Genomic DNA, 72,089 nt, shown 5'->3' with positions numbered 1-72,089 from the left:
ACGTTCAGCTTTGCAAGCATATTCAAATAATGTTGTCATATCTGTGTAGTCCTTATAATCAAGTATATCCTGAATTTCGCGGTTCAAACCACCACGGAAACGTGCCATAGCAGCATCGTTTTCCTCCAATAACCCACAACGAATCATGCCTATTTGTAATTCCTGGAAATATTCCTCAACAGATTTGGAACCTTGCTGAAAACGTTGCATTTTATTAAGCAAATCGCGAGCATAATAAGAAGGCACAAATCTGTGGCGCATAGCAGTTTTTAATTGCTCCCAAGTGGTTGGAATGGTATTGGGATGTTTGTGTTTATATTCACGCCACCAAATTAAAGCAAAATCAGTAAATTCACTAATAGCAGCTTTAACTTGAGAATTAGCAAGAATATCATGGCATGAAAATTTCTGTTCAACTTCTAGTTCCCAATCAAGATATGCAGCAGGATCATATTTGCCATTAAAAGGTGGGATTTTAAATTTAATCTTGGAAAAGGAATCATTACCACCGGAACGGCGTGGCACGCGGCGGGCACGGCCTCGGCGGTCGCCATCGTCCTGGTCCGAGTCACCACCATAACCCTGCTGCAACTCTGCGACTGTAGTGTGCAATGCATCGAGTCTTGCCACAACTGAGTCGAGTGTGGCCTTAGCGGCCGTCTGTGCAAGGTCGAGCTGATCACACCGCGCGGTCGTCGAGGAGATCGTCGAGTCCAGCCGTTCATGAATCGTCTGAATGTCGGTGACAAGCCCTTCAACTTGCGCCCGTATGCCCTGCAGCTGGTTAGCCCCCGCGTCGACGTCATCTGCCATGGTTAGCGCAAAGACAAGAACACAAGCGACGACAAAATAGGGGTGTAACAGCTCACAAGGCGCTCACACTAGTGCTGTTATCAAATTCTTATCCGTTCTTACCACGCACACAGGGGCGAACTGCAACCAACCGGTGGAACTCACGAAAGATTGGAGGAGCGATTGCCTGGAGAAACAAAATATGCTCGTCGTAGAACTATGTGGAGTTCTGGGAAGGCTGCACTCAAATGAAGGATTAGCACAATCAAACAATAATGCAAAGTTGAAAGATAGTGCCAAACACGTAACAAGAGTTGCTGGTAACAAGGAAAAATCGAAAGAACAGAGGCAAGGTGGAGAGGGCGCACCTCTTTTTTTTTTTTTTTTTTATTTCTGTTTTTTTTTTTTTTGTTTTTCACAGAGGGTGCCCCAAAACTGATAATATGAACACAGAGGATCTCAAATATCAAATTGTGGCACACACTCTCTCTCTCTCTCTCTCTCTAGAGTAAGGCGGACCTCAGAATAATAAAGGACCAAGAAAGAGAGATACGGATGTGAAAGGCTGGCACGGAATGCGTGGGGGAGGGGGGAATTAACACCAGAGAGTTCGTGACCCAGGAAGAGTCACGGCGCGCGCAAAGGGGGGTTCCACCGAAACAAATCCGAATCACCTTCCTTCTCCCTGTTGGATTCTTCTTCGTCTTTTTTTTTTTTTGCTTCTTTCCTTTTTTTTTTTTTGCACTTTCCTTTTTTTTTTGATTGCGTTCGATCTTTTTTTTTTGACAGGGGAGGGGCGATCGGAGTAGTGGGATAGCGCGGCGCGGTTGTCGCGGGGGGAGGTGCGGTGGGCGCGGCTGGTAGGGTTGGCGAGCAGCGGAACGGCGGCGGCGGCAAAAACTAGGGTTAGATGAAAAACGAGAAACAAAAGATTAAACACAAGTAACCAGCAACAATTGAACGAGTAGGCACACAAATTCAACAAAGACACTTATTGAAAGAATGTGCGAGGCTAAACGGTTGCTGGGACAAAGGATCTAACCTGAAAAAAATTTGTTTTGGTTTTTGTGGACTGTAGGAAGGGAAAAACACTCGGTAAAACTCACCGATCAACCTGGAAAGCTGATACCACTTGATAGAGTCGGAGTGCCCGATCTTTCGGTGAGTGGAGATAAATTCGACTTGGTGGAAGTAGACCCTCACGATCCGACTACGACGAGCGAACCCGAAGCGCCAATGCAATCGCTGAACCAACTCCCGATGGTTACCAACCTCGCTGGTGCGAGATCAGCCTGATCACGAAGATCGATTCCTGTCCGCAATCGAAGAACGAACAAGAAAGAGAGGCGAGCAATCTAAATATCACTCGAAGGTGGAGTTCTGAATCACAAGGACAGCGCGTATTTGCGCGTGTTCAAGAGTAGCTAAAGCTAGATGTAAAACAAAACTCAAGTCGTAAACAAAAAGGACTCGGACTAAATAAAGGGGGCGCAGCCCCTGGAGTCCGAAGGGGTCACGGCGCCCAACCCTAGGCGCCCCACCTGGGCTGCCCTGTTGGGCCATCTTCTTATTCCGATGGGCCTTCGTTCCTTAACAGCATGATGAAGTTTAATTCTCTCGCACGGGCTCGAGTGATTGGCCCAACTGGATGAGCAACTGTAGGCGCCTGAGGTGGAGGAGCAACTGGAGGCGCCTGAGGTGCTGCTGGTGTAGATGTACTCGTGGTGTCCTCATCAGATATGATCCTCAAGCGAATCCAAGACATGACAGGGTTGCATAAACTCAATTGACCATGGAAGGGTCCTTACATTGTATCCAAGGTAACAGGACCCGGATCTTACAGATTACAAGAGCTCTCAGGAGAACAAGTACCAAACTCTTGGAACATAAAACACCTTTGTCGCTACTACGCGTAGTTGACAACAAGAACTCGAGTAAATGCTTCAGGAAAAAACTCATGTCCACTACTCGAGCCAACAGCTCGGCTATCGACTACAAGTTATACCACTCTTGATTCAAGACTTATCAACTCAACAGGCATTCCAGCTATGGTCCAAAGCCTCAGCGGTAGAGTAATCCTTTACTCAAGCTTGAAGATACATCAAGTTACATACGAGTAAACGTACTCGGAATAAAAAAACACTACAAGCAACTGCCTACTGGCAGGCTGCATTTAAGCCTCAGGCTTTTTCAAAATAACAAGGCCACTCGGGTCTACCGACTACAATGGGAGAGACCTACACGCAAGGAAGCTGCGCAAAACGCAGCCGTATCTAGGTCCTCTACCCAAGGCAACACCAGGAACTCCTGCACCGCCGCTGCCTTAGATAGCGGCAACGATGAATCCCGCGTGCCACGCAAAGAAGGAAACAAGGCTGCTCTCTTGCTAGCCTTGTCAAGCCAACGGCCACACCTACACCTCTAAGTGAGCGGGATAAAGACCCCGGCACTCATCACCCATCACTCGCGAGTTCCAGCGCGTACTCCACTGGATCACGAGCTGCAAGATGAGGCGTGTGATGAAACCTCCTACGAGGATTCTTCTAGCATCGCGGCTATCCCCACATGAAATCACCTCAAGGAAAAGAAGGTGTGATATTGAACATGATACACCTATATGATATGCCATATATATGATACACATTTGACCATAATAGATTCCAACTTGCCTATTCATATGCCCCTGGTACCTTGGAAAAATTTGAAAAAGTCCGTTCATTGTAGAGAAAGTAAATATTCAAACAAATGACAAAATGTTAATACAAGGGGTCGGGTAACACAAGGTAAATAAAACCACATGAAAAGAAAAAGTCTTTCGAGAAATTGGAAAAAAGAATCACCTGATTTGGACAACAAATGCGAAAATTTCATGGTGTAGTTTCATATGCACAACATGCAAGACACAAACTGTGTTGGTAACTGTGTGTTGGCGCTAGAAATCGGTCAACCGAATCCCAACGTCCGACACACGACCTGGGAGAATCTGCTTAGCTCCTGTTCGGGTGAATGCCCTGGTGCAGTTCGCGCGGCGTGCCAGCCAATCTGACCTGTTGATTGGCAAGGAAGAATACGTGTCAGGTTCAGAAATCACGATCGGCTAAGTTTCCGATCTCGAAAGAGCTTATCAGCGAATCGGCCGATTTGCTATAGTAAAGGAATCGGCTATAGGGCAGCCGATCACTGTAGCCTTGTGGACAAAGAATTACTAGAGTAATCGATACAAAGCTTATGATAACAACACTAGGAATAGATCTAATCGGCAGTAGATGAATTTAACAATGGAAAGTAAAGAAAGCCGACACTACCGATTCCTAGCTGGATAACTGGTGATAAAGACTAGAAAAACAGGTAAAACCTATGAATCTAGCAAATATCGATAACTAGTGAATAAATCTAAACAAAACAACAGCGATACGCCCGAAGTTAAAGCTTAGATATTACTCGATAAACGGAACTTACAGAATCGACCGAAGATCAAGATGATGCAGTCCTGCCAACCCGCACGAACTCGTGAGAAGAGAAAAGTAATGGCGAAGTCGCCTGCTTGAAAGTAAGTACGAAGAAAAAGTAGCTTGTTGTATTGATTGGTTGATGATTACAGATTTACAAAGGTAGCTATTTATAGCCCCGTACAGATATCTTCTTAACCGACTAGAATTCTATCCCTAATTCAAATAGAAAACGAATTTCTACAAGCACGATTCGTGCAAAGTTAGTTACTCCATGCTTCGTGGGCTGATTTCCAGCTCATCCTTCTATTCCAAGCCCATACAGGCCCAATTAACCCATCCTCCTAATCGGCCGATTCCTCATCGGCAAAAGGCTACCGATTGGGACTCTGGTATATTCGACCCGAAACAAGACAGAAGTCACCAGCCGATCTCACACTATAGCACCACATGGCCGATTCCCAACTGTGCTCCTCCGTTTTCCCCTCTTCTTGGCGCCGATTCTACTAGTGACGAAATCTGGTGTCAACACATGCCCCCCAGTTTCGGAGTAAAACATAGTCTTTTACTTCGAAATTCTTTATAACCCCCCTTCCGAAACGGCCGCAGTGAAGATATCCTTCCGTTTCGCGGTCTTCCAGCTGATCATTGCAATTTTTTCGAAACGGGCGCCCACGACAGCCACTACTCCCGAAAAACTCGAAGTGCCGGCGCGGTGAAAATTCCATTTTTACCCCCCTTCAGGCATCCTTTAAAAAGCGCTTCACCCGCACCTCATCTTCAAGCTCACGTCTCTTTTCCCAGCACGCGCGCCTTCTTCCTCCTTCAGCATCTTTCCCTTGCCGCCGAAGCTTCCTAGCTCCACTTCCTGCTACTTTTTCCTCTTCCCCTCCAATGGCGGCTCCATCCGGCAGCTCTCCCGCGCGCGATGTCCCGGAAGTAGCACATCCGGTGGTTGTAGCGACAGCGGTTGCTCCTTCCTCAGAAGAAGGAGCTTCATCGAAGATCCCAATGGCGATCCCCATCGCGGCCCCATCGTCCGCATCTGCACTGGTGATGACGCCGATCACCCAGAACTTCATCCCAGAGATAAATACCGAATCCTCCTTCTATCGGCAACATATTTACCTTAGATCTACTTCTTACTTTTCTACACTCCCCTTTCCTTTTTTAGGCAGTTAGGCATCGAATTACCATTCACCTTACCGGAAATCCTGGCCTTGTTTGTCTCGGACCCATGGGAAACCCAGACCCAATAGATCTCATAAATTTGGAAACCGACCGGATACCCTTCAAACTGTCTCATATGAATTTAGATCACTGGCTGGGCACTTTTAGATCCTGGCCGAATGAAACCCCAGGTTGGAGGGAGTGGTACCGACGGGTGGCCGCATCAAAGAGCGTCTCATGGGAAGAGCTCAAAATCGGCCAGTGCATCAACCTTTCCTTATCCCAGATGGAGAAAAATGAGCTGTTAGTAATAGCAGCTTCTTATTTTTGGTCTGATGCACTTAATGCCTTCTTATTTTGGCACGGTCCTATGACCCCAACACAGGCCGATGTGGTCCTGTTGACCGGCCTCCACATATCCTCCCCGGACACACCCTATCACCTTTTAACCACAACGTCACATCGGCTGGACACAAGGGGAATCGGCGGGTGGAAGGGTTTCATCAGAAGTAATAAGAGGACCGGGACTGTTGAGAATAGGGAGCACACAGCTTTCCTGATGATGTGGCTAGAAAAGCACTTCTTTTGCGGAAGAGCCACCGGCCCGACAACCAATACCCAGGCCTTAGCTGAAGCACTGTCCAGTGGAAACCATGTCCCTCTTGGGAAACATCTGCTAGAGGCCGCGTACCACATGCTACATCAAATCGGCATAAGACTATCCAAGGGAGAGCCGATCGGCAATCAAGGTGGGCCCTGGTGGTTCATCAACTTGTGGCTGAACCTTTATATGAGCAGAATTACTCAGCAGCCGGTGGATCGCATGACGTTCCCCAACATCGAATCGGCAGAAGACCCTACCGAACGTCGCCGATGTATGTCCTTTGGTGAAGCGGCATCGGCTTTTCCAGGTTGCATGTATTCTGCTACAAAGGTAGCCGAGTACTTTCGATGCTTCTATAATGGCTTCAGTGAAGATGCAACCATTTGGTTTCCGTATCAGCGAGATGACCCGGTCTTTGAGCTTCTGACTTGCTTCGACTCGTCTACCGGCCGATTTGATGAAGAACTTTATGATGAGTTAATCAAGACAGGACTCTTGCCAGCCAACTTCTTCTCGGGGAAGGATGCCCCTACGTACGAATTCTACAACCCCTCCGCTGCAGCACGTCAATTCGGCATGGGTCAGCTGCCGATTCAAGTGTACTTTGCTGGCCGAATCAAGTTTAGAGATGAGCTCACATCTGGTCTGGATTACAGTCGGTTACGAGACCGAATTCCGGACTCCAGTACAATTAACTTGAACGACTGGCTAGTAGCTCCCTTTGCTGTCCAGCCGTTCAAACTCTGGTGGGCCGATTGGAAGAAATTTCTTTTCTGCAACTCGGCATCGGCATACTGCAACCTTCTGGACCCAGCCAACATCGACCCAAACGCCGAGGTACTTCACTTAGCCGATTCTTATTCCTCTTAACATGACTGTTACTAATGATTTTATTATTTCTTCAGGCCGAGAATCGGACCCCTCCAACACACAGCCGCAGCGGACGGCTAATAGAGAGTCACCCATATACCACTTATCCCCTTATCGGCTATGATGCTCCGTCCGTAGACGTGATTGCTGGCCGATCGAAACAAGTCCAGAAGAGGACCACCAAGAAGACCAGTCGCCGAGTCCGAGCTCGTATAGAATCGGCGGATCCTCCTGTGCTCGTATCGGTAGAGACTTCGGCCGCACCACCTTCTCAGGTCATTCAAGGTGCCGATACTCAAGCCATCACGCAAGCTGGGGCGGCCGCCGCGTCGTTGTTGTTGGAAGCCATACAGGTAAACCTGAGTTTTACTGCCTCCGATTGTTATTCTGATATTAACCCTTCTTAACCTTAGACTGCACAGAGCACCCCTATGGAAATACAACAGTCGGCAGCAACTCAACCAGCCATCGGCGCACCTCCACTCCCATCCATTGAGGTATAGTGCTATTTTATCGATTTCCTTTGGTATTTGTATAATGCTCTTATTCGATCCTCTAACACAGGCCATCAGCACACCAAGCGCTCCTCAACCACCAGTCTTTTCTCAGGGAGCTGGTCCAAGCACCGCGCCGATCATCGTGGAATCTTCTTCATCTGATGAACCTATGGCGCAGGCCCCTGAGCAAGGCGTAACGACTTCGCAAGTACAACATGAAGAAATCCGCTTCAAAGCAGTAAGTTTTGTTTCGGCTTCTATTCAGCCGATTTGCTTTTACTCCCCGCCGATTTATTCTTTCTCTTTATTTTCTCCAGGAACAAGACACCCCCGACAACAGCCTCTTTTCTTTTGCGGTTGCCCTCTCTGACGACGAAGAGGTTGCTTCTCGCCAAGTCGCCTTGAGCTCCATTCCTGATGACGTCCGAGCCAAACTTTCTAGCATCCGATCCCTCCTTCAAGGGGACATCGGCGGACTAGTAGAAGACGCTTCACCGATTTGGCAGCTCTTCAATGACGTCAGCGGACGAGTACCAGAAGAGGCGGAGGAGGCCTTGGCGCCGGCGGCCTTCATCGAGTCCATGAGGATCCCAGTCTTCAGAGCCCTTCGTCATATGGCCGATCGCGCCAAGCTGGCCAAGACTCGCGAAGAGGAAAATGCTTTCAAGCGTCAGGCTCAAGAGGCGCATCGGCGTATCCATGTTCTAGAAGATTCCCGCCCGGCGATCATCGGTGAGATAGACCGCCTCAAGCGTCGGAGGGCGGAGCTTGCCAAGGAGATGGAGCAAGTGACTAAAGCAATCAGTGCCGAAGAGAAAAAGCTCCAAGAGCTACCTTCTGTCATTGCCGATTTGACACGGGAGAGGCAGCGCTTTGCTCACGAGGCCCTAAAGCTCCATCGCAGTACATCAGAAGTCCCTGGATCGGCAGATGAAGACCAACGGGTTCTTGACTCTGCCGATCAGATCCGGCGTCGGGCTATCACGGCTATCGATACCCTTCTGGGTAATCTGTAAAACACTGACCGTTTTGTACGAACATTTACTATCTTCTTTGACCGTCTCTCGCGACGCCCTTTCTATTTATTGCCTTTCTTATTACCGATGGGACGTGGCCTTACCAAATTTCCACGCATCTTTTTCCATAAATACCGACCTCGGCGCTTACTCCCGATAGTACCAATTTGGCTTTCGGTTTACTCTCTTCTTCCTCTCGTCGGTGCGACTCTCTGTCATGGCTTCGTCGGCTTCTTCTTCCTCTGTTAACCAGGTGAAGTCTTGACCTCTACCTTCCCTTCTTTTTTAGATCCTAGGAAGAGAATGTCCCTTCTTATTCCTTCTTTGTTTCAGCCTCAACGTCTTGGCCCCGAGCTCGTGCGCGCCATTGAGCGCATTCACTCCGAGGACCCGTTGACGTCGGAGGACAAGGCGCTGATCATGGCTCACCGAGAGGAACTCCGGGACCACATTACTGCGGAGGCTCGTGTGGTCTTGGATTTCGTGGTGAGTGAAAGTAGTCGTCGATCCCAACCATCAGGAGCCATCATTGTGACGACCTTGAAGATGACGTCGCCACGGCAGCCCGTATGATCTTGGACTTCGTTGAGAGGAACGGCAGCCGGCGACCTCCCACCGACAGGAGCCATCCGCTTCCTCAGCAAGTCGTTCTCGAAGACGCAGCGGCAGGAACTTCGCGCCCTCCCATGGATCGGAGTCATTTTCTCCCTCGTCAAGTTGAAGCGGAGGCTTCAATGAAGGCAATAGAAGAAGAATACCTTCGCGTCATGAGCGAGTTGGAGCGGAACGGGAAGGCGCCCAAGAAGAAGAACAATTAGTTTTTTGTATTTTTTGTTCTAAGGGCGACTAATGTTTTGTCGGCCATGTAACCCGTCGTCCGTACTGAATGAATGCAATCGGCCGATCCGGTTGACTATGTGTTTGAACCGATTTGTATTGGCTATGCGTTTGAACCAATTTGTATCAGCTAAGTGTTTGAACCGATTTGTACTGGTTATGTGTGGTCGTGTTATGGTCAATTTCCTACGCTCCGACCCATATACTGGGGTAGTATCTTTTTAAGTACCTTCCGTTCAGAGCTCTAGTAAATTCCTCTCCTTCTATTGTTTCCAAAATGTAAGCATTTCCTGGGGCGCATCTGCCGATTTTGTACGGCCCTTCCCATGTAGGGGACCATTTTCCGAATTTAGGATCCTTCGACCCAATCGGCAATACTAACTTCCATACTAAGTCCCCAGGGGAGAATTGTTTGGTTTTGACCTTTTTATCGTACCACCTGGCTACCCTCTTTTTATTTTCTTCAATGCTTATCAGAGCCCTCAATCGTTGGCCAGCCAAATCGTCAAGTTCCCTTTTCATAAGTGACGAGTAATCATCGGCCGTTAACTGGTCCTGGAGCGAAATACGCCTCGATCCCGCCCTTGACTCCCATGGCAGTACCGCATCGTGACCGTACACCAATTGGTAGGGAGATAACTTGGTAGCCCCATGACAAGCCATCCGGTACGCCCATAAGGCCTCTGTCAAACATAGATGCCACTTCTTCGGTTATTCCTCGACTTTTCTTTTGATCAATTTGATTATCCCTTTATTGGAGGATTTCGCCTGACCATTGGCTTGGGCGTAGTATGGAGAAGAATTTAACAATTTGATTCCCATATCGGTCGTAAATTCCTCAAATTCCCCCGATGTGAACATTGTTCCTTGATCAGTTGTTATAGTCTGAGGGATACCGAATCGGTAAACGATGTGGTCCCTTACGAAGTCAGCCATGATAGCCGATGTCACGGTTCTCAACGGGATAGCCTCTACCCATTTGGTAAAGTAATCAGTAGCCACCAAAATAAATTTGTGCCCTTTGCTTGATGGTGGGTAAATTTGGCCAATAAGGTCTATTCCCCATCCCCTGAACGGCCATGGCTTAATGATGGGATTCATGGCCGATGCGGGTGCACGCTGGACATTTCCAAACTTTTGGCACTCCTGACAGCCCTTATAATATTTGAAACAGTCTTCGAGGATCGTTGGCCAGTAGTACCCATTATTCCTGATCATCCACTTCATCTTATGCGTCGATTGGTGTGCTCCACATACCCCCTCATGGATTTCTCCCATCAGCGTCTTGGCCTCCTCTGTCCCAAGGCATTTGAGAAGAACTCCGTCGATCGTTTGGTAGAACAGGTCATCTTCGAGCAGCACGTATTTGGTAGCATGAAAACGTACTCGACGCTCCACCTTTTTAGACGGATCCTTCAGGTAGTCGGCAATTTCTTTACACCAGTCATCGGCCGTGAGCTCTAGAGCCATAGTGCCTAGAATTGGCCGATACCCAGACGCATGCTGGGCGAGTTTGTTGGCGTCTTCGTTGCGGTCTCTTGGGATGTGCTCGATTACTGCCGATCGGAATTCTTTTAAAAGCTGTAAGCAATCTTCGTAATAAATTCTTAATACGTCATCTTTGCATTCGGACCTTCCGGTCAGTTGATCCACAATAAGCATAGAATCTCCGAAGACTTCAACGGAATCGGCCTTGACTTCTCTCAATAGTTGTAAGCCTTTTAATACAGCTTGGTACTCCGCTTGATTGTTAGTAGCGGCGGTTTCTATCGGCAGAGAAAAATCATAGCTTGCCCCCCGAGGCGATATGAGAACGATGCCGATTCCTGATCCGACCCCACATGATGACCCGTCGAAATATAATGTCCAAGGCGCCAGCTCTACGAGGGCAATCTCCGGTCCGCAGTGCTGGGCGACGAAATCGGCCATGACTTGACCCTTGACGGCTTTTGCCGATTCATACCGCAGGTCAAACTCTGATAAAGCTAAGATCCATTTGCCGATTCGACCTTTCAATATCGGATTCACGTCGGCCGATTCATTGGAAGTGATAGATTTAGGCGATGGTACCAAACCAAGGCCGACTTATATTAGTGCAGATTTAGATCCAGAGTACAAGTGTAAATTGACAAATTTATTAAAGGAATTTAAGGATTGTTTTGCTTGGGAGTATCACGAGATGCCCGGTTTGGACCGATCCATTGTTGAACATCGGTTACCCATAAAACCAGGGTATCGGCCGTACCAACAACCCGCACGGCGCTGCAATCCTAAAATTCTACCAGACATAAAAGCTGAAATAACTTGGCTAATCGAAGCAAAATTTATTCGGCAATGTCGTTATGCCGAGTGGATTTCTAACATCGTACCAGTATACAAGAAAAATGGGAAGCTACGCGTTTGCGTTGATTTCAGGAATCTTAATCAGGCCACACCGATGGATGGTTACCCCATGCCAACGGCCGATGTACTGATCGACGCTGCCGCGGGGCATAAAATCATTAGCTTCATGGACGGAAACGCCGGATACAATCAAATACTTATGGCCGAAGAGGATATACCCAAAACGGCCTTCAGATATCCAGGCCACCTTGGTTTGTTCGAGTGGGTGGTGATGACTTTCGGCTTGAAGAACGCTGGCGCTACATATCAGAGAGCTATGAATTACATATTTCACAAACTCATTGGCCTTCTGGTAGAAATCTACATCGATGATGTCGTGGTCAAGTCTAAAGGTCACGAAGAACATCTGGCCGATTTGCGAAAAGTGCTAGAGTGTACCAAAAAACACGGTCTTAAGATGAATCCCAACAAATGTGCTTTCGGCGTATCCGCCGGACAGTTCTTAGGATTCATGGTACACGAACGAGGCATAGAGATCAATCGGAAGACCATAGCGGCCATCAACATAGTCGTGGCCCCACAGAACAAAACCGAACTGCAGTCTCTAATCGGCAAGGTGAATTTCATCAGAAGATTTATATCTAATCTATGTGGATGGATTCAGGCGTTCACGCCACTTCTGAAGCTAAAGCCGGACCAGGAATTTATATGGGGAGAAGAGCAGCGCAAAGCATTGGAAGATATCAAGCAATACTTGGTCTCACCACCAGTGTTGGTTCCCCCTCAAACTGGTAAGCCGTTTAAACTATACTTATCAGCCGATGAAAAAGCTATTGGATCGGCTCTAGTCCAGGAGTTTGAAGGCAAGGAGCGGGTAATTTATTATGTCAGTAGAAGACTTGTGGATGCTGAAACAAGATATCCTCCGGTGGAGCATTTGTGCCTATGTCTTTACTTCTCATGCACCAAACTCAGGCACTATCTACTGTCGGCAGAATGTGTAGTCATATGCAAAGACGACGTAGTAAAATACATGCTATCACTGCCGATATTGAAAGGTCGAATCGGCAAATGGATCTTAGCTTTATCAGAGTTTGACCTGCGGTATGAATCGGCAAAAGCCGTCAAGGGTCAAGTCATGGCCGATTTTCGTCGCCCAGCACTGCGGACCGGAGATTGCCCTCGTAGAGCTGGCACCTTGGACATTATATTTCGACGGGTCATCATGTGGGGTCGGATCAGGAATCGGCATCGTTCTCATATCGCCTCGGGGGGCAAGCTATGATTTTTCTCTGCCGATAGAAACCGCCGCTACTAACAATCAAGCGGAGTACCGAGCTGTATTAAAAGGCTTACAACTATTGAGAGAAGTCAAGGCCGATTCCATTTATTCTGAGTCTTCAGAGTCGACTGCTCGGATCGGCTGTAGGCCAAAATCGGTGACCTTCAGGAAATCGGTCTCCCATACTCTGCCAGATATGCACCTGATGGTTTCGCAGCTCCACTGCTGCGCGTCGGCTGCCGCAATGCTGTATGCGGAGTCGGCTTTGACCACCTCGATGTTATCGCCGACCCATTGTACGAGGCACTGATGCATTGTTGACGGGATGCAGCAGTTTGCGTGTATCCAGTCTCGGCCGAGTAGCATATTGTAGGATCCCTTGCCATTAATAATAAAGAAGGTGGTAGGAAGGGTCTTACTGCCGATGGTGAGGTCGATGCAGAGAGCACCGCGAGCGTTTGATACCTTGCCCTCGAAGTCCTTGAGCATCATGTCTGTCTTGGTCAAGTCGTCGTCGCTTTTCCCAAGTTTCCGGAGTACGGCGTACGGCATGATGTTGACTGCAGCTCCTCCGTCTACCATCAATCTAGTGAGGGGGCGGCCGTCAATGTGCCCTTTAAGGAACAGCGCCTTCATGTGTTGTCGTTCGTCATCTTCGGGCTTTTCGAACGTGGCCATCATTGGCTCCAAGGCCAACTGTGCTGTCTGTTCTTCTATCGTCGATACATCCTGTTGATCGGCGGGAGTCATGAATTCCATCGGCAAAATGAAAACCATGCCGATCTCGGCCGCCGCTTCGTCACCCGCCGACACGTCGTCCCCTTTATCGTTTCTTTTGGGGCGCCACACCCGAGGCCTTCCTTCCTTGTTGTCCGTCGCGCTTGCTTCTTCTTGCTGTTCCCATTGGCGGAGACGTTGGATTCTTCGTTTTTGAGATTTGGTCAATCCGTCGGGACACCACCTGGGGTTTATTGGTCTTCCCTCTGATCTGGCGCGTTCCCACTCCGGTTCGCGTCCTAATGGGTTTTCATCCGTCACCCGAGCATCGACCATCTCTTCGAGCTGGCTGTGAACGCTGGGTTTGTTTTCTGACCGGTCATGCCGATCAGTCCTGCCCCCGTGCCTATCATGGCGTCTATCTTCCGACCGATCATATCGGTCACTTCTGCCCCCCAGCCGATCACGCATGGGAGGGCGCTGGTCATCTTGATTGCGCCAATTCCTGCTGATCGGTTCTGACCTTCCATCTCGGGAGCGAGACCTATTGAACGGCCGATTGCCACGATACGGACCGTTGCACTCTGGGCAGGTATCGGCTGAAGGTAGCCTGAGGTTGTTTTCCCAACAGTGAATAAAGAACGGGCACCTCCAGTGCTCTTCGTGTCGTCGCATTGCTTCTTCCCGGGACCTTGAGCGTTCATGCTGACGTTGATATTTCTGGAGCAGGAACTGGGAAGTAATACGTGGTCCTTCTGACTCACCATCGTCGTCCTCTATCCGCCGCTTCCCCTTGACATCTTTAGGCGTAGCTTGATTTCTGGGATCGACGGCGCCACTCTTTTTGGCCGATTCGGACGTCAACACTTTTGTTTGGAGTGAATTCTTCCCCGTATCAACCATGTTGGTAGGAAAAAGGGTGTTGGTCAATCTTCATTGGCTTGGCCGATTTTGCCAGCACTTCAAATTTAAGTCTGAATTGCTCAATGGCCGACTGTATCTGTTGCCTGAAGATCTTGCACTCGTTGGTATCATGGGATGTGGCATTGTGCCACTTGCAATACTTCATCTTTTTTAATTGTTCGGCAGAAGGTATTGTATGGTACGGCGAGAGTTTAATCTGCCCTTCCTGGAGGAGAAGGTCGAAGATTTTATCGGCCTTAGTTGTGTCAAAACCGAACACTTCCGGATCCTTTTTGCCGAAAGGGCATGATATCGGCTTCTTCCCCTTGATCCACTCCACAAGTCCGACTTCAACATCTTCTTCATCTTCTAACTCTTCCAGGAACGCCACTTTTTTCTGGAAATTCCTCCGCGGATCGAAGGGACGCACTTCCTGTCCAGACAATCGGTGAACAATCTGGCTCAGACTCTCGAACTCCTGCGAAGCATACCTTTCTTTGATGTGGGGCAGAAGGCCTTGGAAAGCTATATCGGCCAACTGCGCATCGGTTAGAGTCAGAGAGTAGCACTTGTTTCTGATTTCCTGAAATCTCTGTATATACGATGATATCGGCTCGTCACTTCTTTGCCTGAGGCTAGTCAAATCGGACAGCTTCATCTCATGCACCCCGGCGTAGAAGTATTTGTGGAACTACCTTTCTAAATCGGCCCATATGATAATCGAATTTGGCGGCAATGTTGTGAACCACTGAAAGGCCGAACCAGACAGAGATGAAGAGAACAACCGTACCCGTAGAGCATCCTGCGTAGCTGCCTCCCCGCATTGGATGATGAATCTATTCACGTGTTCCACGGTTGAGGTGTCATCCATCCCCGAAAACTTAGTGAAATCAGGAACTTTATACCGATGGGGGAACGGCAATAGGTCATATGTAGACGGGTATGGTGTTCTGTAGGTATAAGTTTGCACTTTCGGCTTCAAGCCAAATTGTTCTTGCATCACCTCCGCAATACGTGCTGACCAATCTGGCTGTTGCTGGTGAACTGTTGGTTGAGGTACCGGCACGTGCTGGTAAATCGGAGGCTGAATAAACGGAGGCTTATTGAAGGGTGGTATCTGAGTGTAAGCCGGCTGTGTAGCAAAGGCTGGCTGTTTGAATGAGCCACTCGTTTCATCATACAGCATGATCTCTGCTGTCTTGTTGACCTCCGGAGCGACAGGCTGGTATGGTGGCACGGTTGGCCGGATAGCAGCCTGGAAGGATGTCTGGAATGGAGGGTTCAATTGACTGGCCGATTGATTCTGACCGGCCGTGACTGAAGGTGCCCCCCAGGGTGATGAGTTAATTGGGCTGACTGGAGGGAATGGCGCAGAGGACAATTGGATGGAGCCATATCCCATAGGAGCTGATGATGAGGAAGCACCTGATCCCCTAACAGAAAATTGGATCGGCTGCGAAGCCGAATTTGAATAAGTCTGATTGGGTGGAATCGGCTGAAAATATGTCGGTCCCCTGTATCCTTGAGGTATCCCGCCAGCGAAGGAGTTGACAACAGCGTTGTGCACCATGTTGGAAAGTACCGGGGACTGATCAATGAAGGCGTGATGAATAGACTGTTGAATCATATCGGACATTTTATCCGAATCCTCAGAAATCGTGATCTGGCGGGGAGCAGGGAATGGAGTCTTCTTGATGGTCTCCCCGCTTCTGGAGCGACTGAAAGACTTCAGGTAAGCTTTCCGGAACTGTGCCGTGTACTTGTCCAGTTCTTCCTTCTGGTCGTCCTTCAGATCTGCTTCCATCACCTCGATGACGTTATCTTCGGAGACTTCAGCAGCTTTCGACATGATGGCGGTTGTATTTGTCCCACCGGGCGTGCCAAAAGTGTGTTGGCGCTAGAAATCAGTCAACCGAATCCCAACGTCCGACACACGACCCGGGAGAATCTTCTTAGCTCCTGTTCGGGTGAATGCCCTGGTGCAGTTCGCGCGGCGTGCCAGCCAATCTGACCTGTTGATTGGCAAGGAAGAATACGTGTCAGGTTCAGAAATCATGATCGGCTAAGTTTCCAATCTCGAAAGAGCTTATCAGCGAATCGGCCGATTTGCTATAGTAAAGGAATCGGCTATAGGGCAGCCGATCACTGTAGCCTTGTGGACAAAAAATTACTAGAGTAATCGATACAAAGCTTATGATAACAACACTAGGAATAGATCTAATCGGCAGTAGATGAATTTAACAATGGAAAGTAAAGAAAGCCGACACTACCGATTCCTAGCTGGATAACTGGTGATAAAGACTAGAAAAATAGGTAAAACCTATGAATCTAGCAAATATCGATAACTAGTGAATAAATCTAAACGAAACAATAGCGATACGCCCGAAGTTAAAGCTTAGATATTACTCGATAAACGGAACTTACAGAATCGGCCGGAGATCAAGATGATGCAGCCCTGCCAACCCGCACGAACTCGTGAGAAGAGAAAAGTAATGGCGAAGTCGCCTGCTTGAAAGTAAGTACGAAGAAAAAGTAGCTTGTTGTATTGATTGGTTGATGATTACAGATTTACAAAGGTAGCTATTTATAGCCCCGTACAGATATCTTCTTAACCGACTAGAATTCTATCCCTAATTCAAACAGAAAACGAATATCTACAAGCACGATTCGTGCAAAGTTAGTTACTCTATGCTTCGTGGGCTTATTTCCAGCTCATCCTTCTATTCCAAGCCCATACAGGCCCAATTAACCCATCCTCCTAATCGGCCGATTCCTCATCAGTAAAAGGCTACCGATTGGGACTCTGGTATATTCGACCCGAAACGAGACAGAAGTCACCGGCCGATCTCATACTGTAGCACCACTTGGCCGATTCCCAACTGTGCTCCTCCGATTCCCCCTCTTCCTGGCGCCGATTCTACTAGTGACGAAATCTGGCGTCAACACTGTGCATACATGGTTTCATCTGATTTTAGCTTGGTAAATGTGCATACATGGTTTCATCTAGATGAAATCCCTCTTACCTCTCTCCTCATTAACTCACTGCCACGTCATTAGAAATGCTGACATGGCACCCTAATTAATGTGCATGAAACCTATATGAAACTCCCATTGGGATTAGCCAAGGGACAGAGGAAGTACGCTTTTACAAACAAAATCTACTCATTGTCCCCTGCCACTCCTGGATGCGTCTCGTCTGCAGGTTGACTCGTGTCACTGTCGAGTGGGCCCATTCCCTACTAGGCCCACACATCAGTGATATCTGGCCTATATAACTACTGAATGCGTCTGCCTTGGGAACCACCATGGGAGGGGCGCAGTTTCCCGAATGTGCACATCGCACTCGGTTCAGAGCGAACAGGAAGGTAAGCCACCCATTTTTGGTTTCCGCTTTGACCCATGCGGTTGACATGGGGGTCCCACTTGTTCATCTCAATTACGTCCCGTCGAGAACATTCCATTCCAGTTCCCTTCCGCTCTCAACTCCACTCGCAATTGTGTGCCTTCTCATCAATTTGTGAGGTCTAGTGCGGACGATGACAGGAGGAAAGCGTCGCGACCACAACTCGAGAATGCAAACTCGCGATGAGTTTGGGCACTTCACACGGTCTCCACCGGCCTCGGGGCCTTTGTCGACCCGCCGCCGCTCATCCACCCCTACGGCTTCATCAACATGCCGGCGATCGTCCAACTCAGGCCCATCAAAAACCCACTTCGTGATAGACGTTGACGTCATGCCTCCCCCCCCCCCCACAGTTTGTGATGTTGCACCGGGCCATGCAGGAGTCCCCGTCCCTAATGTGTTCTACCAAGTGGTGATTGCCTCCCTCTGCTACACAACATCGTTGCTTTCTACAGCAAGATTCAAATGAGAAAATATTAATGATGCATGTAATCCATTTTTTCCAACCAATCCTTTACACCTATATGAAGTATTAAACTTCGATTCGTCAGAATTGCAGATTCATAAATCTTAGTTGAAATAGAGTAATCTAGGCACATGTTTACATGATTGTACAGCATGGTGTGGAATGACAAAACATTGATAATGATATTCTTTGTATGGTGACCTTGTTTTGCTTGTAATGAAGCATGATGGAATTAACAAACTATAAGAGCTTGTTCCAAAGAAACACCGCGGCTGCCTTGGAAACTGCCGAAAAGAAAGTGAAGAGACGCCTCTTTCACACGCTATGGAAAATATCACCGACCGCAGGGCATATAAAGCACCGCCGATTCTAAGATATGGCAGGCGACCGTGCGTGGGAACAATAACCGAGGCCATGAATTTTCAGTTACCACTTTCACCAGAACGGCTAACATGCGGGTCCCACCTACAATAAAAAATACCAGGCACAAAAAAGCAATAACTTCCCAACATGAACAAGCAAATGCGCCGCATCAATTCAATGATGACCAGTAACAACGATACATGGAATCTTATTTTGTGGGGAAGGTGTGAATGAGATTATGAAAATGTGTGGCTCCTTGGCCAAGACATTGAGTGTATATAACTGAGGAAAATTGAAGCTAGAATGTAGCATGGAGATTGGAGAAAAAGAAAGCAATGAAGGTGTCGAGGAACATGGAGAAGAAGATGGAGCAGCTGGTAGCCAAGGCGGAGGCCAGGCCGATCAAGCTGCGTTTGCCAGGTTGATTGGCCCAGCTTCCTTTGGTGGTCGCTGCCGCTCCCATTCGGATGGAGGTGAAGAGGTGCAATCCTCTTCCCAAATATCCGGCAATGGGCCATCGCAATGCTCGCAAGTTCATCGTCTACTCAAGTGATGAGAAGGCACTGATGATGTAGGGCAGAATGGCATTTGTCGCACCAATAAGGCGTTCAACAATGGTCCACGCGATCAAGCGCAAGAGCGTTGTGGATAAGACGCCCAAGTACCAGCTGTCGGCGGACTATGGAGTTGATAGCGACTTGGAGGACTACGATGAAGAAGATTCCAATAGGTACTGGGATTGGGCCCCTTTTCGGAAGAAAAGAAAGGAGGAAAATGAACGCTGTCAAGGCAAGGGCAAAGAGAAAGTTCTAGAAGACGATAGGCCAGAACCGGAGGAGCATGATCGTACGTGTTGTACCGCTTGCAGGAACAACGTCCACTACCTCTTCGACGCCATTGACGGCATCAAGCGTCAATTGCAAGCTCTAGATCGGAAGGTTGAAGTCGATTATCGCCGTCAAGTGGATGACTTCAAGTTCTTGCAGAGGAACGTGGGGAAGCTCTTCGGGATGTGAGGCAATATGAGGAAGAACAGAGCTAATGTCAAAGGAATCAGCAAGGGTTCCTTGTGCGAGGACTACAGGAGGCGTTACTAGGAGCATTTAGTTGTTTTTTTTCCAAAGTTTCAGTTTCGCATATCTAGAATTCATGTGGGAGTGTCCACCAATGAACGTAGTTTGTTTAATTTTTAATTAATATTTCAATTAAGATAGTTAGTTTCGAGTTTGTCAATCACAACCGGGGGGCCAATTCTAGAAGGGTGTTTTTCAATAGAGAATGCTAGCTCATGTTGATAGGATATGCCTGAACATTAGAATGTTGTAACCAATCTATGCGGATGAGCCATGATAAGATTCTCAAAGTTGATGGACTTCCTTTTACTCTTGAATTAATAGAATGTTATTATTTATTGACAGTTGTATGTAATCTTTTTTTATCACGTGCACTTCCACTAGTTGGAAAAAAGAATCAACGGATTTGGACAACAAATGCCAAATCTAAACACGTTTAACATTTTCACAATTCAAAATCATCCACCCTTTTTTCCATTTTGTTTTTATTTTTGCCGAAAATTGGGTTGGCCCCGGCATGCAGCCATTTACCGCCAATTCTTTCCTTTCCCTCCTCCAACTTGGTTCCCGAATGCGCACTCAGTTCCCGAATGCGCACACGAAGAGCTGGACCCACTATAAAAAGTACTCTACGCTTTTAGAAATAAAATCTACTCATTGTCCCCTGCCACTCCTATCATTGCCGAGTGGGCCCATTCACTACCAGGCCCACACGTCAATGATATCTGGCCTACATAACTACCGGCGGCGTGGACTCCCGCTTCTAGAGTTCTCTTATGGCCCCTTCTTCTCTGCCCCCTTTCAATGTGAAATCTATCTCCCCTAACACGTCCCATCACAATTCCGCACGCGCGCCTCGCTCCCTCTGCTCCGCTTCCCTTCCCACTATGGCTGACCGCAAGAAGATGCACAACTCTAGTAGGCAGCTGCGCGACAAAGCCACCGGGCAATTCAAGAAGAAGGGACTTGGCACCTCCACCAAGGCTCGGCCGAGGCGCTCGATCCCTAAGGAGGTGATGCAGGAAAATTAGATTTAGTATACCATATATTTCATTTCATGATTCGGCGACATGTTAAACTTTGCGAACTCATGGTAGGCGTGAGTAAGCAGACCGCACGACCCAGTCCGAGCCCGCCACATCTTCACCGAGTCTACTCCCTCCGAGGACAAGCGAGACGTCCAATATGACTGGCCAGACATGCCAGCAAGTCTCAAACTAGTACGTGTTCTTTGTTTCAAATAAGTTCTAACACTATGTGTTGCCATGTTATGATCCTATTTTCCCTATAATGAAGGTCACCGGAGATACCTGTGAGGTCATTTTCCCAAAGATGTCACTCATGGGAGCGATGATGAGCTGAACGATGGACCTGAGCTATCTTGTAGGCAGGTGATGTTCCTACCATTTAAGTTAATCATCAAATGGTTTCTATTATGTGCTGTTTTGGTTTATCTAGTCAGTTTATTTTTTTCACATGCTAAGTAACCCCCTTCTTAAATGTTAGGTGCGAGAGATGGCAGAAGAGCTTCGCATTGCTATCAAGCACAAGTTGCAGAAGGGCCATTTCTACATTCTGGAAGGCAAGGATGACTAATGTGGAGGAGGGAGTAGTTTAGTCCTTGTTGATGTAGAAGTATCAGTACTCTTAGTTATAAGAGTTATGTTAGTTGATCATGTCGTGGATGCCTCTTCTTTATTTTTGTATCATGAGAGAGGCATTTACCAAGTTTATTTTGGTATAACATGTAGTTGATGTAGAAGTAATGGATGCTTGTGCTTTATGTTGGTAACATGAGAGGCATCACCAATGTAGGCGTCATCAGAATCATCTTCGTTTTAATGTTTTCCAGAAATCAAATGGACATTAGTTCACAAAGTAAACTTTGCAACTCCAAATTACACAAAGAAAATATCTTCATCTTCTCCAAGTATATTGACTGGAGCAACAACTCCATCATCAATGTAGGCATGATCAAAATCATCTTCGTCTTCTGGTATTTCCGCATTATCCGGTTCAGGCATGGGCACCACCTTTTGAAGTACAGATGCATCACCAGATAACCCTTGCATGTCTTGCCTAATCTAGTTTGTCAAAGCCTCCTGATGATCCTCAACATTCATTTGTTCCACTCCTGTGATAATCAAGTCCACATTTGTATCACCAACACTGTCCTCTACTTCCGGCATGGCAAACAGGGTCCTAGGTTTCATTTTGAGGACACTGCACTATTTAGTACCTTTCTTCCTGCCTTTCACATAACACACTTGCTCCGCTTGTGTTGCCAGGATGTATGGATCATCTGAGTAGCGAAACCGAGTGGTATCAATATCAATAATCCTAAATTTATCTTTACTGTACCCTCTGGATTTTCTCTTATTCGGTGCAGGAATATCATACCAGGCACACTCGAACAATGTGACTTCATGCTGTTTAGCAAAATAAAGGGTGATGATTTTTTTAATCACTCCATACCATTCCATGCCATCATTACCCTTGACGACAACACCACTGTTCTGTGTTAATAGATTTTTCTCTACATCCGATGTCCGGAAGAAAAACCAATTGATGGAACACTTGCTCCTCATAGTAACTATTTGTTCTAGACCACAAGACTGAGAGTAAATCATTTCATTTGCTTTTCCCTCTACATGTAGGTTCCTGATCTACACTTAGAAAATTTTGGAAGATATGTTACGAACATATACATTCAAGTGTGATGAATAAAATTGAACAGAAATATATATGACTCACTTTACGCTCGAACCAATATAAAAATTGAGCCTTGTGCCTGCTATCAACATTATGCGTGTTGGTTTTCCTCAATTTGTCCATGTACAAACTGATGAAACAAGAAACTTATGTCAGTTAGATATTGAACACAATATAAAAAAAATAGGATTACATGAAGCTTACTTTATCCATGGAGTGGCCTCATCACAGTTGGATATTATGTAGTACCTCATCCTGCACAAGTCATCAGGAGAAGGTATCTCCATATTGTGCCTATGATGACTACCTTTCTTTCTAGTGAAGTCCATGCTCGCAAATACACCTAGACCATCAGGTGGTTCACTAACAGTGCTCATTTCTTGTCGCTCTGGCTGATTCAGCTTTGTGCTAACACCTTCAAAGAACTGAGAACAGAATGTAAGGCACTCCTCCGAGATTTACCCCTCTGCTATTGAACCCTCTGGGTACGCTTTGTTTCTTACATAGCCTTTGAGGGTACGTAGGTACCTCTCAACTGGGTACATCCATCTTGGACATGCGTTCAGCTTCTCGTACTCTTCTCCATGGAATAACACAGAGTCATTAACACAAGCATGAATCTTTTGGTAGTCCAGTCCAAGGTCTAAAACTACCTTTCAAACTTTGTCCAGGGTATCTAGGACACAATGGTCCTTGGGGAGCATATGGCAGAATAATAACAGTACTAGTTCTAGAGCATTGTTGCTAATACCGAACATGCACTTAATCTGATATAGCCTCACAATAAAAGATATTTGGGTAGCCTCCTCGCAACCTGGGTACAGTTCTTTCCTAGCTTCTTCCATTAACTTGAAACATTTTCTTGCTAACTCATTTGGCTCCTGATCACCTCTAATTTCACCATCTATGGCACCACTAATTGGCGATGAAAGCAGTTTAGTGGATGAGATGCCATCATCATGATCACCTTCTTCACCTTCACAAATATCCTGATCATCATCGTTCATAACAACACGTTTAGCAGATCTGCCAGTATGATGCTATTTTATGTAATGCGGATCGAACCATCTCGTATTCAAGTGCAACTCAACAACTTCTTTATTTTGATATGCCATGCGACGACATCCTCTACATGGACAGGGCGCAGTCTGTCCTGGTAAGGGGCCAGCGTCAAAGGTATCTTCAATAAATTTAGCAACTCCATTTTGCCACGCAGCATATGTATGTGACAATTCCATCCAACTACGATCCTCATGTTCATGTGCCATATTGCAAAAAACCCAACTAATATTTTAAGCACAGGCTTGTAGTATACTACTATATATACAAATCCTGAATAACCTTCTAAATAACCTGCATCAAAAATAGGTTCCTCCATCAGTATTATACTATCAACTAGTATTATAAAAACTGAATGAATATATATACTAATAATTGAATAACTCAAATTTTTCAGCATGCACATTAATTAATTAATTAATTGCGATAGGTCTGGATCGATTTTATACCTTGCATCCAGAGGATGGAATCTGACAACGCCTATGTCATCCCGCGCATCGAGAGATCATAGAGGACTAACAAGGGGACCCTTCAATTCCTTGGCACTCGGAAACTCGCGAGCTAGCTAGGGATCGGAAGATGACGTACGGCAGGCGGCGACCGCGCGACGAAGGGGAGGAGTCATGCGAAGAAGGAGGGGAGGTGACGAGAACGTGGAGGACTAACAAGGGGACTCTTCCTTGGTACTCGGCAACTCACGCGCTAGGGAAGATGATGGAAGGCAGCGGTCGCGCGACAGCATCATGCGAGCAGAAGCGAAGGAGACGAGTCGTGCGAAGAAGGAGGGGAGGCGACGCTAGGATGACATAGACCAGGATTAGGCCTCTCAGCTCGTGAAAGAAAGGCCTGCCATATGTGTGGGCCAAAATAAAGGCCCACCAACATAACCAAGCTGGCGGCACCCACAAACTCATCTATTGCAACTATGCGTTCCCCTATTTTGCAATGACTATATATTATTGCAATAGCACCTCCTGTATAGCAATGGTTTCAGTATTTATTGCTATAACCAAGATTTCTTTTACAACAATACCATTTTCATTGCTATATCTAATACTAGTTGCAATGATTCATATTAGCGTTGCAATATCTAAGACTCATTTGCAACATTGTATATTTTTGTTGCAATAACCAAGAATTTTTTTGCAACCACACTATTTTCGTTGTAATAACCAAGATATCTTTTGCAACAACATCGAGTTCGTTGCTATATCTAAGACTCTGTTGCAACGCACGATAGTACTTATCGCAACGTGTTATAATCGTTGCAATATGGACAACTAATTGCCACCACTACAAAATAGCGTGGCAATATGTCGCCGCAATTACAACCAACAAATAGCGTACCTATTGCAACAACTAAGTTGTTGTCGCAACGCTTCACAAATGGTGGCAATATGACAACCCTATTGCAACCAAAATGGACTATTGTCATAATAACCCCTATGTTTTTGCAACGAAAGTCGCATGTTGCAAAAAAAATTGGTCGTATTAGTGACAAAACCTTGTAGTGTTGACTTGCCACAAAGGCTTGGCAACTAAGTCTCATACCAAGTTCCTCGGTCACCTTGATGTCGTCTCTGCTAAGAAGCTTCTCCATGAAGGAAGGGGGTCTCCACATCCCCCGCACACGGTCGTCGACGCCGCTCCACATCAAGCCTGAGGGTCGAACACTTGCCAGCAATTAAGCCACCAAGGCTCCATGGCGCCAGCACACCATGTACAGCTGTGGGTCACTCCTTGAGCCGATCACAAGGTAGGCACACCTTCCACTCACTCTTCTCTAAGCCTATCCTAGCACTAATCACTCTTCTAAGCTTGTGCTAAGCCTTTGACGAATCACTTAAGCACTTTTAATGGCTTGGATGTGTTGTTGATAGGTCTTCATCTCCAATGGACTCCTGCACACTCCAACAACTTCAAATGGGTGAGTGGAGGGGGTATAAATAGCCCAAGAGCTCAAAGAGCCATTGCTCGAACGGCTAGTTAAAGGATACCATTGGATGTTCCGATGGTGTACTTTTGGGTAGCATCGAAACATCTGGTGCTACTAGCCATTGCCTCCACGTGCCAAGATTCTTCTCAGATTCCTCACCGACGGAATTACCGATTCATCTGATGGTCCCTCTGGCACCCATCGGATCATACAATGTAGTAGCTTCCCGTGCCAAAACGTCTCTGGAGGTTTTTGAAATAAATATGCTTTGCCCAATGCCCTAGCAGCACATAGCATCGGATCATCGCCTCCTTCTTTCTTCTCTTTGCTCCAGCGATTCATCCGATGGGTACAAAACTTGGGCTATTGGATTATCTGATGGTTCTCCTTTGACTTCGTCTTCACACAGCGTACCAAAAACTCCGATGCTTGCACCGACGCTTTTTACCTGAGCCATCAAAACATCCGGTGGTGACTTTCTTTTGCGTTTGTCAAGGCACTGACTAATTCGGTGACCCTTTCCTCTCCGTCACCGAATGAGTCGGTGGCTACAGTAATTCCTTTTTTCGTTGTTTGCTTGGCTTTAGTTGTAGTTACTTCCTTAGGTCCTAGAATTCCTTCCAGATATATTCTAAATATTTTGTTAGTCCTAATGATCGTGTTGTCACATTAATCACCAAAATCACAAACAAATGGTCCATTTGGGGTCATGTTCGCTACAGTTTTGAGTGCAATCCATCTACACAGCATCATCTTTGTCTGACATGGAAAGGAACCTGTAAACAAAATGGAAAGTTACTATAATGGTTATCTCGTTTCCTGCTGCATCACTCATTGCCTTTCCTTGTTAGTCAGCATAAAATAGGATTCAGGGATGTTCTGCAGCTAGGTATCGAATATGTGTGTTAAAGGGAGGCATTCTTTATCGTGCATGTAAACGTCACGGAAAACTATCCAACAGGTATTGGGCTTTTTAGGGCATGTTCGGATGGAAGATAATTGGAGTGGAATGAAGGGGATTGAGTCTAAAATGAACTAATTTCACCTCCAGTTCCTTCCATTCCACTTCAATCTACTACTAATCCAAACAAGCCCTTAATTTGGATACACTAGTAGAGAATTGGGCTTTAGTCCCGGTTGGTAGGGTGCAAATATCCCGAAAATCCATCTGGGATAAACCAACCGGAACAAAAGGGGGGGTCTTTTATCCCGGGTCACTCAACCGAGACAAAAGACCCCTTTTATCCCGGTTGGTATTACCAACCGGGATAAAAGGGGGCACCACGGCCGGCGCTGCAAAAAAAAAAAATTCCGAGCTCCCAGGAACCCTTTTATCCCGGTCTCCAAGTCACGCGATTTTTCACGCGAAATATGCGCGTGCGCGGTTCGTGGGATTCGAACCCACAACCTCCAGCCTCGCGCGTAGCTTCCTTGCCATCCCACCTACACACCACATCTGACTATGTAGGGGATGCTATCCTTTTGTATTAACTCGTGGGGGACCCTTTTATCCCGGTTGGAAACACCAACCGGGATAAAAGACCCCCTTTTATCCCAGTTGGTATTACAAACCGGGATAAAAGGGTTCGAGGATTTAATCCTCTTCCAGTCACATTCCAGTCACCTCGTTGGGGACCCTTTTATCCCGGTTTGAAACACCAACCGGGATAAATGACCCCCTTTTATCCCGGTTGGTATTACAAATCGGGATAAAATGCTCTTGACCCTTTTATCCCGGTTGGTGTTACCAACCGGGATAAAAGGGGGGGGGTCTTTTATCCCGGTTGGTGTTTCAAACCGGGATAAAAGGCCTCTCAGAGTCTTTTTTTCCCACTAGCCTTTGCAACCGGGATAAAAGGTCCCGGTTGGTGAGCCCCTCACCAGTGACCGAGTTTTAGTCCCGGTTGGTGAACCTTTTGTCCCGGGCCAACTTTAAACCGGGACAAAAGGAGGCGCATGGAAAGCCAATTCTCTACTAGTGATAGACCAATTCTTTCCAATGTGGATGGAAAGGAATGGGAGGGATTCAGAGTGGAATTACTTCATTTCTCAGTCAATCTGCTCCAATCCACAAGGGAAATGGTTCACCCAATGAAAACTGACCTGATGCACTACGAAACACCTCCCCCACAAGAATCCTGCAGCTTCAGTAACATTACTGGATAAAGCCACATTAGTACCGGAGACCGTCTTTAATCTCGATTTCTCAACCGTTATTAAGAAATTGAGATTAAAAGTCTCCGGTTAGTCCTTCATCCAGTATTAAAGATAACCTTTAGTACTGGTATTGTGACTTAAAAATTTAGGTGCACACACACGCGCACCTCCCAAGTCAAACCTAGACAATGGAGAAACCCCCACCAGCCCTTTACATAGGACTTTCACATGTATTTTTTTGTTCCGCTTGAATAACTTTTTTCCCCTGTTGAATATTTGGTATTTTTCCTTTTAGAACAACTCACTCTTTTAACAGTAACACTTTCATGTTAAACCTAGAACATTTTCTTTTGAGTATAGAACATTCGTTCACGATTCGTTAAGGAAAAACATTCGTTCATTAAAAAATATTTCTAAAAAATATAATCAATTACAGTAAAATATAGTTTGGTTTTGGAGTTTTTCGTAAGAAACACAATGGTGCAATTGGAATTTGATTTGTGTAGTTAGTTTAGAAATTAAGAATTTTTTTGTGGAAGATTTAGTATTTTTACTTTTAGAACAATTCACTCTTTTAGCGGTAACACTTTCATGCTAAACCTAGAACATTTTCTTTTGAATATAGAACATTCGTTCATCATTCGTTAAGAAAACATTCGTTCATTAAAAATATTTCTAAGAAAATATAATGAAATACAGTAAAATATGGTCCGGTTTTGGGGTTTGCCGTAAGAAACACAATGTTGCAATTGGAATTTGATTTGTATAGTTAGTTTAGAAATTATGAATTTTTGTGTGGAAATGCAGATAATGCATGTCATGAAGCCGGACAAAAAAATACATGGGAATCAAATCATCACTTTGAATTCGGGGAAAACTAAATTATACACATGAAACAAATCATAAAACTCATGGAACAAAAAATATATTTAGGACAAATCATATGACTCGCGGGAAAAAACATATCCATCAACCAAACTATATGACTCATGGAACAAAAAGATATACTCATATGTAAAAAGTTATATAATATCTGGAATAAAAACTAGCACACACTGTAGTGTAATATACTAACTAGAGAGAGAAGAAGGGGTGCCACCGCCCGGACGGACCTATATACCATTCTCTATCTGGGGATGTGTGTGGGTGAGTGGGGGGTTACTTTGTGTGACAAATCCAAATAAATCGTAAAAAAGTGTGGGGTGCGTGTGTAGGGTGGGGCAGGGGTAGGGTTACTTTGCTTGACAATCCAAATAAACCATAATGTATGAACATAGCTAGTAGTGACATGAGTTGGGTTATATGTGTATAACATTATTTGTGGGGCGTATCTATGCCATTAGGGATGCTTTGGAGATTTTAACAAACGTTTTTACGTTACTATCTAATTTATCAAGAATTAATGCAAACCACATCCTTTCAAATAACTATCTGCATGTCTTACAATAAATCAACGCGTCTAGTCATAGAACTGTTTCTGTTTCTGAAGACAAACCAGTCCGGTTCCACCAACTTTTACTAAGTCAGACATAAATTTTCTACCAAACCTTATGCTATTTTCATTTTGTAGTCGACACTAATTACAACGTCATTCTACATGAAAAACATGTCATAGACAGTTTCTAGGGAAGACCTTCTGTTACATTGGCACAATACTAAGGTTTGGACCTGCTTCGCCTAGATTTTGGTTAATCACTGTCACTTCGAGCTAGATGAGCAAGGTGATTTTTCATTAAGAAGAAGAAAAAAGCACCTAATTTCAAGTTAGAGAGGACTCGAATCTTGATGGTTAGAGTGCATGGACAACCGTAGGACATGCTGCTTTTAACCACGTTATTGACCATTTTGGGTAGTGCCTAAACAAATTAAAATAGCTTTGGTAATCTATATCTAACTATATAATACTCTTAAAGTTAAAGCATACCCATGCTAACTAGAGAAAAGGAAGAGCAGCTGACCATCTATTCATCTTGTGACTAGACTTGTAAAACGGTGTACAGACTAAAATAATATAGATCGCAGATATTGTCAAAAAGTGTCTTATCATGGAAAAGAGGCCCACCAAAACTCTTAGCCCTTTAATTTCTTTCTTCTCATCTACCTCATCCAGCCACATTATTCTATTTTCAAAAGTTATTAAACTAACAGACTCCTTCTCCACCAGTACATCTGTTTTCATTTTTTTTTCTAAACCGAAAACACCAATGTGTGTCATGTCTTTTCATGTGCTGTCTCAAACCATCCTGTTGTTCAATATATGTGACTCGTCAGTGTCTACTAATAAACATAGAAAGGCAAGGCAAGGCCGTCATATCAGGTTAGGCACGTCGTTCAAGCATGATTTCGAGTAGAAAGGTCGCGGCGTGTCAAGCAGAAACTGCATATTCGGGGGATTTCATAGCACCCTTTCAGCGCGATTCTGCGTGTGGTTTCAACCGCCGATTGCCCTCATGCCCATTGATCCATTGAAAAACTTGTCACGCTGAGATTCTTGGCTGTGCTCCTGTTCAATGAGAAGAGCAGCAGAATATGAGCGGAAGTTCAGGATCGGACTGGATGACCTAGGAGTCTATATATCAAGCTGTCTGCGGTACACTGGCCAACGAGAGTGGCGTCATCCACGAGCTGCCCGCATGCCCGCATACGCCCTTGTGAAGTCCATACGATAAAAGCTGGGTAGTGATTAGAAAGCGGATTAGTGTATGAAAACTACTACAAAATCTATCAGTACGGATACTAAAACTGCTAAAAAAATCTAACCAACGACGGGTCGCACCAGCATACCAAAGAACGACTGACGCCGCCTGCCGCAGCCAAGCTGAAGAGAGGTGGACAATCGTAGCCTACAATACTTATTTTAGTTTCACCTCTTAAAAATATTATAACTTTGTGATGAAGTGTCCATTTTCAATTCGGTTTCACTAGTAGAGAATTGGCCTTTAGTCCCGGTTGGTAGGGTGCATATCTCCTAAAAATCCATTCGGGATAAACCAACCAGGACAAAAGGGGGGTCTTTAGTCCCGGGTCTTTCAACCCGGAGTAAAGGTCACCCTTTAGTCCCGGTGGCCTGCCACGCCAGGCCTGGGACAGGCCCTTTACTCCCGGTTGATAAAACCAACCGGGAGTAAATGGCATCCTACATGGCACCTGAAATTTTCATGCATCACGTACGTAGTACCACGGCCCTTTTGTTAACCTTTAGTAGTTGAGATTTTTTTATAATGAAATCAACTAGTATTTAAACGAATGAAATTTGTAATTATACAATTACTATATATATACACAATTCATTACACAATTCAACTAGTACAAATCGATCTTCATTAGCGTGTATTATATATACAAATAAATCAAACTATATATCTACAATCCCGTCGAGGTGTTGCTCGGAGCGTCTAATTGTCGTCCATTGTAATAAAATTCTCCTTTTGGATTTACCACCTCGTCCATTAGGAATCCAATGAGACTTTCACATATTGCCGCTACTCTTTCTTCCTTCAAGAGTCCTTGTTGAATATTTAACATCTATAATTTGAAAATTTGTGAATGTTACACGAACAATTAAATATAAGGAGCTAGAAAATAATTCACTAGTAATAGTTTTATTTTACGTACTTTAAAGTTGTGCGGCGTCATCTTTAGTTCCTGGGGTCCCATAAAACTGTGCATGTGCTCACAGATGTAGTAGCCACATAGATTATTCCCAGGTTCCTGTCTTAAGCACTTCAGTGCGGAAAAAAATAAGTTATGAAATATTTGTGTTATACAATTTACTAAATGTGCATACTTCATACGTACTGGGAAGTCTGTATTCCATGTAAGTTTTTCTTTGAATGGACCTTTGTGTGTCCTTATGAATTGTTTCTATGCGCTGCGGATTAGAATAATGAATGATATAGTGTAACAGGGATAAAATTTAGGAAACAAACTTTTGCATAGAGATAAAGGTCCAGAATTATTACAAGCCTAGCATGTCTTGCATGTCTTGGTACTCCACCGGATCTTTCCTCAACGAATCGAAGATAGTGACGTGGCTTCTTTCAGGCTCAATTATAATAAGGATCCAGTGGAAGCTGCGTACATAAAATGTTGATGTATATTAGAGCTAACTAACATTAATCAGGTAAGGAAAAAGACAACAAAAGTAGACGGTATACACACACTTACTTGAAGTTGTATGGAAGTAGTATGAAATCCTTGAATGTTTGTTTGTCTAGGAAATTGTATACTTCCACCAAGGTTTTTTCCGGCGATAATTGTATCTTTTTTTTGTTAACTACGAATGGATCCATCAAGCCTATATGTAGGTCGCCTCTCGTCGGCACGTCTGAATTAGCCTCGTACATAAAATGGAAGACGAAGTTAGTACGGTGACGCACGCCAAAATTTACATGTAGAGATAAACGGACACTTACAGAACCCAAGCGCTGATCAGAGAGACGTCCAGGGCATCATGATGGTACACTTTGTATATATCCTTGAAGTCTAGCCACAGCACTTTCTCGCCTTCGCCATAAAAATCTATCGGTTTTACCTTAAGGCCGAACATCTCCCTCGAGTCGGCGGCCACCATCATGTACCATTGATGGAATTCGTACATCTTTGTTGATAGCTTCCGTACCAACGAAGGCCTTACTAGAGGTTTGCCTAGCTCATAAGGCCATCTCGGCTCAGGGGGCGGTGTAGTTGGTGTCTCAACTTGCCCTAAACATTCATCAAGTCCCAGACCTATTTCTTGCATGAATTTCAATACTTCTGCTTGTTGATCCAAGGGCATTACTGCTACCCTTTGAGTGTCTTTTTTTGATAAACGCCCAAGGTCGGGGACAGCGCCACTGGAAGATGACTTTCCTTTCCTTTTGTCCTTTACATCAGCCTTTACTAAAGCCCGTTCATAGTTTGATAAGAGTGGTATCCTTTTCTTGGCTCCTTCTTCTATCCTGATAAAAAGGTTTAAATCTCTTCAATTTACTGGCGGTGGCTCCATCTCTCTTGCTTTTTTTCTTCGGCTTGTTTCTTGAACCACTCACTGGCCTCTCGTTGGATTTCTGCCCACTGTTCCGCATGAGTCATTGCCTCCTAGCATTCCTTACAAGTCACTTCAGGCTTCTTTGTTTTCTTCTTTCTCTATCTTTGCTTGGGAGGTGGTGCTCGTGACTTCTTTAGTGGTGCTGCAGGTTCCTTCATCGGGGCTGCTCTTGGTCCCGACGATGGTGATCGGGGAGGGGTGTTGTTATTGTTGTCGTCGCTCCCACCAACAGGATGTGGTGGAGATGGAGACCTTCATATAGCAGGAAGCGACGGTCCTCGAGCAGGTTGTGCAGGAGATGACGGTCTCGAGGTATGAGGAGAAGGTCGCTGCTGGGGATCTACGGGGAGCGGTCCTTGGCTCTGAGGAGATGGTTCCGTGTCGGGAATGATGATGTAGCGTTTTCGCCATAGAATGATCCCATGAAGCGCATCTGCCAGTGTCCTCTCCCCATCGCCTCCCCGGAGATCGAGCTCTAGGCCATCATATTGGCTATCAACAATTTGCTCTACGCGGACGCTGGCGTAGCCAGGTGGAATCTCCATGCCATGACTGCTCTGCCCCGCCAGGGTTGCTAACGTACTCCCATACGCCACCTGTACACATAGCAGAAGTAAACAAGTTATTAAACTCTGATCGCGAGGCGTGGATCAATTGACAAGATTGCATAAATATTATGTATAAGTATACCTTAATAGTGAGGTTGCCGACCGGTGCATGCATCTCACATGTGGTGCGTTGTGTGATGGCATCCACGGGGAACCGTTGCTCCTCCACGGGTAACCTGGGCATCTGCGCATCAGGGACCCCTGTAGAAGCACAACTGCTCAAGAGGCGTTGAGAAGGGTTGGCGTAGTTTGGATTCGGCAATGCTCCAGATTGGGCCAACTCCGCAACTGCGTGGGCCACTCGACAATTGATTTCCTCCAACATTCTTTCTTCTTGTGCCTGCACTTTGGATTCTAGCATCTACCGCCAGCTCTCCTCGATCTATTCCTTTCTTCGCTTGCGGCTTCTGTACAATGCGCTTTTACCTCGGAAAGCAAACTTCCACGGAATGACCCTGAACTCTCGGCAACGTCCTGGGTGCTCAGGATTACCGAGGGCCAATGTGAGCTCATCATTCTCTCGGTCCACCTTCAACCTTGCAGCCTTAGAATCTTCAATGTTCTTCATAAGATGTTTGGCCTTCTCACGTATTATGTCATTGAATATCAACGTCCCAACCTCTTGGCTTAGGGAGCCTCCATGAGCGTAATACCAATTTTTTGATTGTTTGGGCCATTCAATAGTTGCAGGTACGATTCCCCGTTAGATCAAATCCTGTTCCATCTTCCTCCATTTGGGAATTGCTGTGCCATAACCACCTCGCCCTAGATGATGATGGTACCCCTTCTGACCAGCATTTGTAGTGTTGGTCAGGATCTTTTTCACACCGTCTTCACTCCTCTTATATTCAACAAATGCCTCCCAGTGGTCCCTCAACTTTGGCCACACATTGAAGTAACCGGCCTGCCCTCTTCTGTCACTTCTGTCCTCTTCTATCACCGATCTGACTCACGTATTTCTTTGCTACTTTTTCGGAACAACCGGCCTGCCCTCTTCTGTCACTTCCGTGATGACAAGCCTCCCTTCCATCACCTTTGTACGACCTCGGGTCTTCTACCCTTGCGTTGATCCAGAGGTAAAACAGTTCAAGATTCGTTAATTAGTAATGGTGGTGTCAAACAATACAAATTATATATACCTCGTCGGAACCTTCCGCCACGGCAAGGTGTTGCTGGGGCTCATGCTCTTCATTCCCGTTGGTGGACATGTTGAGGAGCATGTCCGCCTGGGTGGCCTCTTCATTGGTGTATGATATTGAAAGGTTGTCGCCACTACCATCACCAGCGATTATCTGCTCCACGAGATACCTTGCGGTCCCGTCGTCTGTCATTTCAACTACTGATTGAAACATACATGGAATCATACATGACAGTCATACATGAAGGTTGTCGCCACTACCATCACCATCGATTATCTGCTCCACGAGATACCTTGCGGTCCCATCGTCTGCCATTTCAACTACTGATTGAAACATACATGGAATCATACATGACAGTCATATAAATCGCCTTAATTATATGTACGTAAGGGTATATACATGAAATCATAAAATAACATGAATCCCACAAAGTCCTGAATGTTTATACAAATTTCAACAAATTAGTAGTACTTTGTACAAATTTCTACCAAATTTCTACTAATTTATACATATTTATTGGAATTCCTAGCAAATTACTACTAATTCCTACTAATTTTACAATATCATGAATCCCACAAAGTCTGGAATGTTTATACAAATTTTAACAAATTAGTAGTACTTTGTAAAAATTTCTACCAAATTTCTGCTAATTTATACATATTTATTTGAATTTCTAGCAAATTACTACTAATTACTATTAATTCCTACTAATTTGATTTTCTAACTAATATACAAATATCTATTGATTTTCTAACTAATTCGTTCCCGGCACCAGTGCCGGCGGACCTCGCGCGGTCGAGGGTGCCTAGGTTGGGCGACGAGGTGGCCGGGGCGGCGGGACAGCGGAGGCGGGTACGGAGCGAGGTGGTCGTGGCAACGACTAATTTCTAACCTAGGCGGAGCCCTTCATAATCCAGGACTAGCTAATTACTACTAATTTCCACTAATTTGATTTTCTAACTAATATACAAATATCTATTGATTTTCTAACTAATTACTACTAATGTCTATTTATTTTCTAACTAAAAAAAAGGCCTGACTTGCGTCAGCAAGAGCGGTACGTTCCCGGCGCCACTGCCAGTGGACCTCGTGCGGTCGACGGTGGCCGGGGCGGCGGCCAGGGTGGCGGGATGGCGGAGGCGAGGACGGAGCGAAGCAACACCGGGCGGAGGCGGTCGGCGACGAGGGAAGACGATGGAGGTGGCTGGGGCGACGGACGAGGGCGCGACGGCGACAGAGGAGGTGGCGTTGGCAGAGGCGGCGATGAGGCCCCGCGATGGAGGCGGCCGGCGGCGACGAGGTCGAGGGGGCGCAACGGAGGAGGATCGAGGCGGGCCGGGGCGATGGAGGAGGAGGCCGTTGGCCGAGGTAATGGGGGACGACGGCAGCGGCGGCCGGCGAGGGAAGGCGGACGGGCGGCAATGGAGCAGACGAGAGGGCGCGGGATCTTGGCAAAAATTTGGCTAAGTGTAACTGGCGTGGGGGGTAGAAGATGCTAGAGTGCCTTTTATCCCCCCTTTTATCCCGTTTCGTAATTGCACCCTGGACTAAAATCCCTTTTGTTCTGGGTCCCATTACCAACCGGGATAAAAGCCCCCCCCCCTTTATCCCGATTGGTTATGGGACCCGGGATAAAATGGTACGTCCTCCCGGCGCGATGGAAACCTACTCTTTTATCACGGGTGCCAACACCAACCGGGATAAAAGCCCCCCCTTTTATCTTGGTTGCTAACTGTAACCGGAATAAAAGGGTACGTCCACGGCGGGAAACGAAAACTACCCTTTTATCCCGGTTGCAGTTGTCACCCGGGATAAAAAGGGGGTCTTTTGTCCTAATTTCAATTGGCACCCAGTATAAAAGGGCCTTTTCCCACATTTTCATTTCCCACCTGTTTTTTGGAAAAGGATTTTATTTATTTTTTCACTGAATTTCAGGATGCAAAAACAAAAAACTTCACATATTTTGTACATGCAAAAATATATTTAATTAGCGAGTATATTGACAATAAGTGTGATTTAGTCATTAATTCTATACCAATTCGTTTAGCCTCTAAAATAATTATTTCTGTGATCAAGAAATTATTCAATTAAATAATTTCAACGTGCAAAAAAATCCATGTATGTATGTGGTTAACATTGTTCATGTTTATCTAATAAATCTTCACCTAAAAAATTTAAGAACACATGAAATCATACATAGGGTAAATTAAAAATTGTATCAAGTACTACACAAAGGTCATGTAAATTTAGCGCATTATAATAAAATGTTGTAAAATTTCTTCTTCACCAAAGTTCCTTGATCATGATCACGGCGTAAGTAAAAAGCCTCTTCTTTGGATAGCCATTAAACTGATCATATACATCTGATTGGTCTATTTTCTCCTCGACTCCCACGATTTTTCTTTTACCTAGAAAAACTCTGTGGCACTTTGGCTCCCATGTCTCTTCCGGATTTCTCTTGGGTTTGCTACACATGACATTCACATAGAACACCTGATGCACATCATTGGCAAGTATGAATGGCTCATCACTGTATCCAGTCTTGCTCAGATCTACTATTGTCATTCCGTACTGATCTTTGGTTACGACAGTTTGCTTCACCCAATTGCAAAGAAATAGAGGGATGTACAACGGTCCGTATTCGAGTTCCCATATCTCCTGTATGAAACCATAATACGACTCCTTGCTAATATTTCTATCTATGGCATCTATGCGGACACCACTATTCTGGTTCGTGCTTTTCTCGTCCTGGGCTCTCGTGTAAAATGTATAACCATTTATCTCATAGCCTTGGAATTTTACGATTGTGCTAGCAGATCCCCTGGCTAACCAAGCGAGCTGTGGGTGAATCTCAGAGTTACCCATAAGTTGTTGGCGCAACCAGGAGGGAAAAGTTTCCATGTGATGACGTGTAAGCCAAGCATCGGATTTGGTCGGGCTTTTGGAAACTACCGTCTGCCTGTGCTGCTCGATATACGGAGACACAAAGGATGACTGTTGTAGAATAGTGTAGTGTGCCTTGTCGAACTAATCAGTATCATTGCTGAAACTTGATTTCCTTCTAAGGGTACCCATTCCCCGGAGCCTCCCCTCATGGCGTGAAGTTGGAACCCCAGTCGAGTCAATTGAATCAATAAAATCAAAGCAAAACTCGATCACCTCCTTTGTTCCATATACCTTGGCGATGCTTCCTTCTTGACGGGCATGATTAAGAACATAGTTTTTTAGGACTACCATGAACCTCTCGAAAGGCCACATATTGTGAAGGTATACAGGTCCGAGAATACCAATCTCTTTTACTAGGTGAACCAGTAAGTGCATCATAATATTGAAGAAGGATGGTGGAAATAACAACTCAAAACTGACAAGACATTGCACCATATCGTTCTGTAGCTTTGATAGCTTGGATGGATCGATTGCCTTCTGCGAAATCGCATTGAGAAACGCGCATAGCTTTACGAGCGGCAACCGGACATTTTCTAGTAGAACACCCCTCAGTGCAATCAAAAGCAACTGGGTCATCAACATGTGGCAGTCATGGGCCTTGAGATTTGTAAACTTCTTTTGTTTCATATTTATTATTCCCTTTATATTCGAGGAGTACCCAGATGGGACCTTCATACTATTCAAGCATTCAAACATGCTATCCTTCTCTTCTTGTTGAGAGTGTAACTGGCAGGACGTAAGTAGTGCTGTCAATTATCTCTTTTTTCTGGATGTAGATCATCTCATTGCCCCATGGCTTTCAGATCCTGTCGTGCTTCCAATGTATCTTTCGAGGTCCCATAAACACCCATGAAGCCTAGCACGTTCACGCAAAGATTCTTCGTCAGGTGCATCACGTCTATTGTGTTGCGAACTTCTACGATTTCCCAATAAGGTAGCTCCCAAAATATTGACTTTTTCTTCCACATGGGTGCATGTCCGTTATCATCGTTTGGAACAGGTTGGCTACCATGACCCTTTCCAAAGACTACATTTACATCCTTCATCATCTTGAAGACACACTTTCCATTACGGTGTGCAAGTTTTTTACGATGGTCTGGCGCTCCTTTGAAATGCATCCCGCTCTTTCTCAGCTGGCGGTGAGCAGGGAGAAATCGACGATGACCCATATAGATGACCTTCTTACAGTGCTTCAAATACATGCTGTCTATGTCGTCTAAACAGTGGGTGCATGCCCGATATCCCTTATTTGTCTGTCCCGAAAGGTTACTCAGTGTAGGCCAATCATTGATGGTTACGAACAATAATGCTCGTAGATTAAAGATCTCTCGTCTATCCTCATCCCACACACGTACACCTTCTTCCTTCTAGAGCTGTAAAAGGTCATCAAACAACGGTCTTAGGTACACATCAACGTCGTTGCCGGGTTGTTTTGGGCCTTGGATAAGCGCCAGCATCATAATGAACTTCTGCTTCATGCACAGCCAAAGAGGAACGTTGAACATACATAGGGTCACAGGCCAAGTACTATGGCCACAACTCAACTCACCGAATTGATTGAATCCATCAGTACTTAAACCAAACCTTATGTTCCTTGCTTCACTTTCAAAGTTCGGGAATGCTCTATCAATTGATCTCCACTGAGCCCCATCGCGGGGTGTCTCAGTATCTCATCTTCCATACGTTCTTCTTTGTGCCATCGCATCAACTTAGCATTCGCCTTGTTACTGAACAAGCGCTTCAAGCATGGTATTATAGGGAAATACCACATCACCTTCGCGGGAACTCTCTTCTTGGGAGACTGCCCCTCGACATCGTCAGGATCATCTCACCTGATCTTATACCGCAGCACTTCGCAGATGGGACAAGCGTCCAATTCCTCGTATTCATCACATCGATAGAGGATACGGTCATTAGGGCATGCGTGTATCTTCTGAACATCCAATCCGAGAGGGCAAATAATCTATTTAGCTTCATATGTTGTGGACGGTAATTCATTATTCTCGAGAAGAATCTTCTTGACAATGTTCAACATCCCTTGAAATGCCTTATCGAACACACCATTTTTTTCCTTCCATTGCACAAATTCTGGTGTCGTACCTAGTTTTTTATGGCCCTACTGGCAATCTGGGTACCACATTTTTTGGTGATCATCTATCATGTGCTGCAACTTTGCTGCTTCCTTCTCAGTTTTGCAATCTCTGTGTGCATCTCGTAGCACCTGACCAAGGTCATCAGTAGGGCCATTTTCTGCAAACTCATCTTCATCAGCCTCGCCCATTGTAGTATCTGCAAAAGCTTGGCCTGCAACCCAGTCCGGAAAGCTGTCATCCTCCTCCTCCTCCTCGCCATCTTCCATTACAACCCCTTGTTCACCGTGCTTGGTCCAAACCAAATAGTTAGGCATGAAACCATATCTAAACAAGAGGCTGTGAATAGTCCCCCAGGAATCCTTTGAATAGTCCTTCTTATTATTGCATTGGAAGCATGGACAACATACGAACCCATTCTCTTGCGTGTTCTCTTTGGCCACTTCGAGAAAATAATGCAAGCCATCAATAAACACCTTGCTCCATCTGTCTGCATTATACATCCATTGCCGGTCCATCTGCATCGTATTACGCATGAAAATGGATTACACTTGACAATGGATTACGCGTGAAAATTGATTACACTTGAAAATAGATTACGCGTGAAAATTGATTACACTTGAAAATGGATTACGCGTGACAATTGATTACACTTGAAAATGGATTCACGATTGAAAGCATGTCAAACATTGTAGTGCAAATAATGCTGAAAGTTTAGATATAGATACAAATACACATATTTAAATTAAAGATCCAGACAACATGATACAATACAACAAACCATCCACTGGTTATTATCTAGGAGGACTTTAAGCATCCTTGGGCGGTGAAGATGAATGATCCGCTGACCCAGCCTCATCCTGTGGTTTATTTGTGCCACCTGAAACGGTAGTACTAAGCGGACGTGAAACACCCGGAACTGAGGGTGGAGCATAACGACCACAAAAAGGAGGGTCCTGACCCGCAGCAACAGCTTCTTCGTGACATTTTTGCAAATAACGAAGCATTTCTTTTTCCAACGCGCTCATTTTCTTCGGCTTATGCTGAGGGCCAATTATGATTTTCCCCTTGCCAAAAGAGGAACAACGATCGCCTCCACCATAGCCACTTCCTCCAGTAGCAGAAGCCATCTATGTACAAAACTTCTTACCTTAGCACTGCAGAAGTTGTTGAACTTGAAGACCGTAATCATCTCACAAGCATGTCCTCAACTGGGCAGCACCACACTTCGTCGTGAAAAAGGTTCGATTTTACGGAAAAGGGGACACGGTCACGATGTCCGTATCCACTCTTTCTCGTAAAATCGAACCTTCTTCTTGACATACGTTGCTGCTCGGCAGAGAACATCCTCGCAGAGATGAACACGATATGCAAGTTCAATAAGTATGGATTTGAAAAATCATATTGAATTTGATAAGATAAACCGTCTAGACAAGCAAGAATACATACTATATATGACACATCAATCTCCCTCACATTCTAGCTCAAAATACCTCTCCATTTTCTATTTCATCACATTCTAGCAAATAAACTTTCCATCTCCAAAGCATAAATCAAAGCGTAACAAGAGGATGAAGTAGCAAACCTTCACAACACTTGTGTTGGCTGAGTGAAATTCCCATGAAAATGAGGGGAAAAAATTTGGGTAGCACCTCCTTTGCTTCGGCACCACCTGAGAGTGGTGAAGCTCAGCTCTCTATCTATGTGGTGGACTGGCTCGGGCTGGAGGAAGAAGAAAGGCCTCTGTCTTGGTATATAATGGGGATGATTTTTTATCCCGGTTAAAAACTCCAACCAAGATAAAAAGGAACACCTTTTGTCCCAGTTGAAAGTTTAGTCCTAGTTGGAGGCTCCAACTGGGACAAGAGGGTGGCCCTTTTATCCCTGTTGGAACCTGCAACCGGGACTAAACTTTTTGTCCTGGGAGGAGGCTTCAACCGGGACAAAAGGTCCACCCTTTTATCCTGGTTGGATCCTCCAACCGGGACAAAAGGGTCTCGCCACCGACACCCCGAAACTAGCCGTTCCTTTAGTCCCGGTTGCAAATACCAACCGAGACTAACTCTCCCCTCCATTTTTGCCTACCGTGGCGCACCCCCTTTTGTCCCGGGCCAACTTTAAACCGGGACAAAAGGGGGCGTATCGAAAGCCAATTCTCTACTACTGTTTGCATCATTATGTTTCTTATGTTGAGATCTACAAAACAAGAACTATATCGATATATTTTGAAATATATTTTATATACTAGCAACTTATATTGAGTATGTGGCAGCTACTTATATATTAAGTGTGCAACGATGTGTGTAAATAGTTTACACAACAAATTATGTGCATAAATTGCTACACAAATAATATTTACATTCATCTTGTTTACCTACTCAACACTAAAGTATCTAAATAAATCACCACATTATCTCTACATAACTTAATTACTGCAAGATATGCTAGATAACACTACTGGCAAACACGGCATTAGTCCCAGTTGGTAGGCCTTAAATATCTTGAAAATCTATCCGGGATAAAATTTTTGAGGCAAAAGGGGGTTCTATAGTCCCTGGTCGTTCAACTGGGACTAAAGTGGATGCGTGCATGCGCCTGTATGGCGCGTGCAAGTACCCTTTAGTACTTAAGATTTTTTTTAAAAAATATTTTCCATATTAATATTGCATGCAAGTCATATATATATTTCATGGTATTAGTATATATATCTACAATTCTTAGTATATTATACAAATCAAACGAGCATTTATACAATTACTATATATACAATAATTTATCCACTTCATTCCTAGGATCCTCCTGTCGTGGTGTTGCTCGGTGCGTCTATTGAACAAAATTAAGTATTAATAGTTTTATTTTACGTACATTTATATCATGCAACGACATCACCTTGGGTCCCACAAACTGTGCATGTGCTAATGGACGTAGTATCCATATAGATTATTCCCTTGTTCCTGTATTAAGCACTTTAGTGGGAAAAAACAGGTTATGAAATATTTGTGTTATAGAATGTATAAAATGTGCAAACTTCATACATATCGGAAAGTCTATTTTGGATGTAAGTTTTTCTTTGAATGGATCACGATGATTCTTAAGGAATGGTTTCCATGCATTGCTTAAAATAATGAATGATACAGTGTTAGGTGAAAATTTAGGAAACAAACTTTTGCACAGAGATAAAGGTCCAAAATTATTACGAGTTTAGCATGTTTTGAATGTCTTGGTACTCCTTCGGTGGTTTTCTCAATGAATCGAGCACAACGATGCGGCTTCTATCAATCATAATTATTGTGAGGATCCAGTGGAACTGTGTACGTAAATGTTCATATTAGAGCTAACTAACATTAATTAGGTAAGGAAAAAGAAAACATAAATAGATGGTACCCACACTTACTTAAAGTTGTATGGTAATAGTATAAGTAATGTTCATATTAGAGTTAACTAATATTAATTAGGTAAGAAAAAAGAAAAAATAAATAGATGGTACCCACACTTACTTAAAGTTGTATTGCAGTAGTATGTAACTCTTGTAATGTTATTTGTCACAGAAATTGTATACCGGCTCCAATGTTTTCTTTGGCTGATCCCGTATCTGCTTTTGGTTAACAAGCGATGGATCCAGGAAGCCAACATTGAAGTACGATTCTCTATGACACCTCTGAATTAGCATCCTACATAAAATGGAATACGAAGTTAGTAGGGCGACGCGCATACAAAAAATAATGATATGACCCAAAATTTACATATAGATAAAAAGACACTTACAGAACCCAGGCACTAATGAGAGAGATGTCAAGGGCATCCTAATGGTACACTTCATATAATCCTTGAATTCCATCCTTTAGCACCTTCGCCAAAAAAATCAGTCGGTTTAACCCAAAGACCGAACATGAGCCTCTCGTCGGCAAACTGCTTCATGTACCATTCATGGAATTCGTACAACTTCGTGGATAGCTTCCGTACCAACTCAGGCCTTACTACAGGCTTGCCTAGCTCAAAGGTCTATTTAGGTACAACTGGCTCTGGAGCTGGCAGTTCAACTTGCCCTAAAACTTCAGCAAGAGACATACCTGTATCTTGCATAAATCAAATGACATGGATTTGTTGTTCTAAGGGCATTGCTACTATAGTTTGAGCATCTTTATCTGGTAGATCCCCGAGCTGGGGGATAGTATGACTTGAAGACAACTTTCCTTTCCATTTTTTCTTCTCATCAGCCTTAACTAATGCCCAGTCATAGTTTGATAGTAGAGTCCTCTTTACTTCTTTTGACATGCTAATAAAAAAATTATAATTTTGCTCGATCTACTGGATTTGGCTCCATCTCCTTTGCTTTTTTTTTCTTTAGTGCATTTTGTTAAGAACTCCTTGCAAGTTGCTTAGCATAGCTCCTGCAATTCCTCATCAGTCATATCGGCCGGTAGTTTCTCAATGGGTTCAGGCTTCTTTGTTTTCTTCATTTGCTGCCTTGGCTTGGAAGATGGTGGTCATGAATTCTTCAAAGGTGATGTAGGTTCCTTGCTCGATGCAGGTCTTAGTCCTAGAGACGGTGATCGGGGAGGGGTGTTGTTGTCGTTGTCACTCATAGCACTAGGATTCGATGGAGATGGAGACGGTGATCGAGCAGGATGCGATGGTCCTAGTGGTGACGAAAGTCCTAGAGAAGGATGTGCTGGAGATGACGGTCTTGAGCTTTGAGGAGATGGTCGTGGTGGGCGATCTACGGGGAGCAATGATGCCTCCGTGCCAAGGATGATGATGTAGTGTTTGCGCCATAGAATGAATTCATGAAGCGCATCTCCTAGTGTCCTTTCCCCGTCACCTCTCGGAAGGTCGAGCTCTAGGCCTTCATATTGACTATCAACAATATGCTCTAGGCCGATGCTTGTGTAGCCAAGTGGAATCTTCATGCCATGGCTTGTCTGTCCTAGCAGGATTGGTAAAGCACTCCCGTACACCACCTATACATATAGCAGAAATAAAGAAGTTATTAAACTCATGAGGCGTGGATCAATTGAGAAGATTGCATACCTTATATATATGTATACCTTAATAGTGATATTGCCAAACGGACGGGGGAGACGAGGCGGCACGGATCTTGAAGTACGCTAAGTGTTGGATATGAAGGTCGGGGAGACGAGCGGGCACCTTTTAAACCCCCCCACCCCCCGAACCAAGTCCTAGGTTGATTTTTCAACCGGGACTAAAAGGCCTTTAGTCTCGGTTGCAAAGTCCACTCCTGGAGTTCGGGACTAATGCCCCCCCTGCCCCAGTCACGGTTGCAATTTGCAACCGGGACTGAAGGGTGCTTTTCGCGCGGGATATGAAAATGACCCTTTAGTCCCGGTTGCTAATTGCAACCGGGACTAAAGGCCCTTTTTGGGATTTTTCATTTCCTGCATAGTTTGCAAATGGATTTTATATATGTTTTCCATTGGTTTATAGGAAGGAAAAAAATAAAACTTTACATATTTTGAACATGCAAAAATATATTAAATTAGTAAGTATATTTTAAATAAGTTTGAATCAGTCATTAATTCTATACTAGTTGTTTTCGTTTCTAAAATAATTATTTTAATACATCACTATCATCAACAAACTATTCAATTAAATAATTTCAATGCGCAAAAAATTCAACTGATGTATGTGGTTAACATTGTTTATATTGATCGAATAAATCTTCACCTCAACTAATTTAAACACACATGAAATCATATATACGTTAACTCAAAAATTGTATCAAGTAGTACAATTAATGTATATACATGAAATCACATAACATTACAATATAATTCACCATAGAGCATTACAATATAATTCAAAGGTTCTGATGGCCATAGAGCATTACATAAAGGTGAACCATATTTAGTGCATTATAATGTAATGTTAAAAACTTATTATTAAACAAAGTTCTTTGGTCATGATCGCGGTGTGAGTACGGAGCCTCTTCTTTGGCTAGCATGATGCTTGGGTCAACTTCGACATCAAATGGAGGCATGCCATCAAACTGATCATAATCATCTGCCTGTTTTGTCCTCGACTCCTACGATTTTTCTTTTACCTGGAAGAACTATGTGGCGCTTTAGCTCCCATGGCTCTTCTGAATTTTTCTTGGGTTTGCTAGACATATCCTTTACATCGAAAACCTGATGCACATCATTGGCAAGGACGAATGGTTCTTCATTGTATCCAGTCTTGGTCAGGTCCACTATTGTCATTCCATACTGATCTTTCATTACGCCACCTCCAGTTAGCTTCATCCATTGGCAACGAAATAGAAGGATGTTCAACGGTCCGTATTCGAGTTCCCAGATCTCCTCTATGAAATCATAATACGAGTTGCAGTCTATGGCATCTATGCGGATAGTACTATTCTGGTTGGTGCTTTTCTGGTCTTGGGCTCTCGTGTAAAATGTATAACCATTTATCTCGTAATCTTGGAATTTCACGATTGTGCTAGAAGGTCCCCTGGCTAACCAAGCGAGTTGTTCGTGAATTGCAGAGTTACCAGGACAAAAGACCCCTGTTGTCCCGGTTGGAATTAACAATCGAGACTAAACATTTTATCCCGGTTAGAAGTACCAACCAGGCTAAAAGGGGAGCCTTTAGTCCTGGTTGGTGTTTCCAATCGAGACAAAAGAGTGTGGCTGTCGATGCGATATTTCTAGCCATTACTACTAGGACTAAAGGTACAACTGGGACTGAAGCCCCCCACCCTTGCGGTGGCCTTCGATGGCACATTTTTGACCGGGACTAAAGTGACTATAGTCACGGGTCGAATGTTAACCGGGACTAAAGGGGCTGGATGGAAGGTCAGTTCTCCAGTAGTGTAACTTGTCATAGTGTGTGTGCACAAGTTGTTACACATCTTTAAATAATTGGTACAGTTTATATGGTATGAATTTATGTGCATACCATGTAATAATTTTATTATATTTTTTCAAATAGCAAGTTATGACATACTTGGTACTATGTAACAAGTTTGTTATATATTTTTGCTACGGCTGCATATCATGTAACAGATTTAATATAGTTTTGAGATAGCAACTAAGTGTGCATACACTAGTAGAGAATTGGCCTTTAGTCCCGGTTGGTAGGGTGCATATCTCCCAAAAATCCATCCGGGATAAACCAACCGGGACAAGGGGGGGGTCTTTAGTCCTGGGTCTTTTAACCGGGAGTAAAGGTCCCCCTTTAGTCCCGGTTTGTGTCACCAACCGGGACTAAAGGGCCTGCCACGCCAGGCGCGGGACAGGCCCTTTAAACCCGGTTGGTAAAAGCAACCGGGACTAAAGGGTGCCCCTTTAGTCCCGGTTGGGTTTCCCAACCGGGAGTAAAGGGTTACCCTTTAGTCCCAGCTGGATTCCAACCGGGACTAAATGGCGCCCTGCATGGCACTGCCTGGCGCCTGAATTTTTCATGCATGCATCACGTACGTAGTACTGCGACCCTTTTGTTAACCTTTTGTAGTTGAGATTTTTTTAGAATGAAATCAACTAGTATTTAAATGAATGGGATTTGTAATTATACCATTACTATATATATACACAATTCTTGTACACAATTCATATACACAATTCAACTAGTACAAATCGATCATAATTAGCGCGTATTATATATACCAATAAATCAAAGTATCTATCTACAATCTTCCCGTCGAGGTGTTGCTGATCGGAGTATCTAATTGTCGTCCATCGTAATAAAATTCTCCTTTTGGATCTACCACCTCGTCCATTAGGAATTCAATGAGACCTTCACATATTGCCGCTACTCTTTCTTCCTTCAAGAGTCCTTGTTGAATATTTAACATCTATAATTTGAAAATTTGTGAATGTTACACGAACAAATACATATAAGGAGCTAGAAAATAATTAACTAGTAATAGTTTTATTTTACGTACTTTAAAGTTGTGCGGCATTATCTTTAGTCCCTTGGGTCCCATAAAACTGTGCATGTGCTCACAGATGTAGTAGCCACATAGATTATTCCCGGGTTCCTGTCTTAAGCACTTCAGTGCAGAAAAAAATAAGTTATGAAATATTCTTGTTATACAATGTAATAAATGTGCATACTTCATACGTACCGGGAAGTATGTGTTCCATGTAAGTTTTTCTTTGAATGGACCTTTGTGTGTCCTTATGAATTGTTTTCATGCGCTGCGGATTAGAATAATGAATGATATAGTGTAACAGGGATAAAATTTAGGAAACAAACTTTTGCATAGAGATAAAGGTCCAGAATTATTACAAGCCTAGCATGTCTTGCATTTCTTGATACTCCACCAGATCTTTCCTCAACGAATCGAAGACAGTGACGTGGCTTCTTTCAGGCTCAATTATAATAAGGATCCAGTGGAAGCTGCATGCGTAAAATGTTCATGCATATTAGAGCTAACTAACATGTAGAGATAAGGAAAAAGACATCGAAAGTAGACGGTATACACACACTTACTTGAAGTTGTATGGAAGTAGTATGAAATCCTTGAATGTTTGTTTGTCTAGGAAATTGTATACTTCCACCAAGGTTTTTTCCGGCGCTAATTGTATCTGTTGTTGGTTAACTACGGATGGATCTATGAAGCCTATATGTAGGTACGCCTCTCGGCGGCATGTCTGAATTAGCATCCTACATGAAATGGAAGACGAAGTTAGTACGGTGACGCACGCCAAAATTTACATGTAGAGATAAACGGACACTTACAGAACCCAAGCGCTGATCAGAGAGACGTCCAGGGCATGATGATGGTACACTTCGTATATATCCTTGAAGTCTAGCCACAGCACTTTCTTGCCTTCGCCGTGAAAATCTATCGATTTTACCTTCAGGCTGAGCATCTCCCTTGAGTCGGCGGATGCCATCATGTACCATTGATGGAATGCTTACATCTTTGTTGATAGCTTCCGTACCAATGAAAGCTTTACTAGAGGTTTGCCTAGCTTATAAGGCCATCTCGGCTCAGGGGGCAGTGCAGTTGGCGTCTCAACTTGCCCTAGACATTCATCAAGTCCCAGACCTGTTTCTTGCATGAACTTCAATACATCTGCTTGTTGATCCAAGGGCATTGCTTTTACCCGTTGAGCGTCTTTTTTTGATAAATGGCTGAGGTTGGGAACAGCACCGCTGGAAGATGACTTTCCTTTCCTTTTATCCTTTTCATCAGCCTTTACTAAAGCCCGTTCATAGTTTGATAAGAGTGGTATCCTTTTCTTGGATCCTTCTTCCATCCTGATAAAAAAGTTTAAATCTCTTTGATTTACTAGCGGTGGCTCCATCTCCCTTGCTTTTTTTTCTTCGGCTTGTTTCTTGAACCACTCACTAGCCTCTCATTGGATTTCTGCCCACTGTTCCGCATGAGACATTGCCTCGCAGCGTTCCTTACGAGTCACTTTAGGCTCCTTTGTTTTCTTCTTTCTCTATCTTTGCTTGGGAGGCGGTGCTCGTGACTTCTTCAGTGGTGGTGCAGGTTCCTTCATGGGGGCCGCTCTTGGTGCCGGCGACGGTGATCGGGGAGGGGTGTTGTTATTGTCATTGTCGCTCCCACCACTAGGATGTGGTGGAGATGGAGACCTTGATATAGATGGAAGGGACGATCCTGGAGCAGGAGATGACAGTCTCGAGGCATGAGGAGAAGGTCGCTGCTTGGGGATCTACGGGGAGCGGTCTTGAGCTCTGAGGAGATGGCTCCATGCCGGGAATAATGATGTAGCGTTTTCGCCATAGAATGATCCCATGAAGCGCATCTGCCAATGTCTTTTCCCTGTCGCCTCCCGGGAGGTCGAGCTCTAGACCTTCATATTGGCTATCAACTATTTGCTCTACGCGGACGCTGGCGTAGCCAGGTGGAATCTCCATGCCATGACTGCTCTGCCCCGCCAGGGTTGCTAACGCACTCCCGTACGCTACCTGTACATATAGCAGAAGTAAACAAGTTGAACTCCAATCTCAAGGCGTGGATCAATTGACAAGATTGCATAAATATTATGTATAAGTATACCTTAATAGTGAGCTTGCCGACCGGTGCATGCAGCTCACATGAGGTCCGTTGCGTGATGGCATCCACGGGGAACCGTTGCTCCTCCACGGGTAACCTGGGCGTCTGCGCATCGAGGGCCCCTGTAGAAGCACAATTGCTCAAGAGGCATTGAGAAGGGCTGGCGGTGTTAGGATACGGCAATGCTCCAGATTGGGCCAACTCCGCAACTGCGTGGGCTACTCGACGATTGATTTCCTCCATCATTCTTTGTTCTTGTGCCTGCACTTTAGATTCTAGCATCTGCTGCCAGCTCTCCTCGATCTATTCCTTTCTTCGCTTCCAGCTTCTGTACGAGGTGCTGTTGCCTCGGAAAGCAAACTTCCACGAAACGACCCCGAACCCTCGACAATGTCCTAGGTGCTCCGGATTACCGAGGGCAATTGTGAGCTCATCATTTTCTCGGTCCACCTTCAACCTCCCAGCCTTAGAATCTTCAATGTTCTTCACAAGATGTTTGGCCTTCTCACGTATTGTGTCATTGAAAATCAACGTCCCATCCTCTTGGCTCAGGGAGCCTCCATGAGCGTAGTACCAATTTTTTGATCATTCGGGCCATTCAGTAGTTGCAGGTACGATTCCCCGTTCGATCAGATCTTGTTCCATCTTCCTCCACTTGGGAATTGCTGAGCCATACCCACCTCGCCCCAGATGATGATGGTAGCACTTCTGACTAGCATTTTTTGTGATGGTCATGATCTTTTTCACACTGTCTTCACTCCTCTTATATTCAACAAATGCATCCCAGTGGTCCCTCAACTTTGGCCACGCGTTGAAGTTTGGAGTTCGGCCCTTCTTAATGTAGTGGGTATCCAGCATCTTCTTGAATGTCTGGAATTGTGTAGCCATCTTCTTAAGCGTCCACACTTTCACATCCTTCTCGATATATCCTTCGGGGAATGTGAAATGTCTCTTGACGTCTTCCCACATCATATTATTTTCTGTCTCTGGGAGGACGTACGGATTAGTGCTTGTGCCCTTCCATTCTCTGATGCTGATAGGCACGTTGTCCCGGACGATTGCCCCGATATGACTCACGTACTTCTTTGCTACTTTCTCGGGAGCAACCGGCCTGCCCTCTTCTATCACTTCCGTGATGAAAAGCCTCCCTTCCATCACCTTTGTACAACCTCGGGTCTTATGCCCTTGCGTCGATCCGGAGGGCTAACAGTTCAAGATTCGTTAATTAGTACGTAGTAGTAATGGTGGCGTGAAACAATACAAGAATCATTATATATAACTCGCCGGAACCTTCCGCCACAGCAAGGTGTTGTTGGGGCTGTTGCTCTTCATTCCCATCAGCGGACATGTTGAGGAACATGTCCGCCTAGGTGCCCTCTTCATCCGTGTACGATAGTGGAAGGTTGTCGCCACTACCATCACCAGCGATTATCTGCTCCATGATATACCTTGCGGTCTCATCGTCTGCCATTTCAACTATTGATTGAAACGTACATGGAATCATACATGACAGTCATAGAAATCGCCTTACTTATATGTACATAAGGGTATATAATGAAATCATAAAATAACATGAATCCCACAAAGTCCGGAATATTTATACAAATTTCTACAAATTAGTAGTACTTTGTGATGAATTTCTAGCAATAACATGAATTTGTACAAATTTCTAGCAATAACATGAATTTTTACGATTTTCTAGCAATAACATGAATTTTTACGAAACACGACGAAACACGATTCATTTCTAACCTAGGCGGAGCGACGAACCTAATTACTACTAATTACTACTAATTTACACTAATTTTATTTTCTAACACATATACAAAAATCTATTGAATTTCTACCTAATTACTACCTATTTATTTTCTAACTTAAAAAAAGGCCCTTGCTGACGCAAGCCGGTGGGCGCCGGTGGGCTTGCGTTAGCAAGGCGGTACTCCCGGCGCCAGTGCCGGCCAGCGCGGCGGACCTCTCGTGTGCGGTCGACGGTGGCCGAGGCGACGGGATGGCGGTGGCCGGGGCGGCGGGACGGCGGAGGCGACGACGGAGCGAAGGCACGTGGGACAGCGGGACGGCGGAGGCGGGACGGCGACGAGGGGCGACGAGGAGGCGACAAGGATGGAGGCGGCGACGAGGCCACGATGGAGCTGGTGGCCGACGGCGACGAGGTAGGGGCCGATCGCGACGGAGGAGGATCGAGGCGGGCCGGCCGTGGCGATGGAGAAGGAGGATGTCGGGGCGCGGTCGGTGGCGGGATGACGACAGCCAGGGCAATGGGGGACGACGACGGCGGCAGCCGGTGAGGGAGGCGGATGGAGCAGAGCGCGCGCGGGACTTGGCGAAAATTTTGCTAAGTGTAAATGGTGTGGGGGGGTAGAAGGGGCTACAGTGCCTTTTAACCCTCCCCTTTTATCCCGGTTCGTAATGGCACCCGGGATTAAAGGGTCTTTTGTCTCGGGTCCCATCACCAACCGGGATAAAAGGCCCCCCCCTTTTATCCCGGTTGGTGATGGGACCCGGGACAAAACGGTGCGTCCGCCAGGTGGGGCTGGGAGCCTACCCTTTTTATCCCGGGTGCCACCACCAACCGGAATAAAAGGGGGGGGCTTTTATCCCGGTTGCAGTTGGCAACCAGGATAAAAGGGTACGTCCAGGCGGGAGTCGAAAAGTACCCTTTTATCCCGGTTGCAGTTTGCAGCCGGGATAAAAGGGGGACCTTTTGTCCCGGTTGCTGTTGGCACCCGGGACAAAAGGTCTTTTTCCTAGTTTTCTTCTCCTGCCTGTTTTTTGGAAATGGATTTTATTTATCTTTTCACTGCATTTCAGGATGAAAAACAAAAACCTTCACATATTTTGTACATGCAAAAATATATTTAATTACCGAGTAAATTGACAATAAGTGTGATTTAGTCATTAATTCTATACCAGTTCAGTTAGCCTCTAAAATATTTATTTTACTGCATCGTTGTGATCAAGAAATTATTCAATTAAATAATTTCAATGCGTAGAAAAATCCATGTATGTATGTGGTTAACATTGTTCATATTTATCTAAAAAATCTTCACCTAACAAATTTAAGAACACATGAAATCATACATAGGGTAAATTAAAAATTGTATCAATTAATACACATGTAAATTTAGCGCATTACAATACAATGTTGTAAAATTTCTTCTTCACGAAAGTTCCTTGATCATGATCGCGGCGTAAGTACGGAGCCTCTTCTTTGGATAGCAGGATGCTTGGATCAACTTCAACGGCGAATGGAGGCATGCCATCAAACTGATCATAATCATCTGATTGGTCTGTTTTATCCTCGACTCTCACGATTTTTCTTTTACCTGGAAGAACTATGTGGCACTTTGGCTCCCATGTCTCTTCTGGATTCCTCTTGGGTTTGCTACACATGTCCTTCACATAGAACACCTGATGCACATCATTGGCAAGTACGAATGGGTCATCACTGTATCCAGTCTTGCTCAGATCTACTATTGTCATTCCGTACTGATCTTTGGTTACGGCAGTCAGCTTCACCCAATTGCAAAGAAATAGAGGGATCTACAGCGGTTCGTATTCGAGTTCCCATATCTCCTGTATGAAACCATAATACGACTCCTTGCTATTATTTCTGTCCATGGCATCTATGCGGACACCACTATTCTGGTTCGTGCTTTTCTGGTCCTGGGCTCTCGTGTAAAATGTATAACCATTTATCTCATAGCCTTGGAATTTGACGATTGTGCTAGCAGGTTGCCTGGCTAACCAAGCAAGCTTTGTGTGGATCTCAGAGTTACCCATAAGTTGTTGGCGCAACCAGGAGGGAAAAGTTTCCATGTGATGATGGGTAAGCCAAGCATCGGATTTGGTCGGTTTTTTGGAAACTACCGTCTGCCTGTGCTGCTCGATATACGGAGACACAAAGGATGACTGTTGTAGAACAGTGTAGTGTGCCTTGTCGAACAAATCAGTATCATTGCTAAAACTTGATTTCCTTCCAAGGGTGCCCATTCCTCGGAGCCTCCCCTCGTGGCGTGAAGTTGGAACCCCAATCGAGTCAATTGAATGAATAAAATCAACACAAAGCTTGATCACCTCCTCTGTTCCATATCTCTTGGCGATGCTTCCTTCTGCACGGGCACGATTAAGAACATAGTTTTTTAGGACTGCCATGAACCTCTCGAAAGGCCACATATTGTGCAGGTATACACGTCCGAAAATACCAATCTCTTTTACTAGGTGAACCAGTAAGTGCGTCATAATATTGAAGAAGGATGGTGGAAATAACAACTCAAAACTGACAAGACATTGCACCACATCGTTCTGTAGCTTTGATAGCTTGGATGGATCGATTGCCTTCTGCGAAATCACATTGAGAAACGTGCATATCTTTACGAGCGGCAACCTGACATTTTCTGGTAGAACACCCCTCAGTGCAACCGGAAGCAACTGGGTCATCAACATGTGGCAGTCATGAGCCTTGAGATTTGTAAACTTCTTTTGTTTCATAGTATTCGCTTTATATTCGAGGAGTACCCAGACGGGACCTTCATACTATTCAAGCATTCAAACATGCTATCCTTCTCTTCCTTGCTGGGAGTGTAACTGGCAGGATGTAAGTAGTGCTGTCCATTATTTCTCTTTTCCGGATGTAGGTCATCTCATTGCCCCATGGCTTTCAGGTCCTGTCGTGCTTCCAATGTATCTTTTGAGGTCCCATAAACACCCATGAAGTATAGCATGTTCACGCAAAGATTCTTCGTCAGGTGCATCACGTCTATTGCGTTGCGAACCTCTAGGATTTCCCAATAAGGTAGCTCCCAAAATATTGACTTTTTCTTCCACATGGATGCATGTCTGTTATCGTCGTTCAGAACAGGTTGGCTACCAAGACCCTTTCCAAAGACTACATTTACATCCTTCATCATCTCGAAGACACGCTTTCCATTACGGTGTGCAGGTTTTTTACGATGGTCTGGTGCCCCTTTGAAATGCATCCCGCTCTTTCTCAGCTGGTGGTGAGTAGGGAGAAATCGACAATGACCCATATAGACGACCTTCTTACAATGCTTCAAATACATGCTGTCTGTGTCGTCTAAACAGTGGGTGCATGCCCGATATCCCTTATTTGTCTGTCCTGAAAGGTTACTCAATGCAGGCCAATCATTGATGGTTATGAACAACAATGCTCGTAGATTAAAGATCTCTTGTCTATCCTCATCCCACACACGTACACCTTCTTCATTCTAGAGCTGTAAAAAGTCATCAACCAACGGTCTTAGGTACACGTCAATGTCGTTGCTGGGTTGTTTTGGCCCTTGGATAAGCGTCGGCATCATAATGAACTTCCGCTTCATGCACAGCCAAGGAGGAAGGTTGAACATACAAAGGGTCACAGGCCAAAAACTATGGCCACTACTCAACTCACCAAATGGATTGAATCCATCAGTACTTAAACCAAACCTTATGTTCCTTGCTTCACTTTGAAAGTCCGGGAATGTTCTATCAATTGATCTCCACTGTGCCCCATCTGCGGGGTGTCTCAGCATCTCATCTTCTTTACGGTCTTCTTTGTGCGATCACATCAACTTAGCATTCGCCTTATTCCTGAACAAGCGCTTCAAGCATGGTATTATAGGGAAATACCACATCACCTTCGCGGGAACTCTCTTCTTGGGAGACTGTCCCTCGACATCACCAGGATCATCTCGCCTGATCTTATACCGCAGGGCTTCGTAGACGGGACAAGCATCCAATTTCTCGTATTCATCACCACGATAGAGGATACAGTCATTAGGGCATGCGTGTATCTTCTGAACATCCAATCCGAGAGGTCAAATAATCTGTTTAGCTTCATATGTTGTGGACAGTAATTCATTATTCTCGGTTAGAATCTTCTTGACAATGTTCAACATCCCCTGAAATGACTTATCGGACACACCATTTTTTATCTTCCATTGCACAAATTCTAGTGTCGTACCTAGTTTTTTATGGCCCTGATAGCAACCTGGGTACAACAATTTTTGGTGATCATCTATCATGCGCTGCAACTTTGCTGCTTCCTTCTCAGTTTTGCAATCTCTGTATGCATCTCGTATCACTTGACCAAGGTCATAAGTAGGGCCATTTTCTGCAAACTCATCTTCATCAGCCTCACCCATTGTAGTACCTGCAAAAGCTTGGCCTGCAACCCAGTTCGGAATGGTGTCATCTTCCATTACAGCCTAGTTCACCGTGTTTGGTCCAAACCAAATAGTTAGGCATGAAACCGTATTTAAACAAGTGGCTGTGAATAGTCTCCTAGGAATCCTTTGAATACTCTTTCTTGTTATTGCATTGGAAGCATGGACAACATACGAACCCATTCTCTGGCTTGTTCAATTTGGCCACTTCGAGAAAATAATGCAAGCCATCAATAAACACCTTGCTCCGCCTGTCTGCATTATACATCCATTGCCGGTCCATCTGCATCGTATTACGCATGAAAATGGATTACACTTGACAATGGATTATGCGTGAAAATTGATTAAAGATCCAAACAACATGGTACAATACAACAACATGAAGATCCAAATACACATATTTAAATAAAAGATCTAAACAACATGATACAATACAACAAACCATCCACTGGTTATTATCTAGGAGGACTTTAAGCATCCTTGGATGGTGAAGACGAAGGTTCCGCTGATCCAGCCTCATCCTTAGGTTTATTTGTGCCGCCTGAAACAGTAGTACTAAGTGGACGTGAAACACCCGGGACTGAGGGTGGAGCATAACGACCACCAAAAGGAGGTTCCTGACCCACGGCAATAGCTTCTTCATGACGTTGCTGCAAATAACGAAGCATTGCTTTTTCCAGCGCGCTCTTTTTCTTCGGCTTATGCTGAGGGCCAACTATGATTTTCCCCTTGCCGAAATAGGAACCACGATCACCTCCACCATCGCCACTTCCTCCAGTAGCAGAAGCCATCTATGTACAAAAATTATTACCTTAACACTGCCTAAGTTGTTGAACTTGAAAACCGTGATCATCTCGCGAGCATGTCCTCAACTGGGTGGCACCGCACTTCGTCATGAAAGAGGTTCAATTCTATGGAAAATGGGACACAGTCACGATGTCCGTATCCACTCTTTCTCGTAGAATCGAACCTCCTTCTTGACATACATTGCTGCTCGGCGGAGAACATCCTCGCAGATATGACCACAGTATGCAAGTTCAACGAGTATGGATTTGAAAAATCATATTGAATTTGAGAAGATAAACCGGCTAGACAAGGTAGCATCATTCTTAAACCACTGCAAAAATGCATAGTATATATGACACATCAATCTCCCTCACATTCTACCTCAAAATACCTCTCCATTTTCTACTTCATCACATTCTAGCAAATAATCTTTCCATCTCCAAAGCATAAATCAAAGCATAACACGAGGATGAAGTAGCCAACCTTCACAACACTTGTGTTGGCTGAGTCAAATTCCCACGAAAATGTGGGAAAAAACTTCGGGCAGCACCTCCCTTGCTTCGGCACCACCGGAGAGTAGGTGAAGCTCAGCTCTCTGTTAATGTACTGGACTGGCTCGGGCTGGAGGAGGAAGAAAGTCCTCTGTCTCGGGATATAATGGGGGATGAGTTTTTATCCCGGTTAAAAACTCCAACCGAGACAAAAGGGAACACCTTTTGTCCCGGTTGAAAGTTTAGTCCCGGTTGGAGGCTCCAACCGGGACAAAAGGAACACCCTTTTATCCCGGTTGGAGGCTCCAACCGGGACTAAACTTTGTATCCCGGTTGGAGGCTCCAACCGGGATAAAATGGTACCACCACCGACGCGCCCTAGCTAGCCGTTGCAACCGGGACTAAAGGGGGGTCTTTAGTCCCGGTTGCAATTACCAACCGGGACTCACTCCCCCCTCCATTTTTGTTTACCGTGGCGCACCCTCTTTTGTCCCGGGCCAACTTTAAACTGGGACAAAAGGGGGCGCATCGAAAGCCAATTCTCTACTAGTGATACTATGTGACAACTTCAATATAGTTTTGGGATAGCAACTTTAATATATACATGGTAACAACTCCTTTGATAATCTCTAATTATACATTTACACAAAAATTGCTACTAATACAAAAGTCTTCAAACTATATGCAAGTGGGATCTAATTTTATTCGTCTCATCGTGTACAGAAAAATGGTACAAACGGAATTTGAAACTGACACTCTATTCAAAAGTTATAGCAATTTAAAGTAAATATTATCCCTTTTTCCCAAGGCAACATAAGTCTAACAATAGACATGCATGTAGTCTTCCAACCCTACTCGGCACTAGCACAGTAGGGTTGCATTGTTTCTTATTGCGCAACTAGTCATGGGTTAACGCGGTCTTAAACTATTTGTAGATTGTAAACTTTCATATATATATATATGATATATATATATATATAAATGATTTGTACATACATCTGTCAGTATCTCAACCTGTGACCTCATGCTCGCGCATGACACCCCCTAACCACTCTCTGCAGTGCTTGTGATAACATTGAAATGTTTTTTTCCTTTGGACCATTGTTGGCTGCTACTTTTAATGATAATTTAGATATAATTGACTTCAAGTGCCGAAGTTGTCAACTATAAATTTCCAGTTCCAAATGGCTTTGTTGAGTTTGCTAGTGTAGTGTTTTTCGTGGTTGTGGTTCATTTGGGTCCCTTGTGTTCATCCGGATACCTTTGTGTTCATTTATATACTATGAAATCATCACCCTTCACTAGTAGAGAATTGGCTTTCGATGCGTCCCCTTTTGTCCCGGTTTAAAGTTGGCCCGGGACAAAAGGAGGTGCGCCACGGTAGGCAAAAATGGAGGGGAGAGTTAGTCCCAGTTGGTAATTGCAACCGGGACTAAAGGCCCCCCTTTAGTCCCGGTTGCAATGGCTAGTGGAGCGCTGTCGGTGGCGGCACCCTTTTATCCCGGTTGGAGGCTCCAACCAGGATAAAAGGGGCCCTTTTATCCCGGTTGAAGGCACCAACCGGGATAAAAAGTTTAGTCTCGGTCGGTGCCTCCAACCGGGATAAAAGGGTCCCCCTTTTACCTTTTATCCCGGTTGGAGCCTCCAACTGGGACTAACCATTCAACCGGGACAAAAGGTGTTCCTTTTTATCTCGGTTGGAGTTTTTAACCGGGATAAAAACTCATCCCCATTATATACGGCCAAGACAGAGGACTTTCTTCCTCCTCCAGCCCGAGCCAGTCCATCACATTGACAGAGAGAGCTGAGCTTCACCTACTCTCCGGTGGTGCCGAAGCAAGCAAGGGAGGTGCTGCCCGAAGTTTTTTCCCTCATTTTCGTGGGAATTTCACTCAGCCAACACAAGTGTTGTGAAGGTTTGCTACTTCATCCTCGTGTTGTGCTTTGATTTATGCTGTGGAGATGAAAAGATTATTTGCTAGAATGTGATGATGAAGTAGAAAAATGGAGAGTTATTTTGAGCTAGAATGTGAGGGAGATTGATGTGTCATATATAGTATGCATTATTGCAGTGGTTTAAAAATGATGCTACCTTGTCTAGACGGTTTATCTTATCAAATTCAATATGGTTTTTTAAATCCATACTTGTTGAACTTGCATACCGTGTTCGCCTCAGCGATGATGTTCTCCACCGAGCAGCAACGTATGTCAAGAAGGAGGTTCCATTCTATGAGAAAGAGTGGATACAGACATCGTGACCGTGTCCCCTTTTTTGTAGCATCTAACCTCTTTCATGACGAAGTGCGGTGCCGCCTAGTTGAGGACATGCTCGCGAGATGACCACGGTCTTCAAGTTCAACAACTTCTGTAGTGGTAAGGAAAGAATTTTTGTACATAGATGACTTCTGCTACTTGTTGAACTTATCAAATTCAATAAGGTTTTTCAAATCCATACTTGTTGAACTTGCATACCGTGGTCATCTCGCATAGGATGTTCTCCGCCGAGCAGCAACGTATGTCAAGACGGAGGGTTGATTCTACGAGAAAGAGTGGATACGGACATCATGACCGTGTCCTCTTTTCCGTAGCATCTAACCTCTTTCATGACGAAGTGCGGTGCCGCCCAGTTGAGGACATGCTCGCGAGATGATCACGGTCTTCAAGTTCAACAACTTATGCAGTGTTAAGGTAATAATTTTTGTACATAGATGGCTTCTGCTACTGGAGGAAGTGGCGATGGTGGGGGTGATCGTGGTTCCTATTTCGGCAAGGTTCCAATCATAGTTGGCCCTCAGCATAAGCCAAAGAAAAAGAGCGCGCTGGAAAAAGCAATGCTTCGTTATTTGCAGCAACATCATGAAGAAGCTATTGCCGCGGGTCAGGAACCTCCTTTTGGTGGTCGTTATGCTCCACCCTCAGTCCCGGGTGTTTCACGTCCACTTAGTACTACCGTTTCAAGCGGCACAAATAAACCTAAGGATGAGGTTGGGTCAGCAGAACCTTCGTCTTCACCGTCCAAGGATGCTTAAAGTCCTCCTTGATAATAACCAGTGGATGGCTTGTTGTATTGTATCATGTTGTTTGGGACTTTAATTTAAATATGTGTATTTGGATCTTCATGTTGTTGTATTGTACCATGTTGTTTGGATCTTTAATCGATTTTCACGCGTAATCCATTGTCAAGTGTAATCCATTTTCATGCGTAATACGATGCAGATGGACCGGCAATGGATGTATAATGCAGATAGGCGGAGCAAGGTATTTATTGATGGCTTGCATTATTTTCTCGAAGTGGCCAAAGTGAACAAGCCAGAGAATGGGTTCGTATGTTGTCCATGCTTCCAATGCAATAACAAGAAGGAGTATTCAAAGGATTCCTCGAGGACTATACACAGCCACTTGTTTAAATACGGTTTCATGCCTAACTATTTGGTTTGGACCAAGCACGGTGAACTAGGGGTCGTAATGGAAGATGGCGAGGAGGAGGAGGAAGATAACTCCATTCCAGACTGGGTTGCAGGCCAAGCTTTTGCAGGTACTACAATGGGCGAGGCTGATGGAGATGGGTTTGCAGAAAATAGCCATACTGATGACCTTGGTCAGGTGATACGAGATGCATACAGAGATTGCGAAACTGAGAAGGAAGCAGCAAAGTTGCAGCGCATGATAGATGATCACCAAAAATTGTTGTACCCAGGTTGCCAGCAGGGCCATAAAAAACTAGGTACGACACTAGAATTTGTGCAATGGAAGGCAAAAAATGGTGTGTCCGATAAGGCATTTCAAGGGATGTTGAACATTGTCAAGAAGATTCTCCCCGAGTGTTGACGCCGGATTTCGTCATCAGTAGAATCGGCGCCAAGGAGAAAAGAAGTCGAAGAAGTACAGTTGGGAATCGGTCAAATGGTGCTATAATGCGGAATCGGCCGGCAGCTTTTGCTTCGCTTCATGGTGAATGCGCCAGACTCCCAATCGGCAGTCCTTTGCCGATAAGAAATCGGCCGATCAGGAAGGTGGACTAGTTGGGCCTGTATGGGCTTGGAAAGATGGAAGGATAAGGTGGAGGTCAGCCCACGAAGCGTGGGGTAACTAGTTTAGCACGGGTTGTGCTTGTAGATATTTGTTTTCTGTTTGAATTAGAGATAGAGTTCTAGTCGGTTAAGAAGATTATTTGTACGGGGCTATAAATAGCTACCTTTGTAAATCTGTAAACACAACGATCAATCAATACAACAAGTTACTTTCTTCTTCGTACTTACTTTCGAGCAGGCGACTTTGCCATCACTTTTTTCTTCTCACGAGTTCGTGCGGGTTGGCAGGGCTGCATCATCTTGATCTCCGGCCGATTCTGTAAGTTCCGTTTATCGAGTAATATCTAAGCCTTAACTTCCGGCGCATCGCTGTTGTTTCGTTTAGATTTATTCATCAGTTATCGATATCAACTAGATTCATAGGTTTTCACCTGTTTTCCTAGTTTTTATCACCAGTTATCCCGCTAGGAATCGGTAGTATCGGCTTTCATTATTTTCTGTCGTTAAATCTATTCATTGCCGATTAGATCTTTTCCTAGTGCTGTCTTCATAAGCTTTGTACCGATTACTTTAGTATTTCTCTGTTTACAAGGCTACAGGGATCGCGCTGTCTTATAGCCGATTTCATTATCACAGTAAATCGGCCGATTCGCCGATAAACTCTCTCGATCGGAAACTTAGCCAATCGTGGTTTCTGAATTTGACACGTGTTCTTCCTTGCCAATCAACAGGTCAGATTGGCTGGCACGCCGCGCGAACCGCACCAGGGCATTCACCCGAACAGGAGCTAAGCAGATTCTCCCGGGTCGTGTGTCGGTCGCTGGGATTCGGTTGACTGATTTCTAGCGCCAACACACTTTTGGCACGCCCGGTGGGACCAATACAACCGCTGTCATGTCTAAAGCTGCTGACGTCTCCGAAGATAACGTCATCGAAGTGACGGAAGCAGATCTGAAGGACGACCAAAAGGAAGATTTGAACAAGTATTTGGAGCAGGTCCGGAAAACTTGCTTAAAATCCTTCAGTCGTTCCAGGAGCGGGGAGACTATTAAAAAGACTCCTTTCCCTACTCCCCGTCAGATCACAATTTCTGAAGATTCGGATAAAATGTCCGATATGATTCAACAATCTCTTCATCACGCCTTCATCAATCAATCCCCGGTACTCTCAAACATGGTGCACAATGCTGTTGTCAACTCCTTCGCCGGAGGTATACCTCAAGGGTACAGGGGACCAACGTATTTTCAGCCGATTCCACCAAATCAGGCTTATCAGGCTTCACAGCCGATCCAACCTTCTGTCGGAGGATCCGGTGCTTCTGCGTCATCAACACCTTTGGGATATGGTTCTATCCAACTGTCCTCTGCACCACTCCCTCCAGTCAACCCTTCACCCTGGGGGGCACCTTTAAACACGGCCGGTTTGAATCAATCGGTCAGTCAAGGGAATCCTCCGTTCCAGACATCCTCCCAAACGGCCTCTCGGCCGATCATACCACCATACCAGCCTATCGCTCCGGAGATCAACAAGATGTCAGAGCTCATGCTATATGATGAAACAAGTGGTTCATACAAGCAACCGTCCTTTACTACACCACCAGCTTACACTCAGATACCACCTTTTCATCAATCTCCTTTTATTCAGCCTCCGATTTATCAGCACGTGCCGATACCGCAGCCAACTGTTCCCCAGCAACAACCAGATTGGTCGGCACAGATTGCAGAGGTAATGCAAGAACAATTTGGCTTGAAGCCGAAAGTACAAACTTATACCTATAGAACACCATACCCATCTACATATGACTTGTTGCCATTCCCTCATCGGTACAAAGTTCCTGATTTTACCAAATTCTCGGGGATGGATGACACCTCTACCGTGGAACATGTGAATAGATTCATCATCCAATGCGGGGAGGCAGCTACGCAAGATGCCTTGCGGGTACGGTTGTTCTCGTCATCCTTATCTGGATCGGCCTTCCAATGGTTCACAACTTTGCCACCAAACTCAATTATCACATGGGCCGATCTAGAAAGACAGTTCCACAAGTACTTCTATGCTGGGGTCCACGAAATGAAACTGTCTGATTTGACTAGCCTCCGGCAAAGAAGTGATGAGCCGATACCCTCGTATATACAGAGGTTTCGGGAGATCAGAAACAAATGCTACTCCCTGGCTCTAACCGATGCGCAATTGGCCGATATAGCTTTCCAAGGCCTGCTGCCACACATTAAAGAGAAGTATGCTTCACAGGAGTTCGAGAGCCTAAGCCAGATTGTCCACCGATTGTCCGGACAGGAAGTACGTCCATTCGATCCAAGAAGGAATTTCCAGAAGAAAGTGTCATTCCTGGAAGAATTAGAGGACGAGGAAGATGCCGAAATCGGACTTGCAGAGTGGATTAAGGGAAAGAAGCCGATATCATGCCCATTCGGCAAGAAGGAGCCGGAAGCATTTGGTTTCGATACGACTAAAGCTGACAAAATCTTCGATCTTCTACTTCAGGAAGGGCAGATTAAATTCTCGCCTTACCATACAATACCCTCTGCCGAACAATTGAAGAAGATGAAGTATTGCAAGTGGCACAATGTCACGTCACATGATACCAACGAGTGCAAAATCTTCAGGCAACAAATACAGTCGGCCATTGAGCAAGGCAGACTCAAATTCGAAGTGCCGGCGAAATCGGCTAAACCAATGAAGATCGACCAACACCCCTTTCCTACCAACATGGTTGATACGGGGAAGAGTTCGCTCCAAACAAAAGTGCTGACATCCGAATCGGCCAAAAAGAATGGCTCTGTCGATCCCAGGAATCAAGCTACGCCTAAAGATGTCAAAGGGAAGCGGCGAATGGAGGACGAAGATGGTGAGTCAGAAGGGCCACGTATTACTTCCCAGTTCCTTCTCCAAAAGTACCAACGCCAACATGAACGTTCGAGGTCCCGAGAGGAAGCGATGCGTCGGCACGAGGAGCACTGGAGATGCCCATTCTTCATTCATTGTTGGGAAAATAACCTCAGGCTACCATCGGCCGATACTTGCCCAGAGTGCAACGGTCCCTATCGAGGCAATCGGCCGTTCACCAGGTCTCTCTCTAGAGACGGAAGACCAGAACCGATCAGCAGGACTTGGCGCAACTCAGATGACCAGCGCCCTCCCGTGCGTGATCGGCTGGGGGGCAGAAGTGACCGGTATGATCGGTCAGAAGACAGAAGCCATAATAGGCAGGGGGGCAGAAGTGACCGGTATGATCGGTCAGAAGACAGAAGCCATAATAGGCAGGGGGGCAGGGCCGATCGACATGACCAATCAAATAGCAAAGCCAGCGTTCACAGCCGGCTCGAAGACATGGCCGATGCTCGGGTAACGGACGAGAACCCGTTAGGACGCGAGCCGGAATGGGAACGCGCCGGGAAAGAAGGGAGGCCAATAAACCCCAGGTGGTGCCCCGATGGTTTAACCAAATCACAAAAACGGAGAATCCAACGCCTCCGTCAATGGGAACAACAAGAAGAAGAGAGCACGATGGACAAGAAGGAAGGGAGGCCTCAGGTGTGGCGCCCCAAAAGAAACGACAAGGGCAACGATGAGTCGGCGGGTGATGAATCGGCAGCCGAAATCGGTATGGTTTTCATATTGCCGATGGAGTTCATGACCCCTGCCGACCAACAGGACGTATCGGCGATAGAGGAACAAACAGCGCGGTTGGCTTTAGAACCAATGATGGCCACGTTCGAAAAACCTGAAGACGACGAACGACAACACATGAAGGCGTTGTTCCTTAAAGGGCATGTTGACGGTCGCCCCCTCACTAGATTGATGGTCAACGGAGGAGCTGCTGTCAATATCATGCCGTATGCCGTACTCCGGAAGCTGGGAAAGAGCGACGACGACCTAACCAGGACGGACATGATGCTCAAGGACTTCGAAGGCAAGGTGTCAAACGCTCGCGGTGCTCTCTGCGTCGACCTCACCATCGGCAGTAAGACCCTTCCTACCACGTTTTTCATCATTAATGGCAAAGGGTCCTATAATATGCTTCTTGGCCGAGACTGGATACACGCAAACTGCTGCATCCCGTCAACTATGCATCAGTGCCTCGTACAATGGGTCGGCGATAACATCGAGGTGGTCAAAGCCGACTCCGCGTACAGCATCGCAGCAACCGACGCACAGCAATGGAGCTGCGAAACCGTCAGATGCATATCAGGAAGGGTATGGGAAACCAATTTCCTGAAGGTCACCGATTTTGGCCTACAACCGATCCGAGCAGTCGGCTCCGAAGAAGCGCAATAGATGGATCAGTTCGCCTGAGAAGACGGGAAGCTGGGACACGGATTCACGTCGGCCGATTCATTAGAGATGATAGACTTAGGTGACGGGACCAAACCAAGGCCGACTTTTATCAGTGCAAATTTAGATCCAGAGTATAAATGTAAATTGACAAATTTATTAAGAGAATTCAAGGATTGTTTTGCTTGGGAGTATCACGAGATGCCCGGTTTAGATCGATCCATTGTTGAACATCGGCTGCCCATAAAGCCAGGGTATCGGCCGTACCAACAACCCGCACGGCGATGCAATCCTAAAATTTTACCAGACATAAAAGCTGAAATAACTCGGCTAATTGAAGCAAAATTTATTCAGCAATGCCGTTATGCCGAGTGGATTTCTAATATCATGCCAGTATACAAGAAAAACGGGAAGCTGCGCGTCTGCGTTGATTTCAGGAATCTTAATCAGGCCACACCGATGGATGGTTACCCCATGCCTACGGCCGATGTACTGATCGACGCCGCCGCGGGACACAAAATTATTAGCTTCATGGATGGGAACGCTGGATACAATCAAATACTTATGGCCGAGGAAGACATACCCAAAACGGCTTTCAGATGTCCAGGCCATCTTGGTCTATTCGAGTGGGTGGTGATGACTTTCGGCTTGAAGAATGCTGGTGCTACATATCAGAGAGCCATGAACTACATTTTTCACAAACTCATTGGCCTCCTGGTGGAGATCTACATCGATGACGTTGTAGTCAAGTCCAAAAGCCACGAGGAACACCTAGCCGACTTGCGAAGGGTGCTAGAGTGTACCAAAAAGCATGGTCTTAAGATGAATCCCAACAAATGCGCTTTCGGCGTCTCCGCCGGACAGTTCTTAGGATTCATGGTGCACGAACGAGGTATAGAAGTCAATCAGAAGACCATAGCGGCCATCAACAAAGTCGTCGCCCCACAGAACAAAACTGAGCTACAGTCTCTAATCGGCAAGGTAAACTTCATCAGAAGGTTTATATCTAATCTATCTGGACGGATTCAGGCGTTCACGCCACTTCTGAAGTTGAAGCCAGACCAGGAATTTATATGAGGAGAAGAACAGCGCAGGGCGTTAGAAGATATCAAGCGATACTTGGTCTCACCCCCAGTCTTGGTTCCCCCTCAAACTGGTAAGCCGTTCAAACTGTATTTATCAGCCGATGAAAAAGCTATTGGGTCGGCTTTAGTCCAAGAGTTTGAAGGCAAAGAGCGGGTCATTTATTACGTCAGTGTTGACGCCGGATTTCGTCATCAGTAGAATCGGCGCCAAAGAAGAAAGAGATTGAAGGGATTCGGATGGGAATCGGCCAAAAGGTGCTACAGTGCGGAATCGGTCAAGTGGCTTTTACTCGCTTTAGAGTGAATACGCCGGGTTCCCAATCGGCAATCCTTTGCTGATAAGAAATCGGCCGATCAGGAAGGTGGACTAAGGTGGGCCTGTATGGGCTTGGAAAAATGGAGGGATAAGGTGGAGTTCAGCCCACGAAGTGTGGGGTAGTTGGTTTAGCACGGGTTGTGCTGGTAGATGTTTGTTTTCTGTTTGAATTAGAGATAGAGTTCTAGTCGGTTAAGAAGATTATGTGTACGGGGCTATAAATAGCTACCTTTGTAAATCTGTAAACACAACAATCAATCAATACAACAAGTTACTTTATTCTTCGTACTTACTTTCGAGCAGGCGACTTCGCCGTTACTATTCTTTCTCACGAGTTCGTGCGGATTGGCCGGGCTGCATCGTCTTGATCTCCAGCCGATTCTGTAAGTTCCGTTTACCGAGTAACATCTAAGCTTTAACTTCTGGCGCATCGCTGTCGTTTCGTTTAGATTTATTCATCAGTTATCGATATCGGCTAGATTCATAGGTTTTTACCTGTTTTTCTAGTTTTTATCACCAGTTATCCTGCTAGGAATCGGTAGTATCGGCTTTCATTACTTTCTGTTGTTAGATCCATTCGTTGCCGATTAGATCTTTTCCTAGTACTGTTCTCATAAGCTTTGTACCGATTGCTTTAGTATCTATCTGTTTACGAGGCTACAAGGATCGTGCTGTCTTATAGCCGATTTTATTATCACAGTAAATCGGCCGGTCTGCCGACAAGCTATCTCGATCGGAAACTTAGCCGATCGCAGTTACTAAATTTGACACGTGTTCTTCCTTGCCAATCAACAGGTCAGATTGGCTGGCACGCTGCGTGAACCGCACCAGGGCATTCACCCGAACAGGAGCTAAGCAGATTCTCCCGGGTCGTGTGTCGGTCGCTGGGATTTGGTTAACCGATTTCTAGCGCCAACACACTTTTGGCACGCTCGGTGGGACCATTACAACCGCCGTCATGTCGAAAGCTGCTGAAGTCTCCGAAGATAACGTCATCGAAGTGACGGAAGCAGATCTAAAGGACGACCAAAGAGAAGATCTGAATCAGTATTTGGAGCAAGTCCGGAAAACTTGCTTGAAATCCTTCAGTCGTTCCAGGAGCGGGGAAACTGTTAAAAAATCTCCTTTCCCTACTCCCCGCCAGATCACGATTTCAGAAGATTCGGACAAAATGTCCGATATGATTCAACAATCTCTTCATCACGCCTTCATCAACCAATCCCCAGTACTTTCAAACATGGTGCACAATGCTGTTGTCAACTCCTTCGCCGAAGGTATACCACAGGGGTACAGGGGGCCTACTTATTTTCAGCCGATTCCACCAAATCAGGCTTATCAGGCTTCACAGCCGATCCAATCCTCTGTCGGAGGGTCTGGTGCTTCCACGTCATCAACTCCTTTGGGATACGGCCCCATCCAGCCGTCCACTGCACCACTCCCTCCAGTCATCCCTTTACCCTGGGGGGCACCCTTAAATACGACCGGTTTGAATCAATCGGTCAGCCAAGGAAATCCTCCGTTCCAGACACCCTCCCAAACGGCCACTCGGCCGATCATACCACCATACCAGCCTATCGCTCCGGAGGTCAACAAGACGTCAGAGCTCATGCTATATGATGAAACGAGTGGCGCCTACAAGCAGCCGTCCTTTACTACACCGCCGGCTTACACTCAGATACCACCTTTTCATCAAACTCCTTTTATTCAACCTCCGATTTATCAACATGTGCCGATTCCACCGCCAATTATTCCCCAACAACAACCGGATTGGACGGCGCAAATCGCGGAGGTAATGCAAGAACAATTCGGCCTGAAGCCGAAAGTACAAACTTATACCTATAGGACGCCATATCCATCTACGTATGACTTGTTGCCGTTTCCCCATCGGTACAAAGTTCCTGATTTTACCAAATTTTCGGGGATGGATGATACTTCTACCGTGGAACATGTGAATAGATTCATCATCCAATGCGGAGAGGCAGCTACGCAAGATGCCCTACGGGTACGGTTGTTCTCGTCATCTTTGTCTGGATCGGCCTTCCAATGGTTCACCACTTTGCCACCAAACTCGATTATCACATGGGCCGATCTAGAGAGGCAGTTCCACAAATACTTCTATGCTGGAGTCCACGAAATGAAGCTGTCTGATTTGACTAGCCTCCGGCAACGAAGTGATGAGCCGATACCCTCGTACATACAGAGGTTTCGAGAAATCAGAAACAAATGCTACTCCCTGGCTCTAACCGATGCACAGTTGGCCGATATAGCTTTTCAAGGCCTGCTGCCACACATTAAAGAAAAATATGCTTCACAAGAGTTCGAGAGCCTGAGCCAGATCGTACACCGATTGTCCGGGCAAGAGGTGCGTACATTCGATCCAAGAAGGAATTTCCAGAAGAAAGTGGCATTCTTGGAAGAAGTAGAGGATGAGGAAGACGCCGACATCGAACTTGCAGAGTGGATTAAGGGAAAGAAGCCGATATCTTGCCCGTTCGGCAAGAAGGAGCCGGAAGCATTCGGTTTCGATACAACTAAAGCGGACAAAATCTTCGATCTTCTACTCCAGGAAGGGCAGATTAAACTCTCGCTTTACCACACGATACCTTCTGCCGAACAACTGAAGAAGATGAAGTATTGCAAGTGGCACAATGCCACATCACATGATACCAACGAGTGCAAAATCTTCAGGCAACAAATACAGTCGGCCATTGAGCAGGGCAGACTTAAATTTGAAGTGCCGGCAAAACCGGCCAAACCAATGAAAATTGATCAGCATCCTTTTCCTACCAACATGGTGGATACGGGTAAGAATCCCCTCCAGACAAAAGTGCTGACATCCGAATCGGCAAAAAGGAGTGGTGCTGTCGATCCCAGGAATCAAGTCACGTCTGAAGACATCAAGGGGAAGCGACGGATGGAGGCCGACGACGGTGAGCCAGAAGGACCACGCATTACTTCCCAGTTCCTGCTCCAAAAATACCAACGCCAACATGAACGATCGAGGTCCCGAGAGGAAGCAATGCGTCGGCACGAAGAATACTGGAGATGCCCATTCTTCATCCATTGTTGGGAACATAACCTCAGACTTCCATCAGCCGATACTTGCCCAGAGTGCAACGGCCCCTATCAAAGCAATCGGCCGTTCACAAGATCTCGCTCCAGAGACGGAAGGCCAGAACCGATCAACAGGAATCGGCGTAACCCAGATGATCAGCGCCCTTCCATGCGTGATCGGCTGGGGGGCAGAAGTGACCGATATGATCGGTCAGAAGGTAGAAGCCATAATAGGCAGGGGGGCAGGACCGATCAACACGATCAATCAAATAGCAAAGCCAGCGTTCACAGCCGGCTCGAAGACATGGCCGATGCTCGGGTAACGGACGAGAACCCGTTAGGACGCGAACCAGAATGGGAACGCGCCGGGAAAGAAGGGAGGCCAATAAACCCCAGATGGTGCCCCGACGGTTTAACCAAATCACAAAAATGAAGAATCCAACGCCTCCGCCAATGGGAGCAGCAAGAAGAAGAGGGCACAATGGACAAAAAGCAAGAGAGGCCTCGGGTGTGGCGCCCCAAAAGAAACGACAAGGGCAACGATGAGTCGGCGGGCGACGAATCGGCAGCTGAAATCGGTATGGTTTTCATATTGCCGATGGAATTTATGACCCCTGCCGATCAACAGGATGTATCGGCGATAGAGGAACAAACAGCACGGTTGACTTTAGAACCGATGATGGCCACGTTCGAAAAGCCCGAAGACGACGAACGACAACATATGAAGGCATTGTTCCTTAAAGGGCATGTTGACGGACGCCCCCTCACTAAATTGATGGTTGACGGGGGAGCCGCCGTCAATATCATGCCATATGCCGTACTTCGGAAACTAGGAAAGAGCGACGACGACCTGACCAAGACGGACATGATGCTCAAGGACTTCGAAGGCAAGGTGTCAAACGCTCGCGGTGCCCTCTGCGTTGACCTCACCATCGGCAGTAAGACCCTTCCTACCACGTTTTTCGTCATTAATGGCAAAGGGTCCTATAATATGCTTCTTGGACGAGACTGGATACACGCAAACTGCTGCATCCCGTCAACTATGCATCAATGCCTGGTACAATGGGTCGGCGACAACATCGAGGTGGTCAAAGCCGACTCCGCGTACAGCATCGCAGCAGCCGACGCACAGCAATGGAGCTGCGAAACCGTCAGGTGCATATCAGGTAGGGTGTGGGAAACTGATTTCCTGAAGGTCACCGATTTTGGCCTACAGCCGATCCGAGCAGTCGGCTCTGAAGAAACGCAATAAATGGATCAGTTCGCCCGAGAAGACGGGAAGCTGGGACACGGATTCACGTCGGCCGATTCATTGGAAATGGTAGATTTAGGTGACGGGACCAAACCAAGGCCGACTTTTATTAGTGCAAATTTAGATCCAGAGTACAAGTGTAAGTTGACAAATTTATTAAGAGAATTCAAGGATTGTTTTGCGTGGGAGTATCACGAGATGCCCGGATTAGATCGATCTATTGTCGAACATCGGCTACCCATAAAACCAGGGTATCGGCCGTACCAACAACCCGCACGGCGATGCAATCCTAAAATTTTACCAGACATAAAAGCCGAAATAACTCGGCTAATTGAAGCGAGATTTATTCGGCAATGTCGTTACGCCGAGTGGATTTCTAACATCGTACCGGTGTATAAGAAAAACGGGAAGCTGCGCGTTTGCGTCGATTTCAGAAATCTTAATCAGGCCACACCGATGGATGGCTACCCCATGCCTACGGCCGATGTACTGATCGACGCTGCCGCGGGGCACAAAATTATTAGCTTCATGGATGGGAATGCCGGATACAATCAAATACTTATGGCCGAAGAGGACATACCCAAAACGGCTTTCAGATGTCCAGGCCATCTCGGTCTATTCGAGTGGGTGGTGATGACTTTCGGTTTGAAGAATGCTGGTGCTACATATCAGAGGGCCATGAACTATATTTTCCACAAACTCATCGGCCTCCTGGTGGAGATCTACATCGACGACGTTGTGGTCAAATCCGAAAGCCACGAGGAACACCTAGCCGATTTGCGAAAGGTCTTAGAGTGTACCAAGAAACATGGTCTTAAGATGAATCCCAACAAATGCGCTTTCGGCGTCTCCGCCGGACAGTTCCTAGGATTCATGGTGCACGAACGAGGCATTGAAGTCAATCAGAAGACCATAGCGGCCATCAACAAAGTCGTCGCTCCACAGAACAAAACTGAATTACAGTCTCTAATCGGCAAGGTAAACTTCATCAGAAGGTTTATATCTAATCTATCTGGACGAATTCAGGCGTTCACACCACTTCTGAAGTTGAAGCCAGACCAGGAATTTATATGGGGAGAAGAACAACGCAAGGCGTTAGAGGACATCAAGCGATACTTGGTCTCACCCCCAGTCCTGGTTCCCCCTC

This window comes from Setaria viridis, chromosome 7 (assembly GCF_005286985.2).
Source record: "Setaria viridis chromosome 7, Setaria_viridis_v4.0, whole genome shotgun sequence".
Classification (NCBI taxonomy): domain Eukaryota; kingdom Viridiplantae; phylum Streptophyta; class Magnoliopsida; order Poales; family Poaceae; genus Setaria; species Setaria viridis.
The sequence above is the reverse complement of the archived record's forward strand: the minus strand, read 5'-3'. Positions refer to the sequence as shown.